The sequence below is a fragment of the Lactuca saligna genome, chromosome 9 (genome assembly GCF_052625555.1).
Source record: "Lactuca saligna cultivar CGN05327 chromosome 9, ASM5262555v1, whole genome shotgun sequence".
Taxonomy (NCBI): domain Eukaryota; kingdom Viridiplantae; phylum Streptophyta; class Magnoliopsida; order Asterales; family Asteraceae; genus Lactuca; species Lactuca saligna.
This window is the reverse complement of record NC_136425.1, coordinates 39,930,836-40,002,924: the sequence shown is the minus strand read 5'-3', so window position 1 is coordinate 40,002,924 and position 72,089 is coordinate 39,930,836. Positions and strand designations below refer to the sequence as shown.

Here is a 72,089-nt window from a genome sequence, read left to right as displayed (position 1 = left end):
TCAAGAGGCTAAAATCACAGATCCAATTCCTCTTCAACGTGTTACTCCATAAAGTCACTGACTTGGTGACTTTACATGACCCAAATGAACCCAAACTCAAAGATAGTAATCTACTTCCATGAAAATGGCCATAAATATTGCATGAACCCATTAAGACCTTCAAGATGGCAACTTTTTGTCTTAGGGACTCAAATAGCACAAAGGGTGGCAATCCTAAGCCTAAAAACGGATTTGGAAATATAAGCTCCATTCTTGGGACCAAAAAGGTCTAAAAACTAAACATACGATATTTAAGCACTCAAGGATCAAGTTCAAGACTTTATACCTTGAAAAAGTTCGAAATGAAGCAACAATCCCAGATCTAAAACTTCTCATTTGCACCACCACCTTGACATTGTTGGATAAGGTGTCTAAGTCCATAACTATTTTTGGTATGTACTTGACCCGACCCGGCATGGTCCATTTGGGTTGCATGGCACCATCCGACTGGATAGACTAAATGATAAAAATAACACTTGTGGATTATTAATATATTATAAGTTCTAATATATTAATAATATTTAATTAGTTTGATCAAGAATAAATTTAGAATTAATTAAGTGATAAAAAGATAACTAATTAAATATATGGGTTGATTATGTAAATCATCCATACTTGTATAGTGGGCTAAGAGGCTCCATGGATTATCAAGTTGGGTTTCACCCATAGGATGCTCCATGGGAGTTACAAACCCATGGGTCATGGAAATGAAGAGTCATGACACATTAAGGTTTACATGGTGTAACCCTAGATGTGTCAACACTATATAAGGAACCCATTCTACACCAAAATCGGCTACACATGAACAAGTGAGGGCTAGGCCGATTTTTGCAAGTGTAAGATTCTCTCAAAGTTTACTCCTTTGAATTTGGTGTTGTGTGAAGCATTTGAGGCATCACACTTGGGGTGCTAGGCTCACAAGGTTTCAAGGATCATAAGCAACAACAAGGTATGTTATTCTATCTTTCATTCAAGTTAAAAAATTGTTCCCCATGTATGCTAGATAGGAATATAATCTTGGAATTCAACTTTGCATGATAATTAGACAAACATAGATCCAAGGTTATTAGGGTTGCATGTACACTTAGGAAGTGTTAGAATGCTCAAAACCCATCAGTGGTATCAGAGTCTAGGCTTATTTGTTGATTGTTTGTGCAAACAGTTAAAAAAATCATTTTTCTGTTTTCTGCTCATATGAACTCGCCGAGTCCATGGGGGGACTCGACGAGTCCATGAACAATTGCAAGCTACTCGTCCAGTTTGTTCTTGCACTCGACGAGTAGAGGCTGCAGTTTTCAGAAATTCAACTTTGTTGCTGGAAATGGACTATAAACATTAACCTAAATTGTTTTGGTACTTGAAAACTTGTTTTAGATGGTGTAATGTTTATGCTAATCCATTTGCAATGGCAATTATCAAAATTACAATTTTTTAAGTGTAATTTTTGATTCTTGAGATGTTCATATTCATGTTCTTGAACTTATGAAGATTAGATGATCATAGGAATTGCTAGTGACCTTCATGGTAGTTTAATTCATGATCATAAAGTGTTTTAATGGAGTCCATAACTTGTACTCAAGTTATGGAAAACCAAAAGTCACACTTTTATTAAAGCCATTAAAAGAACACTAGAGTTATAAAAATGAAGTCTTTATTTTTATTACTATATTAAATTCATAAGTTATAAGAAATGAAAAGTTTTGAAAGTTTACAAAACTTGCCCTCAAGTTTTGGAACAAGTAAAGTCTTGATTAAAACTTTAGTTCCAACCCTTAGAATTTTAAAAGTTAAAATTCAACCCTTATACTTTATAATATTATAAGTTAATAATATATATATATATATATATATATATATATATATATGTGTGTGTGTGTGTGTGTGTATGTATGTATGTATGTATGTATGTATAAGATCAAGTCGTCTTACCGCTAGTACGCCTCATTCACGAAGTCGGTCTATAAGGGGGGTATAAGGTTGTTGCCTATAAAATAGCAACTTAATGGGTGTCCACTCTCACCCACCGCTTCCTTGATCGGTGGAGGGTCGTTAGCCGAATGGGTAGGACAAGAACTTATAAATTCTCATTAAAAATATGATGAATATTATAAAGTAACTAAATGTTTTATTAAATTCCCAATCTTAGTTACTTTAGGAAAGATGTGAATAAGGTGTTAATCCATGAAATTACACTTTACACTTTGTTTAAGTCGTTGGTGGAGCGTGTGTGGTTAACCGGCACACTAACTTGGACTTAACAAGGTAGGTAAATGGTGACTTAAGGTTTATCATAGTATCGGTGGAGCGTGTGTGGTTTACCAGCACATCTATTGAGTGATAAACTTTAAGGGTACCAAGTGATTTGCATGGTTACTTCACACCTCATTTTGTGATCCTTAGTATCCCAGTCACAAAACTTGGAGGGCACACTCAAGATTGAAACATGTCATTGAAAAGTTCAATGAATCTCAAAGAATCTAGGAATTTCTAATAACCAATTAAAAGCCTAATAATTATATTTCGTTTTTCATGGTGGAAATTGGTGAATCGTCATTCACCTACCTTTCAAATATGTTATAGCTTGGATTACGACATACCTCTTCTAAGTTATAATATATTGTGATTTGATCCTAGCCTTAATATTACATTTGGGTGTTTTATTAAGGACTCTCTTAATATCTAAACTAATCTTGTTCTCTTCATTCAGATGTCTTCAAACAATGCTGATTTTGGCTCTAATCCTAATAGCTCCTTTACCTTTATGAAATTGTGTGGGAAAGTCACTTTTGATGGATCCAACTTCAATGAATGGATCAGAAACATCAAGATGATTACGCGCTACGAGGACAAAGAATATGTCCTTGATAAGGAGCTTAAGGATATTGATAAGACCACTGCAACTCCTCAGGAGATCACTGACTTTCAGGCACATGAAAGGGATGCTACCAAAGTAGCATGCATCATGATGGCCACCATGACAGCGGAACTCTAAAATTCCTATGAGGACTTCTACCCTTTTGAAATGCACTAAGATCTGTTGGAAAGATACCATCAAAGTGCACAACATGAGAGGTATGAAATCATCTACTTCATGATAACAACCTTGATGAAGGACGGAGAGTCCATCACGAACCACATGCAGAAAATGCAAAGATATATGGATCGGTTGTTGAAGCTTAATGTGAACTTCCTTGAGGAGCTTGCAATAGATATCATTTTGCACTCCTTACCATTGTGGTATGATCAATTCCGCATGACATATCACATGAATAAGGAAGAGGTCACACTCAGCAAACTTCAGGGACTTCTCAAGACCGCAGAAACAGGTCTTAAGAGGAAGTTGGTTGTTAACACTCCTACTCCAAATTCCACCCCAGTTTTGGCAATCAGGAAAAGTCGAGGGAAGAAGAGAAAGAACTCTTCAAAGGGTACCAAGGCTAGGACCCTTGATGGCTCTTCTTCAAGTGGAACCAAGAAAGGTTTCATCATTCCTTCTTTTGACCCAAAAGAGGTTGAATGTTTCTATTGCCATGAAAAGTCACATTGAAAGCGGAACTTCCCAAAGTACCAGCAAGATGTGAAGGATGGGAAAGTTAAACCCAATCATGCTGGTATTTACACTATCTTATCTAATAACTCACCCCATTCTAACTCTTGGGTCCTTGATACCGGTTGTGGTATTCATATCTGTTATGATTTGCATGGACTAAGAAGAAGTGAGAATGTGGAGCAAGGAAGAATAAACTTAATCATGGGGAATAGGAAAGCTCTACTTGTCACCAAGATTGGAGTTTATACTTTATCGCTAAGTAGTGGGTTTAGAGATTTGAATAAATGTTGTTATTCGCCAAAAATGGCAAGAAACATTATTTCCTTTCATGCATTGTATAAACAAGGTTTTACATTTTCATTTGATAATGAAGTTGGTTCGATTAATGCTTTCTTTAATAATGTTCTTTATTTTAAAGCATTACCTTGTGATGGTGTGTATGAAACTGTATCTGTGGTTGATAACTTAGGAAATAATATATTGTGTATTGATTCTATTAATGATAATAACTTGGATAAAGCGTCATTATGGCATTGTCGTCTTTGACATATAAGAAAGAAACGCATAGGCTAACTCCAAAAAGGATGGAGTCTTGGAGTCATTTGACCTAAGGTCTGATGATAGTTGTGAATCATGCTTACTTGGAAAAATGACAAAGTCACCCTTCATAGGTTCTTGTGAGAGGGGTGAAGGTTTGTTGGATCTTGTACACACAGATGTGTGTGGGCCCTTCAAACATGCCACAAGGGATGCTAATCGTTATTATTTGACTTTTACTGATGATATAAGTCAGAGACATTCGAAAGGTTTAAAGAGTTTAAACAGGAAGTCGAGAATCAATTGGGCAGGAACATTAAGATGCTTTGATCCGATCGAGGTGGTGAGTATCTTATTTCAGAGTTCCTCGACTATCTTAGGGAATGTGGGATTGTCTCACAATTGACACCTCCCAAGACACCGCAGTTGAATGGTGTGGCTGAGAGGCATAATCGAACCTTGTTGGACATGGTTCGTTCCATGATGAGTCGAGATTCGCTACCAATCTCATTTTGGGGGTATGCCTTAGAGACTACCGCCCATATTCTTAATCTGGTCCCTACAAAGAAAGTTGCCAAAACTCCTCATGAGATGTGGACTGGTAAAGTACCCAAACTAGACAACATCAAGATTTGGGTTTGCGAGGCTTTCGTGAGACGCGAGACTCATGATAAGCTCGAACCTCAAAGCGAGAGGTGTATTTTCATCGGCTACCCACAACAATCCTTTGGTTACCTCTTCTACAGACCTAGTGAAAATGTGGTCTTTGTAGCTAGGAGGGCATTCTTGAGAGAGAGAGAGAGAGAGAGAGAGAGAGAGAGAGAGAGAGTTCATAAGCCAAGGAAACAGTGGGAGGCAAGCTGACCTTGAAGAAATTCAAGAATCAAGCGGTGAAGGAACTTCAAACCCTAGCAATCAACTTGAGGAGGAAACTCATGTTGAGCCAATTGACAAGTTTATACCTCTGAGGCAATCCACAAGGGTTAGGAATGCACCTGAGCATTACTATGGATTCCATATTACTGCGGAAGGTGATACACTTATCAGTGATGAGACACTGATAGGTCTGGATGAACCTAACAGTTACGCGGAAGCCATGACAAGCCCTGAGTCAGCCAAGTAGAAAGAGGCAATGGACAGCGAGATACAGTCCATGTATGACAATCAAGTTTGGAACTTGGTTGAGAATGTACCAGGTTGTAAGACTGTAGGGTGCAAATGGATCTTCAAGAAGAAGACCGACATGGATGGTAATGTGCACACTTATAAGGCACGACTGGTTGCAAAGGGTTTCTCACAAACTCCGGGAGTTGATTATGATGAGACCTTTTCTCCAGTGGCCAAGATTAAGTCTATTAGGGTTCTGTTAGCCATAGCTCCATTTCATGACTATGAAATATGGCAAATGGATGTCAAAACTGTTTTCCTTAATGGAAAGTTGGCTGAGGATGTTTACATGAGTCAGCCAGAGGGTTTTGTTAATACAAAGTACCCTAATAGAGTGTGTAAGCTTGAGAAATCCATTTATGGGTTAAAGCAAGCACCTCGCAGATGGAATCTTTGCTTTGATGAGAAAGTCAAGGAATTTGGCTTTTCTAGGAGTGAAGATGAATCTTGTATATATGTCAAGGCTAGTGGGAGTATATTTAGCTTTTTGGTATTGTATGTGGATGGCATACTACTCATAGGAAATGACATCCCAACTCTGCAGGAAGTTAAGTCCTGGCTTGGGAAGTGTTTCTCTATGAAGGACCTAGGAGAAGCTGCCTATATTCTAGGAATAAGGATCTTGAGAGACCAGAGTAAAAGACTAATTGGACTTAGTCAGAGTACCTACTTGGATAAGGTGCTTAAGAGATTCAACATGCAGGACTCCAAGAAAGGAGAGTTACCCATCCAGAGTAACGCCAGATTGAGTAAGACACAAAGCCCTAGTACTGAGGCTGAAATAGCATAAATGAGTCAAATACCTTATGCTTCGGCTGTAGGATCGATCATGTATGCTATGACGTGTACTCGACCTGATGTAGCCTTTTCCTTGAGCATGGTTAGCAGGTATCAGGGGAACCCTGGCAAGGCACACTGGACTGCGGTAAAGAATATCCTCAAGTACCTACGGAGGACTAAGGACTGGGTCCTTACCCTCGGTGGGAGTGAAGACTTGAGAGTTGTAGGGTATAGTGATGCTAGCTTTCAGACTAATAAGGATAATTTCCGCTCTCAGTCAGGCTGGGTCTTTACCCTAAACAGAGGAGCAATTTCTTGGAAGAGTTCCAAGCAAGAGACAGTGGCTGATTCAACTTGCGAATCAGAGTATATAGCAGCTAGCGAGGCAACAAAGGAGGCGATATGGCTGAAGAACTTCATTGGTGACCTTGGAGTTGTACCAGCTATTAAAGAGCCAATGGAAATTTTATGTGATAGTGAAAGTGATGTTGCCTTAGCCAAGGAACCAAGGGATCACGGGAGATCCAGACACATCGACAGAAAATACCATTTTATCAGACATCAAATAGAAGAAGGACTCCTCATGGCAAATAGGGTATCATCGGATGAGAATCCAGCAGATCCCCTCACGAAGGGACTGACTCGGGTTAAGCATCTCCAGCATGCTCGGAGCATAGTGCTGAAGGATGATATTATATTTAGTATTTAGATTACCTTGAAATTTGTAAAGTGTAATTGACATTAGATGATGAATAAAAGGTACTTTATTTATGAGTAAAGTGTTGCTATCTCTTGTCGATCGTTTACTATATTTCTTTTGCATGTTTTGACTTCCAAAATAATTATGTTTCGTATATCATATTATTCAAACCTCCACAATCAGACATATATCGGAATTAGGTATGAATCAAGACTGTCATGATTGGTTGCAGAGGTCTAAGGTGTTGGACATGGCTACAACAATCATGAGTGCCCATAATTTCTGAGCATTAGACACAACCCACGCTCACTAGAATCACTTCATGGAATTTATCTCGAGTGATCATGAGACTATAATATCATATAAGTCTTCAAACCTTGAGATATGATTTGTTACTTACGAGTTAGTTATGCATTGATTATACGAAAACGCATTGGTAACTCGATGTTATAAAACGTGATTTTGTGTGTAACTCAATGAGTGGTAGAACAAACATATGAGTCGAAGTTTATCTGTTCCTTCTTGGATTAGAAGTTGATATCTGGGCCCCTAGATGATTTTGGTTTGACCTACATACCGGGCCCGGTCAGAACTAAGTTGATGTGTTCAATTAAGTTCTTTGTCAAACAAATCGGAAATCGGGAAACGAACTGCTGGACAATAAGTAAGACATTGTTCCATGTATTTGTCCAGCTGATATCTCGAACAGAGGATTATATGATCACTTATCTTAAATGGCGTATCATCATCTTCTCAATTCCGAAAAACCTTGAAAGAGCTACGATTGCTGATCGGTTCCTGAAGTCATACTTGTAGTTATAGTTATTAGACTTATCCAAGTGGGAGACTGTTGGATAAGGTGTCTAAGTCCATAACTATTTCTGTTATGTACTTGACCCGACCCGGCATGGTCCATTTTGGTTGCATGGCACCATGCAATTGGATAGACTAAATGAGATAAATAACACTTGTGGATTATTAATATATTATAAGTTCTAATATATTAATAATATTTAATTAGTTTGATCAAGAATAAATTTAGAATTAATTAAGTGATCAAAAGATAACTAATTAAATATATAGGTTGATTATGTAAATCATCCATACTTGTATAGTGGGCTAAGAGGCTCCATGGATTATCAAGTTGGGTTTCACCCATAGGATGCTACATGGGAGTTACAAACCCATGGGTCATGGAAATGAAGAGTCATGACACATTAGGGTTTACATGGTGTAACCCTAGATTTGTCAACACTATATAAGGAATCCATTCTCCACTAAAATCGGCTACACATGAACAAGTGAGTGCTAGGCCGATTTTTGCAAGTGTAAGATTCTCTCAAAGTTTACTCCTTTGCATTTGGTGTTGTGTGAAGCATTTGAGGCATCACACCTGGGGTGCTAGGCTCACAAGGTTTCAAGGATCATAAGAAACAACAAGGTATGTTATTCTATCTTTCATTCAAGTTAAAAATTGTTCCCCATGTATGCTAGATAGGAATAAAACATTGGAATTCAACTTTGCATGACAAACATAGATCCAAGGTTATTAGGGTTGCATGTACAATTAGGAAGTGTTATAATGCTCAAAACCCATCAGCCTTGACCTTTACTTCCTTGGAGAATGGATCCAAAACACCAAAATCCTCCCAAAAGGCCTTCTAAGCTCCAAGATCACTCAAGTGTTGACTAGGGTTTTGTAGTTGTTATTTTAGGGTGAGAGGGAGGTTGGTCTTTGATGCATAATGTTCCTTATATAGTGTCATACCCTAAAATTTAGGGTTTTAGTCTGAATGGAGTACACCCCGCGTACCTCTTAGTACGTCTGGCGTACTCACAAACCACTCGCGACCATACAGCTTTTATGCCCCGCGTTCTTAATGAGTACTCCCCTCGTACTCATGGAACCCCTAAAACCCTAAACTTAGTCTGGTTATAACTTCTTCATTTTAAGTCCGTTTTTGAAGAACTTTATATATATGGAAAGGTGACGAGAATCCCTAAGCTTCTAACTACTCATCATTACCTAAAGAACTTTCCGAACAAGAACTCAAAATCCTAATAAGGTTGATATGTCAAATTACGATTATACCATGGGCCTCTGAAGATATAATCAAACATTTGGATCACGTATACCCTAACACCCACATCCGAAATGGGCCAAATCCTTCGTTTCCCAAGGCCCTAACCCTTATGACAACTGATAATTAGGTCGCAGCCCCAAACAACAAAGCTAATCTGAAACCGAGTGTTACATATATTGCGGTAGCTGTTGGGTTTCTGTTGAGTGGTTTAGGTGAATTTTCTTCACTGTACTTGTGGGTCGAAGGCATCAATGTTGTCCGACTATGTTATGTATCTTGGTATATAGGATGATGTTATGCTAGTTATATGATAGATTAGTAGATCTATATGATTACATGTATTTTTTTGGATATGTGTTTATCTTTCTCTGTTATATATGTCGACATATTGTGGAGGGCTTGAGGTGGTTCTGCTTTATGCTGAAGGCCAAGATACCCAGGATGGTCCCGAGAGGTTATAGGCCCTGCGATGCGGTCCAGTCAGGCCGAAGGCCTAGAGAGCAGTCCGAATAAGCCGTAGGCCATACGAGGCGGCCCAATCATGTTGAAGGCTTGTAAAGCGGTCCAGATAGGATGTAGGCCCTGCGAGATGGTCCAGTTAGGCTAAATGCTCATTTTCGCATGCTATTTTTTGTTATGTTTTGTAATTGAACTTTGGGGGAACCCACTAAGCTTTGGCTTACGACTTCAATTTATTATTTCAGGTACCTCATAGGATTGTGGAAAAGCGAAGGCATGATCGTGCATATCTTCCTGTTTTTATGAACATTGGATCTTGGGAAATATTTGTATTCTGATACTTGATTTTCAGATGGGTTTCCTTGAAAACAATGATTTCCTTTAAATTAAAAATAAATAAAAAAAAATATCGTGTTTTTAGGATGTGACAACGATACTTGGTTTCATGGTATGCTAGACTAGTAGGGTCTTGCATGTTGATTGTATAATATTGTTAGGTATCATTATTGGTTCGGGTAATGATAGTATTGGTTGGTATTTGAGTGGATACCTTAGGGTTTGTATGTATATTAAGTTATATAGTTTGAGAACTCTTAGTCTAAAGCCTTATTGCATGGTTCTTGTTTTATTTATTGCTTCCAGGTATGATCAACTATTTGATTGTCCATATGACTCTCAACTACTTATGACAACTTATTCATGAGGGGGTTTTCAGTATTAGCATTGGCCCGGTATAGATGTGGTTCCGATAAGAGACCGATGATTGTAGGGCAACTAAGAGTTGGTAGTAGTTGAGGGCTGAGAGCCGATAGCAGTGGTGACTGAGAGCTAGTGGCAGAATGCCAATAGATATTATTCATGATTGTTATATATGTAACACCCGTAGATTCTGGCTAGTCAATTGAGGTATATTAAGCGTTAAAAATAACTTTTCTATAGAACACTATTTAGGGTAAATAATCTTAACCAAAATTCTACTATATCTGAAAGGGATTCTGTACATATAGAGAACATCCAAATCTGACTTCGTGAGAGGAAGTTATGATTTTTCTAATATTTCAGTGTAGTAGTATACGACTCAGAAATCGAAATCAAGATCGGTCGATTGTTAGGAAAAACAATGTAAAAAAGAGTTGAAAATCTCGTCTTTACCTATCTGTCGATATAAAGACAACCGAAAACGGATATCACATGAGAGAATTATGAAATTTTAACGAACTTTAATAGTCTAAGCCTATTAAAAGTATAACATTAAAAATAAAATCAAATTAGCCGGCAGAGTCTAAATGAAACTTGTAGTTCTCGTTGATGGCTACGTGTGGATATAAAACCCGTCGAAAACGAAGCTCGTATAAAGAAGATATGAATTTATGAAGAAACAGAAATTCTTCATGCACAACCGCACGCAATGACAGCTTACGCGACGCGCACTGACACTCCAACAGATGCTCGACATGTGTCAAGCCAAAAATTAGCCACATCACCATTGTCTGAACAAATACACGATGCGCACCTAAAAGCAATAAATATTAGACTAAATCTAGTAATAATGATATTGAGTTTCGTTGAAGGAAAAGAAATTTGTTGAAAGCAAAGCGCTGTCCGAATTTTGAGTCATCATTTTAACAAGTGAGTGCATAGTTACTTTCATCTTACACGTAGATATGAAATATTAATAAATTACCTGCTATATGTGCCTATTATCTGTGTTCCTGATATATGTGCTACATGAACAATTTATACATGTTTTACTTGATGTAAACTGTATATGTATTTTATAGTTATAATTATGTTAGGTAAAGATAGATGGATGATGTAGGTGATGAAAGATGAAATAAATGATGAGAGGCCTTGATGTTTAAGCTGATCCAATCATCTAGCGGAGTATAGATGATGATCACAGACTATTCTAGACAGTCTAGTGGAACACTGGCAGGCTCGCAACCTGTAGGTGTTTTTGAACTACGTGTTAACCAGGTTTACTTCATCCCCCTCATGGCTGCCTTACTGACATTTATTGCTGATGAATCCTCTAAGTAGTATTGTCTTCCTGATGATAATCCTTAGGCTAGGTCCATTGAATTAGATGCTTTAGGGACAGAAAGTGAGGATAACCGGAACGGGTAGTCGGATTGAATGATTTGATGAAATTGAAAAACTTAATTATTATGGGTTGAAAAACCTATGTGCTCACCAGGCTCCCACGCCTAACCCACTCAATTTCTTGTATTACAGATAGTAGCAAAAGAGCATACATGTGATGATCAGATGAAAGATCTATGTATTACAGGTCATTAGAATAATAGATATTTGTAAGACATGTATTATTTATGTTTATGCTTATGCACTATATTGACGATGACATCATAATGTTTTTAATATAATGAAAATACATTTCTTCGGAAATGTTTTGATAATATACTTATCATATTTTCGAGAACAAATTCCGCAATATTATTCTTAAAAAATATACTCAGATTTTAAATAAAGCATAAAAAAATTGGTATACTCTGATTTTAAATAAGGTATAAACAAATCAGTCTTTTCTGACCGTGAAATTTAGGATGTCATAATTACATTAATCAGGTGTTTAATATCACTATCATCAACTATAATACAATAATACTATAAGTCATGTTGTAAAGCAATACTAATATTTGATTTATCTACCAAACTTTTCACAAAATATAAAGAATTCACTAAAATTAATATTTTCCAAAAATATCACACCGAAATTGAACATTCTACAAATCGGTATACTCTGATTTTAAATAAGGTATAAACAAATCGGTTTTTTCTGACCGTAAAATTGGAGAAGTTACAATTACATTAATGACGTGTTTAATATCACTATCATCAACTATAGTACAACAATACTACAAGTCATGTTGTAAAGTAAGACTAATATTTGATTTATCTACCAAACCAGTCTTACTTTTCACAAAATATAAAGAATTCACTAAAATTAATATTTTCCAAAGAGGTCGCACCAAAATTGAACATTCTATAAATTTCTCCACGTGACCCAACATACGATAGTTGAGTATCAACTAACTCTCACATCCCATCAGTTACAATTAAAAGAAAATATTCACCATGGCTTATATTATGATAGTTCAGAGAACAAATAACACTAAAACTATACTAAAAATGTTATATTCTTTTTTATACATGTACTAGAGAATAATATAAGAAATCGTAGTCAAAGTTACCATAATATCATAGTCAAAATGTACAATAGTGTAGTTAAACTAACATTGAATAAAAAAATATGATCAAGTCGTAGACAGGATGAGAGGTAACTACAGATTGCATATGTTCATATGTGGGTTCGTTATTAAAATAAAAAAAAAAGCGAGAGAAACCGTAGCCGAGGTGAAAGGAAACCACAGATTGCCAAATGTCATCTACGATTTCGTCATCTCATAAATGAACAAAAAAATTATTAGACTTGGCCGAAATCACAGACGAAATCTAAAATCGTAGGCGAGTTAGCCTTATATATGGCTATTTTATAAAAATTATAATTTTGGTTATTTTGTGAAAAATCATTAAAAATTAGGTTATTTTTATAAGTTTCTCAAAAATAATATGCTAACTAATGTACACAATCAATGAATCTAAAACATTAGACGCCCCCTCTTTATATACACAGTAAATTACACGAATGGTCCCTATGGTTTGGGGTAATTTAAACGTTTGGTCCCTAACTTGTTTTTCTAACTCGGAAAGTCCCTATTGTTTGCTTGTGTTACGTGCATGGTCCCTGTCTTACCTAAAAAGACTATTATTTAATTAGGGAAAAAAAAAAAGTGAGTTATGTAAGGTAATGTGAGGGGATGAGTTGGAGGTGTGTTTATTTAAATAAATTAAAAAATCAATGGTAAAAATAATCTTTTTAGGTAAAACATGGACCATGCACGTAACAAAAGCAAACAGTAGGGATCTTCCGAGTTAAAAAAATAAGTTAGGGACTAAACATACAGATTACCCAAACCATAGGGACCATTCGTGTAATTTACTCTTATATATATTTACTTTTCGTTCAAAATGCATAACATGAATAGTTGAGTGTACGTTTTGAATAATCTGAAGATATAATTCGAACTGAAACTGTCGTATTTCAAAACACAACCGACTTTATTGTTACAATATTATGGAACAAATGCAGATGTCATGAATGATACCGACTTAATATTACACTCGTTAAACAATAACGAAAATATCTAAATTTATGCATTATTTATATAAAAACAAAAAGAAACGTTCTTTGTGAAACTTTGTAAATTACGGGGCCAAATTAAAAGTTACTTGTCTTTATTATAAAAACATAAACGTGCATCATTTAGTAAAATTTGTCTAACATTGTAGATATGAATCATATGATAATATTCTCCTAGATATACTCATTCGTGTCACTTTATGTAAATTGTCCTCATCAAGTGTGGACTTTTATCTTTATACTTACAAGTATGGTATCTAATTTTTTTATTTATAAAGCAATCAACGTTAATATTGTATATTTAACACAGAACGACTTTTTTTGTAAAGATATTAATGCCTTATATATACAATCAACTTATATGTTTTTCTAATTGTGTAAATTGTAATGAATTAAATTTCTTAAAATTTATGTATTCGGTTAGTTTGTTCCGAACATACATAAGTTGCTAGCTAATAAATCAATGTTATTGTATAATTTAAGGATAAATTAATCACAAGTCAAAGTTTAAACACAAATTTGGTAGCAAAATCATCTTTCGCAAAAACTGGTAAAAATTTGACATGACCAATAGTAAATGTCTTATTATAATACTTTTTCAATATCTTTTGTTATTATTTTTACAAAAATACTGACATGGCCTATGTTTAAAATCAAAAACTAATATTTATTGCAATTCTACGATTCTAGTTTGTGTCGCTTTGCCTTTGAAAAGTTAGTTCCCATTTCACCATTTGTTTGTGTTTTTCGGATTGGTTAGGGATGTCAAAAAATCACGTGGACTCCGAACCCGTAGGGCTCCGATCCCTAATGGAGAATATTTGTTTAAAAAATTGGGGACAGGGGCGGGGGCGTGGGCAATGTTAACCCCCATTTTAGTTTCGGGGCGGGGGCGGGGGTGGGGGCGGCAGACCTACACAGAAGCCATATTAGATTTTTTCGAAACTTCGTTAATATTCTAACAAGGAAGAAGACTAACAAAAGTTATATAACAATTAAAGCTAAAAAAAAGGTATATAATCACCTAAATCAATGTATTTTGTAATTTTTTTTCATTTTATTATTGTTCCAAAAGAAAGACATAAACGGTCAGTTAGTTATTATAAAAAAAAATGTTTGAAAAATAACTTAACATGGCAATCAAACTATTTTGTAATTTTTTTTATCACTTAGGTACACTTATATTATGTATTGTAACGTTTGTAATAATGACATAATAGGTCCCTAGATTTAACATAATAGGTCCCTAGATTTAATTATATGTAGTATGATGGATATGACGTTGTCTATAACTTAAAGGACTAAATCTATGTAGTTTTATAACTTACTCATAAGGTGTAATTGATAATTAAACACATAATTATGAGAGAAACTTATGAGGGGAATATTTATGAAGGGAATATGAATTGATTCATCTCCTCCTAACATAAATTCATTCTCACTATATAAACATCATAATCACATGTGTTATCCATCCACTAGATTGATCATGAAATCATCTTCAATATGAAGGGGATATCATCTTCTCCAATAAGTGTTCTTCGTTATGTTTGAGTTTTATTAAGTTTAGGTTGAATTGATAGTGTGATTATGCCTATAAATTCAACATATGCAGAGCATGGTTTGATTTAAATTTTATGCTTTAATCTCTACTTTGGTGTTTGATTCCTTATAATCCACACTTCACCATACAAACCCTTAGTTTATCTTGTGATTTTTATATCTGAAATATCAAATGATAATGATTAGGGGTTTGTTTCTTAAAACAAATGGGGTTAAAATAGAAATTAAGTAAACGAATAACTAGTGACCACATGTTTGAAATTTGCAATTTGTCTTCTTGAAGCTAAAACTCTTTCATTGCCGCTATTTAAATATTTGCAACTTGATTTTTTTTTTAAGATCACGACGACTGCTTTAGAATCCAAAGTTTTATCATTAATCAATTCGTAATAAATTCTGTAATTTTCCACTCATATTATTCGATCAAGCTACAAGAAAAAAAGCCCATTGTTTATAACGGATGGCTTTTCTTAAACCTTTTCTTTTGTGTATTTTTTCTTGTTATTTAATATAAATATATTCGGTGGAATTATTATATTATTATATAGAAGAATAAAACCATAAAGATCCACCGGTCAATACTTAAAGTTCTGGTTTTAATAAAACTAGATTATGACCTGCTTAAAACGCGGAGAACATATAAAAAGTACAAATAAAGTTATAAAAAGCTGATACAATAAATAAATAAATAAAGATAATATAACATCCGGATTCTTGGAGGTACTTTAATTTATTATATTTTGGGTTTTGGACAATACCACGTCGTGGAGAAGGCATCCCACGACGTGGCGATGGTCATTGTACTGTGGGTTTTTAAATGGCTGCCACAGTGTTGCAGCTTATGACCACGACGTGGCCAATGCTTAATGAAAAACCATAATATCCAGGATTGCTCCGTATTTAAGGGAATGTGATGGCTAGGGTTGCTCACCCTCAGCCTCCATCACACCCTCTCAGCCTTCAAGCAAACCCTAGCCTCCATTTTTTCTCTCTAAGCTTTTTGTGTTGATTTTTAGTGATTGAAGAAGGAGGTGACTTTTAGGCTTGGATTCAGCAAGCAACTATTCTCACAATCTTACTGTGCATCTTCTGGACTCTTGTAAGTCCCTAAGTTCCAAGCTTTTTGGTTTATTATACATAGATCTAGGTTTCTATACCTTAATCTTCATGTTCTTGATTATTGGGTGGTGTACGTCACACCCCCAAAACGCAATGGCGGAAACGTTCGGGGGTAGAGGAGGTTATGTACAGTATCACAGCAATTGTATCATAGTAATCAAAGTAAACACAATCATTACTGTAACAAACTGTTTATTTATTAAATAAATAAACAAATTAATGAATGAATAATAGCCCTAAAATGAATAATTATATATAAAATGATGGTCTCGAAGAGCTAATTGTCATAATTAAAGAAGTTGGGGGTTAAAATGTGAGTTTCGGATTAGTTTTGTAATATTTATGAAGGCAGGGGCTATATGGTAACTTCTAGGACTTCATTTGAAGAGATTTTGGAGGCTAAGGGACTGTTTGGTAATTATTGTACCTAAATTGCAATGGATTTTAATATTGAGGGATGTTTAGTAATTTGTGGGCTGAACTTGAAAAGGATTTAAGGAATCAGGGTATATTTAGTAAATTATGGATTTAAGTTGAAGGGAATTTAGATGGAAGGGGTTAAAAAGGTAAATTTCGAACTCCATTTGAAATGATTTTAGAAGGGAGGGACCGTAGTTGTTGTTACAGGAATATGTTTTGAAGGAACCGGGTATATAGCCTTAACTTCACCAATTATTAACCCTAAACCTAACTATTATGTCTCAGGCACCACCACCTATTTTCTTTCATTCCTCGATCATCAATGGCTGCCAACGACTACCACTCAGTCGCTGCCGTTCGAGACCGTTGCCTTGCCGCTGAGTCGAGTTCTTATCGCTGTCAGGGAACCACCGAAATGAGTTTGCCATCATTGTTCTGCCATGGCCAAGGACGAGGGCCAACCTCGTGCTGTTGTTCGGTCGGACCACTGTCGCTGGTACCGACGTGAGCTGAAGTCGAAGAGTCGATGTTGTGACAGTAAGAAGCTAGTCGAGCAGTGTTCGTAGCCGTCATTTTCGTGTTCCGGTGGAGATGCAACCTCCGTTTCCCCACTGTAGCCGCTCCTTCTTCCTCTTCTTTCCCATCGTTGACCGCTACTACGACCTTCTTGTGTCTATGTCGTTCGTTGAATGCCACCAGGTGGGTGGCTGTAACGCCCGTAGATCAGGGCTAGTCAATTTAGAGACGATAGACGTTGAAAATAAATTTTTGATGAAAGATTATTTATAATGAATAATCTTAACTAAGTTTTAGTATATGTTACGAGGATTTCGTACATATAAAGAACGCCGAAATCTGAGTTATCACGAAGAAGTTATGACCTGTCGAAGTTTCGCGACAGAACCGGCACGACACAGCGCGACGTAAAAAGTGAATTTACGTTAGAGTGATATTTAGCCTTAGCAATATAAATGAAAGGCGTAGAATACGTTAAACCATGAGCGTGCATAAAAAGAACGCCCAATTCTGACTTCGTATGAGGAAGTTATGATTTTTCGAAGTTTCGACTTAGCAGTACGCAGCCCGAATGCTCGATTTGAGACCGAGCGGTTTTTAGCCGAAACAATCTAAATTAGAATTGAAGATCTCATTAATTGTAGTAAAACGATAAAAAGATAGGCGAAAACGGACGTCGGATGAAGAAGTTATGATTTTATAACGGAGTTTTCCTGTCCCGGCCTACTAAAAATAAATAATAAAAATAAATTCAAAATTAGCCGACGAAGTCTAAACAAAAGTTGTAGATCGTAGTCTTACCTACGCGTGGATATAAAGAATGTCGAAAACGGAGTTTGTATGAGGAAGATATGAATTTTTGAAGTTTATTTAATAATTTCGATATTTAATTTAAATAAAAATTGGCTGATATTATCCATGGGGGGAGTCAGCGACCTGATCGTCGTTACGCCCTGCGTAATGAAATTTACGCCCCGCGTAAATCGGGCTTCATCCCCTATAAAAGGAAGTCGAGTGCAGCCGATTCAGTTGCTCATTTCTTCCCGTTTTCTCGCATTTTTGCATCGTTTTTCGTGCAAGAAATATCCCGAAGCCCCGGTATCATTCCCAAGCTCCGAAGCAAGTCCCGAGGCCCCGAAGATCCCGAGAAGTGCAATTCCCGAGCCGAAGCTCTGCCCACGAGGAGTCCGGTTTTTGTGAAGATCTTCCAGATCTACCAAAGAATACTACTTCTACAAGCCGTAGTGCTGTCCGATCATCTTCTGATCAAGTGAGTGTGTAGTTACTTTCTTCTAACGCATAATTATGAAGTATTTTATACGAAATACGTGTTATGTGTATATATGTTGTTGTTTATATGTATGAGTGTGTGGCTACTCTCTTCTAAACACATAAATATAAAGTATTGGCTATGAAATACGTGCTATGCGTTATATATTAATTGTCTATATGAGATGGGCTTGAAATTGATGTTTTTATATGGGTGTTAAATAATTTAAACTATATATGTAATTTATCTACAAATATGTTGGGTAGAACATGGGTAGATGAAATAGTTGATGTGTGTTGAAAGAATGTGATAAGAGAAACTTGAGGATATAATGGTGATGATAATTAGGTGATGATAGATAAGTGATGAATTACGAGTCTAGGCGATGTTGTGGCTACGTATTCATGCGATGATAGTCTATCTCTTATTATGAATTACGAGTCCAGGCGATGTTGTGGCTACATATTCATGGGATGATAGTCTAACCCTTATTATGATTTACGAGTCCAGGCGATGTTGTGGCTGTGTAATCATGCGATGATACCCTAACCCTTACTAGACATATATTGAGGGAGTGATCCCCGAATTAGTATTGTCTATATGATACAGGCGATGATCCTTAGGAAAAAGTTCTTAGGAACAAGCATATAAGGATATAAGATGTAAGGAGATGAGCGGTAAATATGATATAGGAGATGACCCTTAGGATAATATCTTTAGGGGAGATTAAAAGAAGATAATGGGGATGGGTAATTGGGTTGATTGTTTGATGATTGAATATAATAATTATATTATTGTGGGCTGAAAACCCTATATGCTCACCAGGATCCCAAGCCTGACCCACTCAGTTTAATTGTATCACAGGTATCGATACGAAGCTGCTTTGCACTAAGAGATTAAAGGAGATGTAAATGATTAGTGTAATTAAATGTAAGTTCTGTTTATGCTTATATGTCTGTATCGGAACATGACATCCTGAGGTTTTATTATTAAATAAAAATACAATCTCTTTGAGAAATGTTTTGATAAGTTATTATCATATCTTGTTTTGGGAACAAATTCCACAACCGTTTTCTTTAAAAGATTACTCTGATTTTATAAAACAAAGCATAAACAAATCGGTCTTTTCTGGCCGTGAAAATGGGGATGTCACAGTGGCTGCTTCGGATTCCGAGCAAAGCGCATAGGGGTCGTTACCCTAACCTGCCGCCACTAGCTACCATGGAAGGTGGTTGTGCGTGCTTTGGTGTGTGCTGTTTATTGTTATAATGGAGTGGGTGTCGTGTGGGGTTTGTTTGATGGTCGGAAAATGGAAAATATACCCACCATGGCCGCCAGCCATGGTGGCTGCCGCCATGCGCCACTGTCGGCCACCATTAGGTGGTTGTGTGTGTTTATCTTTTAGTGTATGGTGGACAAAAAATGCTCTAAAAACTTTCCAAAGCAATTCTGTAACCATACGTTTCTTGATCAGAATGGTTTTCCCTTATATAGGAGAAGAAACAATGGTCATTTTGTTGAAAAATCGGGTGTGCATTTGGATAATAGAAATGTTGTTCCGTACAAAAAATATCTATTGAGAAGATATCAAGCACGTATTAATGTTGAATGGTGCAATCAGGGCTCTTCTATAAAATATTTATTTAAATGCATAAACAAGGGACCTGATAGAGCTACAGTTGTCGTTGAACAAAGCAATAATGACTATGATAATAATAATACGGTTGATGAAATCAATGAGTATTACGACTGTAGATATCTATCTGCATGTGAAGCATCATGGTGAATTTTTAAATATGATGTTCATTACAGGTATCCTTCTGTGGTTAGACTGCCTTTTCATCTGCCTGGTCAACAACAAATTGTATATGGGGAAGACGATGATATTGACGATGTTCTCGACGAACCTTTTGTTTCTTCTTCAATGTTCACAGCTTGGATGGAGTGTAATGCAGTTAATGGTGATGCACGTAAACTTACGTATGTTGAATTCCTTACAAAGTTTCTTTGGCAACGTGGTGATAAGATTTGGAAGCCACGGGAAGTAGGAAAGTGCATTGGTAGAATTCATTCGGCTTCACCTAATCTAGTGGAAGCTTATTTCTTAAGAATTTTGTTAAATAAGATCAAAGGTCCGAAATCATTTGAAGAAATTCACACGGTAAATGGTGAAGAATATTCTTCTTTTAGAGATGCTTGTTATGCTCTTGGGCTCTTGGATGATGACAAGGAATACATCGATGCAATCAAAGAAGCAATTCATATGGATCTGGTTTTTACCTACGATTTTTATTTGCTACATTATTGATGTGTAACAGTATGTCTGAACCAGAGGTTGTTTGGGAAAACACATGGGAATATTTGGCAGATGGAATTCTTTATAACAAACAATAGATATTCGAGCCTCCAGGTATTAAAGTTTTATTATTATTATTTATTTAAAAAGACAATTATTTATTTTTAAACGTACGTTAACTAATATTTTAATTATAAATAAATATTGTTAATAATATTTCTAATTAATTTGCTCTTTATCCTCCAGACTTATCACTTAATGAAGATCAACTTAAGAACTTAACTTTCTTCGAGATTGAACAAGTTTTACTAAGGAACAACTCCACTTTAAAAAAATTATAAAAACATGCCTATCCCAGATGTGGATTCTGTTTCTTCAAACAATCGACTTGTCACCAAGGAGCTAGATTATGACATTCCTATTATGAAGACTGAGTTTGATCATATGTTTCTTGCATTGACAAATGAGCAGCATCACATTTTCCTTGATATCATGGGTGCAGTTAAAAAATAAAGGAGATGTCTTCTTTGTTTATGGTTATGGTGGGACTGGTAAAACTTTTTTATGGAATACAATATCTGCAGCTATTAGATGTGATGGTCATATTGTTTTAAATGTTGTTTCAAGTGGGATTACTTCATTATTATTGCCTGGAGGTAGACCATCAGACTCTCGATTTATAATTCCATTTGAACTAACAGAGGATTATGTTTGTAAAATAAGTCGAGATGGTGACCTCGCTAGGTTATTGAGAAAAACCTCATTGATAATTTGGGATGAAGCTCCTGTGGTCCATAAGCATGCATTTGAAGCTTTAGATCGAAGTTTGAAAGATGTGTTCAGGTCTGAAAATTCTAGCAACTCATATATTCCTTTTGGAGGGAAAGTTATTGTTTTTGGAAAAATTTCAGACAGATTAAACCTGTTATTCCTAGTGGAAGTAGACAAAACATTGTTAATTCTTCTTTAAGTTCTTTATATTTATGGCAACATTGCAAGATCCATAAATTAACAAAAAAACATGAGGCTAACTGTTGGAAGGGATCAATCTAATATAGAAAAAATCAAAGATTTTACAGAATGGTTGTTGGATATAGGAGAAGGCAAACTTGGTGGTATCAACGATGGAGAAACGATTATTGATATTCCAGATTATATTCTCATTAATGATCCACATGATCCTACAGGTTCATTAATCGACTTTGTATATCCTTCAATTTTGGAAAAGTACAACAATACAAGATATTTTCAAGAAAGAGCAATACTTGCTCCAAAGAATGAAGTGGTTCGGGAAATAAATGACCGTTTGCTATTGAAGTTTCCAGGAGATGAGGTTGAATACTTAAGTTCGGATAGTATATGCCAATCTGAATTTGTCCATGATCAGTTTGATGCAAATTTATATTCACATGATGTTTTAAATGGTCTGAAGGTATCAGATTTACCAAACCATAAGTTAGTTTTAAAAATCGGTGTTCCAGTTATGTTGTTGAGAAATATTGATCAGAAAAATGGCTTATGTAGTGGGACAAGACTTCAGGTGATATCATTGGGCAAACGTGTTATTGAGGCACGCATCATATCTGGAACTAATATTGGAAACCGTATTTTTATTCCAAGAATGTCTTCAACTCCATCAGAAAAGAAGATTCTCTTCAAATTTCAAAGAAGACAGTTTCCATTGGCTGTATGTTTTGCAATGATCATTAATAAGATTCAGGAACAATCATTATCCAAGGTTGGTTTGTTTCTCAAACATCCCGTATTTTCATATGGCCAATTGTATGTTGCATTATCTAGAGTTCAAAGCAGAGGGAGATTAAAATTATTAATTTTAGATAAGGACGGTACCCTCACAAATCAAACTTCCAATGTTGTTTATAAAGAAGTTTTCTAGAATTTATAAACAGTGTTTTTGTACCATCTTTTATTTACTTTTAAAAAATAATATTTCATCCATCATATTAATTAAATAATTTATAATACTTTATTGCATTTCATTTATTCATGTTAATTACAATATCACTATTCTTCATTTTTTGTAAACTTTGATATGTTTTTTTATTACACAACCAAAGTGAAAATTATAATTCTATTTCAAATTATCAACCGTGGATTTCCACGGGTTTTAACCTAGTCTGATTATAAATTAGTTGGAAGTCCAATCCATATCCGACCAGATAGCATAAATCCGATTACATTTTATAGAAGTATAAAACCGTATATTTAAAATTCCTAATCGGATAGTTGTTTAGAAAAATTATAAATTTGATCCAATTTGTGTGCTTCCGCTTTACAGAGAAGAGAAGGAATAGAAATGCACACAACATATGTATTCAACAAATGATTAGTGGATGTCTGTTGTTAAGAAAAAAAATCAAATAAAATTATGGGCTAAATGGATTTGTTAAGATGAATCCACATTATATTTTTATTCATTATAGTTGTATAAAATTAATGTTTTTATTATGACCGTGGAAAAGACATCAAATTATAAATTGTAGAATTGATTATTTGATAAAAGTTTATATTATATTTGTCATTACCCAATTTACAATAAGAATGTGTATTCCGTTATATAACACAAAGTGGAACAACTAACAAAATATCAATGTTTGGGCTTAAAGACGTCAAATCTGACCCGGAATATGCTTTCGTTATTCCAACTTATCCTATTGGATATCCCTAGATATAATTGATAAATTAGAGTCAATTACAGTTTGATCCCTAGGGTTTCCCTAATCTGCATTTTCAATTTATTTTTTTGATATGACAAGTCCTTGTGGTTTTCAAGACTTTCATTAGTGTCCTTGAGGTAGTTACCATCTATAATGTTCCGTTAAGTGCTTCTTAAATGACGTACATTGGTTTTTTTCATGAATATATTTTGATATATGCATGCAGATATTATAAAATGAACAATACAAATAAGAAATAGACATATGAAAGACCACAATCATATATCTTATATTTTCATATATGGTGTGAAAATATTCACTGAGCTTGCTTCTAATAAACAAAGTTACATGTGGAATTGATTGACAACTGTTGGTTTAGATGTATGACATAGCGGAGGGGAAATAAAGATCTTGATCGGTGTAAATTTTCAACACATAGAGGTTCAAAAACTCAAAGTTTGTCCACACATTCGCATATAAATTTCACTAGAATACATTATTTTTCATTGACCCCAAGGTTAAAAAGGTTGTATGCTTCACAAGAAACATCCGCTTCCATGTGATGACACACTGAGAATCATGATCATGATGTTGGGTAATGTGTCATCCATCCAATTTTGGAGCTTATAATCTCTTTGATATTAGTCATCATTCATTTCAACTGAAAGGCATAATGTTAGGTTAGGCCTATGTATATGTGGGTTTCAACCCGATGGAGCCCAATAATAACGAAATTCATCTTGGCATATTATTATAACATCTTATAATTTGCCACCATATATGTGTATAAAAGATTCTTGCATGTTTTTTAATGTAATTGTGTTCGGACCTACTAACCCTAAGAGAAGCTAGATGTTTTCCTTCAATCGGTTGTTGTAGAACCGAAACAATTATGGGAAGAAGGTGACTTAACTTATGATGTTTCTTTGAGACAAACTTTTCAATTAAGAGTTGCTTTGATGTGGACAATTATCAGTTTTCCGGCATATGGAATGTTATCGGGTTGGGAAACCATAGGGAAGTTAGCATGTCCATGTTGTGGGAAACTTTTACAAGCTTAGCTGGCTCAATCAATTTGGGGCTCTAAAGCAAACAAAAAAATTGAGGCTCTTCATGCAAGCAAATAGTTTCAAACTTAAGACCTTTAATTTTACTAACCAATGCTTTTACCATCAGGCTAAGCTTCAACTTGTCTTTCTAACCAAAAAAATTCATATATATGCATATATAACAGAATAAGCTTTAAAATTGGAGACCCTTTAGAATTGGGGATCCTAAACTCTTACTTAGTTTTCCAAAAGGTAGAGTCGGCCTGTGATCACCCATATATAAAGGATAATAATAAGTTCACCAAGAACCATATAGAGACATAAGGCCACCTCCAAGTATGAATGGTGAAGAAACCGTAAGAAAAATTGAGGAATTTGGTCTCTTAAAAGTGGTTGAACTTAATTCAGACATAGTCATCATCAAATCCCATTGTCTCGTAATCTATTTTCCTCAACGTATAGCTCCACATTTTCATCATATGGTACATAATCTTCCCCACCATTTGTTTCACGTGTTGGTAGAATAGGTGTTTAATTACTATGTCACTAATCATATGGTATAAAATCTTCCCCATTATTTATGTATTCGAGTTTAGGAATATGAGTAAGTTAAATTTTTTTCATTTTTATCTATATTGAACTTAATCATATAACTATGTCACCAAACTTTTTGTTTTGTAAGTTATTTCCATAAGACCATTGCTCTACAATTATTCATTCAATCATTTGATGAAAGAGTATATCCAAATACATATAATAGATAGATATAATTGAAATTACCACTAAATAACATTTAACCAATGCAATTTGGCATAAAAGTTCAATACATATCGATTGAAGGCAAACGGGCAACAAGCTGCGCCGCTAGTCCTTTCTGGATGGCAAAACCAATTCTTTTGAAAACAACATTTGTGGATCTAGGAGATATGACATTAGAATGCATGACCCGTTGGACTCTATTAAGGAGCTCCACCGCATCTGGTGCGAAAAAACCAAATGTATCGAATACAAAAGGAACAAACACATGTTGATTTTCTCTATGATGAGTTTTAGGTAACTATGTATTTTATGTAATTATTAGGAAAACATTAACTGATTAACATTTAAACCCATGTATATATTTTGTAATGTAGAAAAAATGTCATTGGGATTTATAAGTTTGAGCACGACTTGCAATATTTTGAGCTCATCTTTATATCGAACAAGCTCTAATAGCTTGATATATAAAAGTTGAACTTGTTTGCAACTCTAGGATTCAATTTGTGAAATTAAAGTGGGATCGATGTACTATATCTTATAAATATTTAGAAATTAAAGTGGGATTGATGTACTATATCTTATAAATATGTAATAGGGGTAAAACAAATATATTAGAGGTGACAAATATATCGCTTAAAGATATTCAAGAAATACTATCAAAGTGATCTATTATTTAATGACTAGGGATTAAACACTTCAAAATATAATCATGACAAATTCACAAAACTATAAAAAAAAATGGTCCTGTTGTTTGCATATTTTATTTGGCTAAGATCCAAAATAGTTTCAACTTGAAAAAATATGCCTTATGGATTTTATTGTCACCTTAAAGTTAACATTATTAACTATAATTTATCAAGTCAATGGCAAATTACAGTTTTACCCTTATTATTATTATTATTATTATTATTATTATTATTATTATTATTTGTCTCTTATTAATATTTTATACACATTAAAAGAAAACATTTTACCCTAAACCCCATCTCACCCCCACCTCTTAGATTAAAACCATATTATTTCTCCTTCAGGTTATTTGTCAGTGTCTCTACCAGCACCACACTCATCCATCTCCACCACCCTCATATTCTTCTCCTCTGGCGACCCACCCATCATCCATGTCTACCTTCTCTGACGGTGTAGCCTTATTCACCACTGTTCTCCATGTCAACCATCATGCAAACCCACTAGAAAACACACCACTCATACAACCCCAAGAGGAATACCACATCCTTGTACTCTCTCTCTCTCTCTCTCTCTCTCTCTCATATCCCAATGCCCTTGGATGTGTTTCAAAATATACAAATCTCCCACCAAACTACCTTCACCACCATCATATCCCAAGACTGAAGTCACCATCGATCCTGAAAGAAGGCAAAATATCTCTCACTCCACCTTCATCGTAAACATTAAACGGGAGGAAGGAAAAAACCCAACGCTAGAGACTGTCGGTCTCCACTTCTCTGCAACCAATTCTCTTTCCCTCTGTGGTCATTAGTTCTCAACTGATGTAGGCCATTTTCATAATGTATAACTCACACACAACACTGTCTCTCCCTAATCTATTTACATATTTACGTTTTTCCTTCCTTCTCTTTCAATTTATATGGTTAATATTAGAGTGTTCCCCTAATTCATGTTTTTCCTTGATGTCGATGATCAAAGCATTGTCTCCACAGGTATCGTTCGATCTAATCCTTAATTTCGTATCAATATTTTTGACTTTATAGAGTTAGTGTTTCATTGATCGTTCGCTTATCATGAAACTAAGTGTAGTGGTGGATTAATTCCAGTGATGGTTGAATCGAATTCATTGTCAATTGTTGAAATTCTATAGTTTTTGCTTGGTTTTGTGAAATTAAAATGTATATGAGGTGGTTCAATTATATTGCTTATGTTGTAGCAAAATTCGACACTTATTTGAATCAGGTTCTAAGGAAAAGTTTGATCTTCTAGAAGGAAAACACAAAGATGGTTAAAATGGTGGTGGTGGTGATTTTGGTGGCGGGGATTGTATTGATGGTGTGTTTTGCTTGTTCGAAATATGGATGCACGTAAATTGGTTGGAATCTTAGTATCTGACCGGAGAGATGAATGTCGTTGGAGGGAAGAAGGGTCGGAAGAAATGCGATCTAGCGTCAAGTGGGTGAGGTGGTAGGTTAACGAACGGGAGAGTAAGATACACATATAAGTTTAATAATAGTTATAAATAAATAAAAATCAAAAAAAAAATCTAATATAAGGTTAAGATGGCAATTTAATAGGCTTAACGTCTTACTCTAATAAATAAAAATTATTTGTCACATGTCATTTTTCTATTCATTTTTTCCAATTTATTTTGCTACATGTCATTTTATGATCATTTAAATTAAATTATATCCACACTTCATTTTATGGTTTTTTCCAATTTTATTTCCAATGTAATAATTATAAAATATACTTCATTAATACACTTTCCTTTTAATTTTAAATTTTCTAAAATGAAATCCAATTATTTACTTTGTTTATTTATCAAAACTATTTGTTTAAATTTAAAAGAGAACAAACATTTCAATTTCAATAATCAATACTTTTTTTTTCTTATAAATTCAAAATTCTGAAATGTTTAGACTTTCATATTTAACTTTTTTTTTTTTTTTTTTTTTTTATAAATTCAAAATTCTGAAATGTTTAGACTTTCATATTTATCAGTATACTTAGTGGTCAAATCTACAAAGAAACCTTTAAATAACAATCATTTTTGAAAGTTGAAACTATTACAAACTTAGCTAAAGAAGTTTGCATATCATAAGGAGCGTCATGGATTTAAATATTATTGGTTTCAAGTTTGGATTAGCTTTGTTTTTATCTAAAAATAAAGATATTCAAGAAATCACATCTTGAAATTAATTGATTCAGATTTAAACTTGTTTTATTGTCCAGGTGCGAGTTTAAATCTCAAGAAGATATATATGCCTCAATGGCTGTGGCTGTATGTATGTTTTTTTAGAGATACAAATAAAGCAGAGCTCCATTTTAAAGTGTTAAGTTGAGCCTTCTCAAACAACTCTTTCTACCACAAACTTTTGATCTTAATCAAGAAAAATTCTAAAACTCGAGTAATTGAAAAATAATCAAAACATACATTAAACTTTAAAACTATCTTCAGCTTGTCTCATAAGATCTAAAATACCTATAAGAGTTAATCAAGCGAGTTTAAATCATATTTGCCAAAAAATAATTAAATGACTATAGATCTTCGTAACAAGTCATGTGAAGGGTTATTCATTTTTTTTATTCTTTTAGCTTATTGCAATTTAATGTTTGATGAGACCACAAAAATAAGTTATAGTAACTAATAAGGCAGCTCTTCAATAAGCTGTTTGAGATAGTTGATTAATAAATTAGTTTTTCAGCTAGCATGCCAAACACAGTCAGTCTTAGTGGAGTTAAAGTCTTTTGTTGTTCTTGGTGGCAATAAGAGCGATATTTCTAGGGGAGAGTGTAGGATCAAAAATAGGTAGCATGAATGCTTCCACACCTTGCTCCTGGAGGAACAAGAGTCTATCAAGAAGGATGAGTGTTTCCAATACGGGTCCAAGAGCCGCTCGAAGTGACCAATATGCCCCTATCACCTCCTGCCACATCAACACATACATCATCAGATAGATAGACAGATAGATACAATAAATAAAAAATTAAGAAAGAAAGAAAACCCCTACATAAAACGGTTCGGCTTCCTTCCAAATCCCAGCAAAATCGATACTCTTGTTGTTGTTTAGATTGAGACGATGCATTGCAGACTCGCTAAATTTTTCAAAAAGTGAACATCTGTCTTCAACATTGTTGGTAATGATTCGGCGAAAAGCCTTTCCTTGTCGCCCTATTGTAGGACTTTTTGTCAAAGTCTCTGGAAAATATTTACAAAGCACCTGTAATTACACACACACACACACACATCACTATGTATATATAGATACAACTGATGTGTATATATATAAAAGTAAGTTTATAGTGTATACCATCTGGAAGGCAGCACGAAAAGCATGCATCTCAAAATTATGGAGACTCTCATCTTTCCCTAAACCTCTCCATCTATCCGCACTCTACGTTAGTAGTATCAAACAATTCCATAAATCCAAAACAATATTTTTTTTTTGTTTTTTTATAAAATGGGATAAAGTTCATTTTTAGATATATACCTGACAAGCAAGATCACGTGCATTTCTCCTGAGATGTACGCCACTTGATTTAACACCTCTACTAAGAGGAAAACCAAAACCAGAACCACACAGATCATCATCATCAACAGTTTCTTCCTCTTCCTCTGATAGCAAGTTATAGCAGCACCCAATGCTAACTACTGCTTTCACTTGTTCGCTCTCCAAAAATGTCCTTTAAAATAAATAAATAAATAAATAGAAACTCAAAAGTGACATGTGGAAAACGTGTGCTTACCTCAGCATTGTTACAGAGAGGTCCCCACAAGCGTGAAGACCGGTGAGAAGCACTGAAGAACGACACATGTCAACGTGTGTATCTTGTTCAGCAAGCAAACCTTTCAGCATGTCTGAAGAGAGGACACAACATGTCACTGTCTTGGGCATTTTCCTACTAAACTTACACAAGTTGTAATACAACCATGTTTCACATCAACTACATTTACACCAACTAAATATATATTGTTAAAATTAAATACCTAGATTTGTGCTTTCTGGCATCATAATGTTTCTTAATGCGTTGTGCGCGTGTATCAGTGATTGTTCCATGATGAGAAGAGGAATCGACTGCAATTACAGACAGCTGGTACTCAAACGAGAGTACTTGTGCAAGATAACCCTTAAAAAGTCAAAGTCAAAGTCAAAGTCAGACAAACATCGGATATCTACATGATACTTTTTAGAGAGCAAATAATATGTTTGTTTCGGTTCCAAGATGAAAAAATGGGATTCATATTCACCTGGCCTGCACCTACATCGATTACTGTATTAGTTTCAACATCTCGTGCCACTGAATTAACAACACCCGCAAGAGCCTCTATCTGTGTTTATATATACACAGAAAGAATATTAATCCTCCATAACACTAAAATATATATTAAAAAAAGGATATGTATTTAGTACTATTTATTACTTACTTCATGTTTTTTCTTCGGATTCATGCCTTGGGTTATAACAGCATTTAGCAAAGCCACCTGCATATTTGGTAATACCTGCCAGAAAAATATTACTTCCTCATATTCCCACTTTTCAACAGTATCATTAGAAAAAAAGGAATTATAATACTAAAATAAAATACCTTTTCCAAATCTGCCTGTTCACGAGGAAATGCAAGAGAGCTTGAGGTAGTGATGAACTTTTTTAATGATGAAGGCCAGTGATCCTGGTATCATATATCGAAAAGGAGCACATAAGTGCCAATACTGGAGCTACACTTTTGAAATCTTAATTCAAGCTTAAATAAAACATAATTAGTTAGTGCTTTTGTTCTAAGGTGAGGGTTGTTTGATATGCCTTTTACTAGGTCACTCGGTCAGATTTAGACTATATGATACCATGATTAGAAGCTTGTGATTCAGTCCTATAGCCTCTGATATGCCTCTGAATGGCTCAGGCTGGGTCTGATTCAATCGGTCTTTACACAATCAAATCTGACTCAGAGGCAAGCCTCAGACCCAACCTCTTGTCTAACCTATTAAGAGGTATGTCAATAAGAGTTTGGTATCAAACAGTCTGAATCTAACAGAGCCTCTTACCACTTCCTCCAGCATATCAAAGGCTATATAAATCCTTCTAGTAACACATAACTATGTACCTGCACAAAGCCAGAAGGAATTTGAACAAGATACTCGACGGGTTCATTCTTCAAGCAATCAATCCATTCTTTATCAACAGCTTTCCACAGTTCATGCTGTTATTCAGTAATAAGATGATTATTCAAGGTGAAGGGGAATGAGGTTTAGAAATTGGAACATCAAATATTATATGACTCGAGCAACATGTTATAAAGTTCCATAGGATTTGTTATTTGATTGCAGTTATTACCGTGAGGAAATTGACGACATGAGATTCCCAGAAAAAGCTATACGGGTTTATAAAATCAATAATGGCGCCAATCCATTCTAGGGTTTCAGTAGCAGTAGCGCATGAGTACTTGCAATTTCCATTGGATGTCATCGTCAAATGTCCAAGGTAGACCAGCTTGCAGGGACGACCGACGTCTGTAATACTACGGTAGTTAGTGGAATAGTAAACTTGAAAATCGACATTAAAGATGCGGATTGAACAACTTACCTATATTTCCTGCTATAAATTTATAATCGTTTGGAACTTGGACAGTGGGAGTCTTGGAAGAGGGATAAACGGTGGCAGAACACCGGCGAATCGATTGAACTGTGGGTGCCTGAGGGACTGAGGTTAGAATGTCGGCGTAATTTTAAGACTACTGTAGTACTGTTACACCAAATTTTAAATTATTAAAAATATATTCAGACAAATATATAAATAAAAATCAGTTGTTATATGATTATAAGGTTAATTTTTTAAAATTAAATATAAAATATCAAAATATTGAAGAATTTTAAATTTATAAAAAAATAAGAAAAATAATGAATTATTATAATATAAATGTTTTTTATCTTTTAAATTAAAAAAAATAATTTAAATAAATAAAAATAATTAATGACCTTTAATTTTGAAAATTTTAAAATTAAAATGTAAGTTCACTAATGAAATTGATATCTATTTATTATTACATTTATTACAATTATTATATGTATAATTTAATAAAATAGAAAATGAACATAGACTAATTCGTAGATCTATGTGTCACCGCATAACAAATGAATATAAACTAATTTTAAAAGAAAGTATGAACTTAAAGTCATGTGCGTTGAGTTTAATAGAAGTGAAAAAAAAACGGATAAACAAAGTCAATAGAATCATTTAAATTAAATATAATATTAAATATTTATCAAAACTAAATAATAACATAAACACATGTCATCATTTAATTGGATATGAAGATTTGAAACTGTAAAATTTAATTTTGCAAAATTATATCGCATGTTGTTCATAATAAATATCTTTGACTAAGGTATTGTTTGTTTTTTCCGAAAGGAAAATTTCAGAAGTCTGCGGACAATATCTGCAACAGAATAGGTAGACCAAACAGTTGTAATCTGTAATAAGAAGCTTGTTTGTTTTTTTAATGTATGCAGACTGCGTAAAAAACTTAAATTTAAATAAAACATTTTTACAAAATTAAAATAGTTTTTCAACATCAAAATTATAATAATTCTAGTCTTACAATATTAAAATAAAATTCATTACATTTTTGTTAAACCATTCAATATTGTTATATATCATTTACAAATTAAATGGATTAACATTAAAATAACATTGTTTTATCTAGATAACATCCTTAAAAGTTACTTCATATTTCTTTTGATTTGGAATTCCTTAGCAAAAGCTTAATTCTATTGGCTCCTGTTTGCTTTTGTTTTCCTACTCCACAAATACACATGTGATTTCAAAAAGCACAAATACATCACATTTTAATAACATCATATTTTTACACTTTTATAAAGAAATTATAGATGTGTCAATAGTTGCGTAGCAACGAAAAGCAAAGATCATTTGGCCATTTGCATTTAGAGCACAAGCAAAGACCATTTGACCATTTGCATTTGTTACTAGAGATGTGTCCGATAATACCAAATGAAATGTAATTAAATTAAACTTCAATATTCTCTCAAGCATTTCATCGGACACATGCAATGCATAACTCGTTTCTTTCTTAAATTACTACCACTAGATGTATACTATACATCCCACTCTTTAGACATCAAATTCAGTAAATAAAGGAAACATATACATGGTTGGAAGCAAATCAGAATAACAAAAATATACTTTCATTGACATGCATCAAATCAGCTTATACTTGCAAGAAAATCAGAAAAACATCATAAACCTTGATAGCATAAACATATAAATATTGTTATTTTAAGTAAGAAAATCAAAAGAACAATTGATTTCAAGAACATATAACAACAATGAATTTCATAAACATATAAATGTTGCTGAAAGAGCAATTGATTTCAACAATAGTTGTCAGTTTCAAGAATTAGAAGAAGAAACATACCTGTTGGTCAATTTCATGCCGCCTAAGGAAGGCTAAGCAGCAACGACGAACAAGGAGCTGAGTAGCGACCATCAAGGCTGCGACTGTAAAGACTACGACAATAAGGGAAGGAGGTCGATTCTCTTGGGGAAGGAAGAAAGAGTAGTGACGTTTTGAGCAAACATAAATAACAACTTAGGAGCATAGCAGCGATGACGAGGACGGACGTACGAGCTGCGAGCGACGACTCGATGGGAAAGGAAGAACGATGAGAGATAAGAGCTGTTTGAATGAACGACGTTTTTTTTTCAATGTTATGTTGGGTTTTATTTTTTTTCTTTTAGGCTTAGTTAGGAAGAGGTAAGAAGAGACAAGATCAATGTTGTATGAGGCACAAAACCATTTAAAAAACAATGTATGGGACACAAGAGCCTGAAGCTATTTAGAAAACAAACTGCTCCAAAATAAAAAATACCGCAACGGACAACAATAAATAATGAGAAGAAGTTCAAAAAAAAAATCATGTTATGAAATATTAGTTTGTGAATGACCATTGGATTCTCTCATTTCTCTCATAAATCTCCATCATTATTTAGCATTAGTAACAACCATTTCAATGTGTTTTATGAATGTAATAATACACCATCATAATGTGCATTCATATTGTAGCTCATCTTTCATCTTATTTGGATAGTATAAATAGTGAGCCATATGTATTAGACACTTGAGGATTTCATCACAAGTATTGGAATAAAAGTTCTCTCTACTCTCTTGTCTTTATTTACATTATAATTTATCTTGTTATTTGATCATATTTTATAACACGTTATCAGCACGAGGCTCTACCAAAGAATTCCAACTTCTTGCCGTTCTTGTCGTTGTCAGGTATATATATATATATATATATATATATATATATATATATATATATATATATATATAATTTTTTTTTTCAAAGTTCATATGTATAATGCTCACAAGTTATATAATGCTCACAAGTAATTTATGATACTTCTTAACTAACAATCCTCTAATATACAACTCTTTATTTTGATTAGTACTTTCACTATGGCAAACATTAGCAAACTTGAGTTTATGGCTCTTGACATTAGTGGAAAAAATTATTTATCATGGATCCTTGATGCTGAAATCCACCTTGATGCTATGGGTCTTGGAAACACCATAAAGGATGTAAATCCTTTAAATGAAGCATCAAGCCAAGAAAAGGCTAAGGCGATGATTTTCCTTCGCCACCATCTCGATGAAGGATTAAAAGCTGAATACCTCACTGTCAAAGATCCAGCTAATCTTTGGAATAATCTGAAAGAGAGGTATGATCATCAAAAAACGGTGATACTTCCTAGAGCTCGTTTTGATTGGTTACACCTTCGGCTACAAGATTTTAAATCTGGGAGTGAGTATAATTCGGCCATGTTCAAAATTACTTCCCAACTAAAACTATGTGGTGAGACTATAACTGATGAAGACATGCTAGAGAAAACCTTCTCTACTTTTCATACCACTAACATGCTCCTACAGCAGCAATATCGTGAGAAAGGTTTTAAAAAAATATTGTGAATTAATCTCATGTCTTCTTGTGGCTGAACAAAATAATGAGCTCTTAATGAAAAATCACCAATCACATCCGACCGGTTCTAGTCCATTCCCTGAAGTGAATGCGACATCATCTAATTATAACGGTCGTGGGTCTAACCGTGGCTGTGGCCGTGGTCGTGGTCGAGGTCGTGGACGTGGTGGAGGCCGTCATAATAATCGTCCCAACAATAATAATAATATAAGTAACCACCAGAAGTGGGAAAATAACAAAAACCCACATCCTAATGATAAAAGTGGTCAAGGCAAGAAGAAAGTTGAAAATGTTTGTCACCGATGTGGAATGACCGGTCATTGGTCACGTACATGTCGCACTCCAAAGCATTTTGTTGATCTTTATCAAGCTTCTCTAAAATATAAAGAAGGAAAAAATACAGAAACAAATTTTGTTCAAAATTATTTTTCCGAAGATCAACTAGAAATGAGACATTTGGATGTCGCCGATTATCTTGCCAACACGGAAGGGACAAACGGTGTTATGAATGGTGATGGAAGTACCCATTTTTTCCCATAAAATGAGATGGATATGGCATATCATGAAATTGTTGGTTTTCTAGTATCATTTTATTTTTGCATTATGTTTGTTTAAAGTCATTATCATGGTCAAGAATAATATGTAGTTTTGTTTAATGTCGTTTATGATTTTTATGTTATAGTCATTTCATCAAAAGAGATCTCGATGATTCTTCTCAAAATAATAATATATGACTTTATTTATCTAAGTTGAATATTTCTTATTTCTTATTATTTTATTATATATTTTTATTTTGAAGAGAAATATGGATATTCGCAAAAGAAATGAGGAAGATATATGTCTTGCAGATAGTGCAACACATAGCATTTTTAATAATAAAAAATATTTTGCTTACTTATCAATTGGAGAAGCAAATGTTAATACAATAACGGGTAGTGCAAAAATGATTGAAGGCTCCGGAAGAGCGAATATCATATTACCACAATGGACAATAATTATAATTGGAGATGCATTATTTTCATCAAAATCACCAAGAAATTTATTAAGTTTTAAGGATATTCGGTCCAACGGATATCATGTTGAAACAACCAATGATGGTGATGAAGAGTATCTCAATATTACGAAAATGATATCGGGTAAGAAAAGTCTTTTGGAAAAATTACCCGTATTGTCATCCGGATTGTATTATACAAATATTAGAATGATTGAATCTCATGCTATTGAAAATAAAAGGTATGATAACATCTACAAAGTTTGGCATGACCGGTTGGGCCATCCCGGATCAGTTATGATGCGCAAAATAATTGAAAGTTCAAGTGGACATTCCTTGAAAAACCAGAAGATTTTTCAAGCTAATGAATTGTCTTGTGTTGCATGTTCTCAAGGAAAATTAATTTCCCGTCCATCATTGAATAAAGTTCGGTATGAAAGTCCTAGTTTTTTAGAAAGAATTCAAGGGGATATATGTGGACCAATTCATCCACCATGTGGACCATTTAGATATTTTGTGGTCTTAATTGACGCGTCAACTAGATGGTCACATGTGTGCTTATTATCTAGCCGTAATCTCGCTTTCGCAAGATTACTAGCACAAATAATCCGCCTAAGGGCAAATTTTTCCCGATTACCCAATTAAGAAAATTCGACTTGACAATGCTGGAGAATTTACATCACAAGCTTTTAATGACTATTGCATGTCGATTGAGATAACTATTGAACATCCTGTTGCATATGTTCATACACAAAATGGTTTAGCTGAGTCGTTAATCAAACGCCTTCAATTAATTGCAAGACCATTACTAATGCATTCTAAACTTCCTACATCGACATGGGGACATGCAATTTTACATGCGACATCACTTATACGCATCAGGCCAACTAGTTATCATAAATTCTCCCCTATTCAACTGGTTTGCGGCCATGTACCAAATATTTCCCATCTAAGGACGTTCGAATGTGCAATTTATGTACCCATTTCTCCACCTCACCGCACAAAAATGGGTCCTCAAAGAAGAATGGGAATTTATGTTGGATACGAATCTCCATCTATAGTAAAATATTTAGAACCATCAACTGGAGATTTATTTACAGCTAGATTTGACTATTGTCATTTTGATGAATCAGTTTTTCCAACATTAGGGGGAGAAATAAAGAAGCTGGAGAATAAAATCTCTTGGAATGAATTATCATTTTCAGTGTTAGATCATCGTTCAAGTCAATGTGAACTTGAAGTGAAAAAGATAATTCATTTACAAAATATAGCAAATCAATTGTCAGATGCATTTACTGACCCTAAGAGAGTAACAAAGTCTCATTTACCAACTGTAAATGCTCCAGTTAGAATTGATATCCCAGAAGGAAAAAATACAACTACAAATGAATCAAAGGCACGCCTGAAGCGTGGAAGACCAACCGGTTCCAAAGATAAAAATCCTCGAAAACGAAAGGGAGCAAATATAATTGATGGTCCAAAAGAAAAAACAGAATCTTTTGAAAAGATTAATGAAGCTCCAGAAGAGCCCAATGACATAACAAAAGAAATTGAGGTACCTGAAAATTATGAAAATGAAGAGATCTCAATAAATTATGTCATGACAGGAATAAGATGGAACCGAAATAAGATAGACGTCGACGATAATTTTTCATATCATGTTGTGTGCGAGATTATGGAAGAAAATGAGGATGTTGAACCTAAATCTATAGATGAATGTAGAAATAGAAAAGATTTGCCAAAATGAAAAGATGCAATAAACAAAGAGCTTAATTCTCTTACTCAACGAAAAGTTTTTGGACCTGTAGTCCGTACACCAAACGGAGTAAGACCAGTGGGATACAAATGGGTATTTGTGCGCAAAAGAAATGAGAAGAATGAAGTTGTGAGATATAAAGCAAGACTTGTTGCACAAGGTTTTACCCAAAGGCCCGGAATTGATTATGAAGAAACATACTCTCCTGTGGTTGATGCGATTACATTCCGTTATCTAATAAGTCTGGCAACACATGAAAAATTGGAGATGCGTCTGATGGATGTAGTTACCGCCTATTTATATGGTTCACTTGAGAATGATATTTATATGAAAATCCCAGAAGGGTTTAAGGTGCCAGAAGCACAAACTCCTAATTCTCGTGACGTATATTCGGTAAAATTAAATAAATCTTTGTATGGATTGAAACAATCTGGCTGGATGTGGTTCAATTGTTTAAGTACATTTCTTTTAAAAGAGGGCTATAAAAATGATCCATTAAGCCCATGTGTATTCATAAAAAGATCCGGATCAGAATTTGTGATAATTGCTGTTTACGTAGATGATTTGAACATAATTGGAACTTCTGGAGAATTGGAAAATGCCACTTCTTGTTTGAAAGAAAATTTTGAAATGAAAGATCTTGGTAAAACGAAATTTTGTTTGGGTCTTCAAATTGAGCACACCAAAAATGGAGTTTTTGTACATCAATCTAGTTATCTAGAAAAGGTGCTTAAAATGTTTTATATGGATAACTCACATCCATTGAGTACCCCGATGGTAGTAAGGCATTTAGATGCCAAAAAGGACCAGTTTCGGCCTTGTGAAAAACATGAAAAACTTCTTGGTCCCGAAGTACCATATCTTAGTGCTATTGGTGCACTGATGTATCTTGCTAATAATACGAGACCTGATATATCTTTTGCTGTAAATTTATTAGCAAGATATAGTTCTTGCCCAACAAGAAGACATTGGAATGGAGTCAAACATATTCTTCGATATCTTCGAGGTACAATGGATATGGGCTTATATTATTCAAATTCATCAAATGCGGAGTTAATTGGTTATGCAGATGCTGGATATTTGTCTGATCCACACAAAGCTCGATCCCAAACAGGTTATTTATTCACTTGTGGAGGTACCGCAATCTCTTGGCGTTCTGTTAAACAAACTTTAGTTGCTTCTTCTTCTAACCATGCAGAGATTATAACAATTCATGAGGCAAGCCGTGAATGTATTTGGTTAAGAAATTTAACTCATCACATTCGTGAGAGTTGTGGTCTAACTTCTAACAGGGAAGCTCCAACCATACTATATGAAGATAATGCGGCTTGTATAGCCCAATTCAAGGAAGGTTTTATCAAAGGAGACAGAACCAAACATATATCACCAAAGTTTTTTTTTTACTCATGATCTTCAAAAAGAGCGTGGCATCAACATCCAGAAAATTCAATCAAGTAACAACTTAGCAGATTTGTTCACTAAAGCGCTCCCTACATCCAAATTTGAAAACATGGTGCGAAATATTGGAATGCGACGCTTTAAGGAATTCAAGTGATGTGATGATTAGGGGGAGTTGGAAACATATTGTACTCTTTTCCTTAGCTATGTTTTTCCCACTGGGTTTTCTTAGCAAGGTTTTTAACGATACAATTGTTCCAAATATCTATTATTAATCATGTACTCTTTTTCCTTAATAAATGGTTTTTCCCATGAGGTTTTACCTATTAAGGTTTTAACGAGGCATGATACAATCGTCATTCAAGGGGGAGTGTTATGAAATATTAGTTTGTGAATGACCATTGGATTCTCCATTTCTCCCATAACTCTCCATCATTATTTAGCATTAGTAACAACCATTTCAATGTGTTTTATGAATGTAATAATACACCATCGTGCATTCATATTGTAGCTCATCTTTCATCTTATTTGGATAGTATAAATAGTGAGTCATATGTATTAGACACTTGAGGATTTCATCACAAGTATTGGAATAAAAGTTCTCTCTACTCTCTTATCTTTATTTACTTTATAATTTATCTTGTTATTTGATCATATTTTATAACACATCACCCTAAATGTTATAATTTACAATAATTAATTTGATATCACAAGTGAGTAGAGAAGGTGACGTATTCATAAAAATAAAAGCGAACGGTCAAATTTTCAGTGGCCAAGAAACACTACATCCCCAAAATGGCTTCTTCTCTGCTTCTTCTCCGACCACCTCTTCCACTACCACGTTCTTCCCCTTTCATTATTCGAAATCCTCATCAAATTCCATCTAATTTCAATCCCAGAAAGCACTTTCTCACTTTCAAACCCTTCTTATCAGTTGCATCAAACGCCCTGACAGAATCATCCGACTCTCCCAAATCCCTCGACCCACCTGACCCACAATCCCTCCTTCAAGAACTCGCTGTAATCTTCAAACACTCATATATCCTTTTCATACAATAACATTGATCGAAACCCTAATTTCTATGTGGGTTTTGTTGATCGGTTTCGAATTACGTGTTTCTGACGAGCATTACGTTGGATTTTGCAGGATAGTTTCAATCTTCCGCCTGATTACTTATCGCAGCTCCCTCGCGATCTTCGTCTAGACGTTAGTCAGATTCTCGATTGCTATTTCATGATTCTGGGAAGTTTTTACAGTTTAATGATTGTTCTTACGAATTTGAGTGGAAATTGTGTAGCTCAATGATGCTGCTTTCGATCTCTCCAATGGACCGGTGATTGAGCAGGTTAGGAGCTTCTTGCCTTTCATTTCGTCCAAGAATTATGCTATATTTGCTTGGGATTTGCCATTGTTACAAACTCATTAACAATGGTGGATCAGTAATGCAATGTTTGTGAATCGGTTGTCGATAGAAAAGTATCACAAATTTCAAATTTGCATACTCTGAGATAAAAGATTTGACCTTCAAAGTCAAAAATTGCTCCAAGATTTTGTGGTGAAAGTGAAACGAGCTGATATGATACTGATTTATTTCATCAGTGTGGACAAGAACTGGGAATGACATTGTTAAACATATCTCGAGCCTGGGAATCAGCCGATTTGTCGACTTCATCATCTTTGGTCAACAATCTCCCTCTTTTGGTCAACTCTCTAACCAGCAACAACAAATCAGGTAAGAATAAAGCCAAAAACTTTGCATATAATTACTCCATTAGCCCAATGGCTTCCCTCTAATCCATTTTTATATCTTATTGCTTTTAGCATTAGGCAAACGATTGGTTTCAGCTGGAAGAAGGTTTCAATCGATGGGGCAATATGGTCAAGGTGAACTACAAAGGGTAACATCCATCAATCTTACATGAGCTTTCTGACAATTGGGATTCGGATATCAAGATTCTACTTCTTTTATGATTGTGTAGATTTCTAAAGCTATGATTTCAGCTGGGAATCTTCTTTCTTTAACCCCTGTATTTGAATCAACCGAAGAGTCAAAAGAGGAGACTCGGATGTTCAAGGTAATGTATCATATAACAAAACTAACAAAAAAAAAAAAGTAACGTAATGAAGTCTTGTGCTTATAAAATTGAGGATTTGATTTGAATTCATTGCATTATGTTTTGCAGTTTGGAGAGCTTCAAGTTGAATTAACACGAGAGAAAGCTTACATCGGGGCAGCTATTGGCTTTGTTTATGGGTAATCAATTTTCAACCATTTAATCGGTATTTAGCTTTCTTTCAAGAAGTCATTTAACATGAAAAATGTAGGATTATTTCATGGGAATTGAGTCAAGGCATTCAGAGTATTCCAGAGAGCTCATTCCAGTATGCAAATGAAAATGCTTTGTTGATCGCTAAGGTACTTGGATTTTTTCTTTTCCAACCCATAATTTATTACTTTTAAAATTTATAAAATAACGTATTAGTTGAAATTTTATTAAAAAATAAATAATGGATTTAGATGGAAGAAGTACTAAAAATGAAATTACAATATTTACAAAAAAGATATTATTTGATAAATGTTTTGTGGTATGCGTTAATGCAGTCATTACGTGGAGCTTTACTTGTTATTTTTTATGGATCAACGGTTTTGTCGGGGTTTGCTACCTTTGGGTTGGTCTTACTTGCACGAGAACTTAAATCTGGAAATAAGTGAGTGAGAGCTCATACATGATACATGATACATGATACATGAACACGACATTCTTGCCTAACATGAAAATTGTTATTTCAACAATTTTATTGTGAATACTACTACATTTTAGGATATGGTGGGAATGTGATGTTTGAGCATTGTGTATATATTGTAGTAATGTTTTCACTTTCGGCTTTTCGCCTTATATGGATTTATGGCACCATCTCCTAATCCCTCCTCCATCCATAACCCAGACATATTGTAGTAATTCTTTACTTTTAGAACTATTCGTTCATCACGTAATTTTCATAAATAATAAGGTGAGATTTTTTTCTTCAAATAAATCTTCTTTATAATATATTCATTTAATTTTACTTTTTTGAAAGAAGAAAGGAGTTTCATAAGATATTAGAATCTTGAATCAACTTTCAAATTCGAATTTCAACTTTAATTTAAGATAACATGCTATTGGATAAATAAATAAAATATAATTTTTTTTTTTAGGTAATTGAAAAACATGATAAACAATAACAAAATTTAAGAGTTTTGACAAATTTACTCATTTATTTCATTCCAAAAAAAAAGAAGAAAAGAAAATTTCGGATTTAAGGAGTCCAACAACAACAGTTACCAGTATCGCCCGTTAGACCAGGAAGATGATCGCATTGACCATTGGTCCAACCACGAGGGATGCAATCCTCAGTGCAGAATGCATCCCCAATTCCCATTTTGCAAACCATAGTCGAACAAAACTTTCTCCCATCCCAATTTGGCACCAAACCTGTCACACACAAAAAAAAGTTGTAGTCGTTTTGCTAAAAGATTTAACAAAATAACATATAAGCTAGTCAAATATTTAATTTAATCATCAATGATTCAAAACAAAAATCGTTTGCATTTTGGGTTTGTGACAACAATCGAAGTAAATTATTGATGACAAAACATGATTAACAAGTTAAAATTAGTGCTCTTTCAAGGATAAGCCTAATCGGGTCATATTGATTAACCAAAAACTATTATATAATAATAAATACAATTACTTACCGTTAGTTGCGGATGCAAGTGTAACTGCAACTGCAAGGACGAGAAGAAGAATGAAGAATTTCATTTCAATTGTTTTTTTCTCCATTTTTGTGTAGATATCAAAACTAGTTTGTGAGGCTATATATAGATTAAAGAAAAGAATGAATGCAGTTAATGGTTGTGTTATATTTGTAAATAAAATATTTTTAAAAAATTCAATTTATTTTTGTTTAATGAAGATCTTGATAATATATGATTTGTTGATTTTGGATTGCGATCTTGATATACAATTTCCTAAAAATATTGATAAAATGTTTAAGAATGTTTCAAGTATAAATAAAAAAAAGATTAGAAAATGTTTAAGAATGTGTTAACTATCAAAATCCAAATTTATTAATTTTAACTAACTTATAACATTCAATAAAAAAAATCTATGAATTTTATAAAAAAAAAAAGGTTATTAATGAGTACCTCAATTCTTAGAACAATCTCTGATTACATGGATTACATTGATTTTATTTGAAACAATCGATTAGTCATATCTTGGGTCGGAATCCAAGTATATACTCCAATCGTAAAGTTGGTAATTCGTGAAAGAGAATGGCTAGGAATAAAAGCAGATAGTATTAGGGTTTGTATATCCTGATGTGTGCAACGTAGCCCTATGTTATTTATAAGGTGAGACTTACATTGTATCGAGACTCCTTGAAAGGTTTATTTTATACGTAAATAAGGATAGTTGATAAATTATTAACGACAACACAAGTATAGTGAGAAAAAAAAACTAGACACATATGAGATCAACCGTTGATTGTCTGCTTTGTTAATATCCATTGTTAACGATTCATTCATGTCATATTATTGCCTTAAAATACTATTTTCCATATTTATCTATTTTGTATGATTTTGTTAGTGTTTATATATATAATTCAAATGTTAATATCTATTAAAATTTTAAAAAGTGAGACACACAATTTTCTAGGTGAAATGAGATTCTTGTAACAATGAAGAAGAGGGACACCAGAATAAGTTGACAAAGAAAAAGAAAATAACAAAACCACAACTTCAGTCTAACAAAGATTATTTAGTTGCATTGCATCATAAACATTTACGAATCAAAATGGTAATATGAAGGTAACATAGATTGATGTGACACAGTCTTGTAAGTAGCTATATATGTTGGAGTCTCATTTCTCCCCAATGACTCTTTTGGAGATACAATCATAGGTTCCACACATATTTACATAGTATCAGAGTCGGCATCATGCACCCCCGGTGGTTCAGCACATCCCTATTTATCATCATCGAACCTTCGACTCTGAATGAGACACTGAATGAGAGTGTCAGTGCATGATACAGTCTTATAAGTGGTTACATATACCGATTTTGATAGTGTTTAATGTTTTAAGAATGATGGAGAGTATGCTGGTCTCTCAAATATTGGTGTGTTAAGAATAATTGGAATAAAATATAAAAACTAAATTTTAAGTTTAAAATTTTGAAAAATAACAATAATGTTCATATGTAGTTCACCTCAGCACAACTTAAATTGAGTACACACTTGTCTGATGCCAATTTGGTAACCCACAAAACCGGGTAAAATTGTATAAGTAATAAGATACCACTAAGTTTAGGGAATTAGAATGCCCAAAAATTTAGTTAGTTACCAAGATCGAAACCTAAAGTTCATTGAGATACAATAACATTAACAATATTTTTTTAAATAATAAGTTGACATTTATACATCCCATTTGACGGAAAAAAAATCTTCAACAGTATTTATTTTGTAAAATAGTATATTATTTTAATTGTATTTCATTTTCTAGAAAAAGATCATAAATCATTTCATGTCAAAATTAACAACTTTAATACTAAAATTGTTTTCAAGTCCATTATTATATTAAATATTTCAAATCGATACTCTTGAATTCCAACTGTAACATTTTATTCATTCACTATTACAAAAAGAGGAAATCAACATGGAATAAAAAAACATAATTCGATTGCCTTGGGATTTCAATTTAAGAGGTCCAACAACAACAATAACCAGTAATACCGGTTTGACCATTTTGATGTACGCATTGACCATCGGTCCAGCCACGAAGTTTGCAAACATATGTGCAAAACCCATCGGCCATTCCTATTCTACAAATACTAGACGAAAATGGATTAATACAATGTTTTCTATCATTCCAAATCTTCTCCGGACCTGCCATGAAAACTTTGTAAAAATTAAAACTTTATTTTAAACATGTTAAGTTTATACGTTGATATATAATTCAATCAAATATCTAATATAATCATTAATGATGAAAATAGAACCAATAACCTCTATTAATATGATTTAAAACTAACGAGGATAACCAAATCAAACTATTTGAACTTTTAGTTGATGGCAATAGTTATATATAGTAATTTTAAATTTTAATATAAAAACTACTATTTACTAGTATATTTGGTTACATTTAGTTGCCTCTTTAGTTGCATATGCTCATGTGATTGTAAGAATAAAAAGAAGAATCAAGAATTTCATTTGATTCATTTTTTCTGCTGTCTTGTAAAAGATGAATGGAAATAGTGTATATATAGATTACAAAAGAGAATAAATGCAATTAATGATTAAATCAAATCTGGCAATCGTACATATATTTTTAGAACTCAAATAATTTTCTATCTTTGATAATATATGAAACGACCAAAAATACGACCCAAAAATTTTTGTTTTTAATATAATCAAAACTATAATCAGAGGATCATATGAATAAACCATGCGTGATATGTCCCAAAATATAATAAAGTACTGTGCGGAAACTGTATCATACTACATCGAATCAACAACTAAATCAAATCCAGACTAAAGCTGAGGTGGTGGTGTGTGCGATGCCGTCACCCCGAGCTCTTCCCTTTGCTTGCGGAAGTACCTGAAACCAAAACTGAAACTGTAAGCACGAAGCTTAGTGAGCTCCCCCAAATTACCACATACCATACAAAAACATATAAACACATATTGGGCCTTGCCCACTGCATCGGGCCGGGGCCCGGAAACTGCATCGGACCGAAGTCCGGAACTAACTGCATCGGACCGGAGTCCAGAACTGACTGCATCGGACCGAAGTCCGGAACTAACTGCATCGGACCAGAGTCCGGAACTGACTGCATCGGACCGAAGTCCGGAACTGACTGCATCGGACCGGAGTCCGGAACTGACTGCATCGGACCGAAGTCCGGAACTGACTGGGACCGTGTCCCCTGCATCGGACCGAGGTCCGGAACTGACTGAGCATAGCATAGCATATCATAACAATTATACTGCATACTGCATCGGGCCGTAGCCCGGAACATAAACACATACACATAGCGCATAAATCATGTCTGAACCACGAAGGCATCAAACATACTAACTACTACATCGGACCGAAGTCCGGAACTACTACTAACTGAACGGGCCGACATTGTGGCCTTAGACCCGTCCCTACTGGAAGGAAACTCACCTCGTAAGCTAGCGGATGAGTGTGTGGCTCGGAAAGCTAACGGCTGCTGCTCCTGAATCTCCTCGGCTACAAATCCATAAACACACTCGATCAATCACTAACACTACACTCAGGGTAAAATGACTCTTTTTACCCTTGGTCAAAGTCAACTTACTCAGGGCTGACTCGCCGAGTCGGGATACCCAACTCGTCGAGTCCTAGACTCTCCTCTCAACTCTTACACGCTGATACTCGTCGAGTGTGGCATCGACTCAACGAGTACCCTCTGGATCCAAGAACTCAGATGATCTTCATCCGACTCGCCGAGTCGGATGAACAGACTCGACGAGTTGTTCTTGATCCCCAAGAAGATTGCCTTGGACTCGCCGAGTTGTATGAACAAACTCGCCGAGTCCCTCCATCACTGAGTCTACTCTCAACTCGCTGAGTCCACTCCCTAACACACTTCGTCCACTCGACACTGAAGAAACTGAAGAACTCGGGACTCGCGACCTGACTCGTCGAGTCGTTCTTCCGACTCGCCGAGTCGCCGCCATGCAACAGATTTTTACTCGATTTCTCTTGAATCCAACACATGCAAATGATAGATCTAGGTCCAATAAGCTGTATTATCACGTAAAGTTTCCAACTTTACGTGCACAACCACATGAATAAGGGAATTAAGACTAAAAGATGCACAACAAGAGTAGATCCATGGCTAATATGCAATGTAACTCCAAAAAGACAGTAGATCTGGGCTCTACAACACCCCAACACTCAGATCCAAAGGTATTTCGACTTATTAACACATTCATGCAAACATAAAGCTTGGAACAAACATCAAATAGCCCATAAAAGAGCTCTAATGGAAGTTTAAGCATATAACCAGAAGGGGAACTCCGAAAATACCTCAATAAGCTCAGATTTGACCTTGGATCTTTGCACTACAACTTGTTTCCTTGCTTCCTTCTTCTTCTCCTTCTTCACACCTTCACAAAATGGAACTAAATCACTTCTAAGCTCACAAATGGAAGGATTAGGGTTTCTCACAGAGCTCTCAGGGTGATAGTGGCGAGAATGAGGCTATAATGGGGTTTAAATAGTGGGCAAACTCGGGGATTTAGGGTTTCATCCAGACGGACGGACTCGCCGAGTCCAGGATATGGACTCGCCGAGTCGCCGGCTCCCGCGTGCACAAAATGCGCGACCCAACTCGGCGAGTCAGGCTAGAACTCGCCGAGTCCCTCTTGAAAACTTAGACAATTGACAATTTATTAACATACCGAGAACGGGTCGTTACAAGTCTCCCCCACTTGATTCAGACTTCGTCCTCGAAGTCTGCAACGACTGGATCTGCGAATAACTCCGGGTAGTGCGTTCTCATTTCTTCTTCAGTTTCTCATGTCCATTCAGACCCCTTCCGGTGCTGCCACTGCACCTTTACCAGCTGAATTACCTTGTTCCTCAAGGTCTTGGTCTTCCGTTCCAGAATTGCGATCGGCTTCTCGATATAATTCAGGCTGCTATTAACCTGGATGTCCTCTAAGGGAACGACTGCTGTCTCGTCCACTAAACACTTCCTCAACTGCGATACGTGGAAGGTGTTGTGTATCAAACTGAGCTCCTCAGGAAGATCTAACCGGTAAGCAACCCGACCCACTCGGGCCAAAACCCTGAAAGGACCAATAAATCTGGGGCCCAATTTGCCCCTCTTCCGGAACCTGATGACACCTTTCCAAGGTGAGACTTTCAGAAGAGCCATGTCTCCCACCTGGAACTCCAAGTCTGAACGCCTCCTGTCGGCGTAGCTCTTCTGCCGACTCTGCGCAGTCTGCAGTCTACTACGGACCTGCTGGATCAATTCCGTCGTCTTGAGCACCACTTCGGTGCTCCCCATGACCCGCTGACCGACCTCGCCCCAACAAATCGGGGTCCTGCACTTCCTGCCATATAACATCTCAAAAGGAGGTCGATTAATGCTCGCATGATAGCTGTTGTTATACGAGAATTCCGCTAAGGGAAGATACGTATCCCAACTGCCCCCAAAATCTAAAACACATGCCCTAAGCATGTCCTCGAGAGTCTGAATCGTCCTCTCGCTCTGCCCGTCAGTCTGAGGATGAAAAGCGGTGCTGAAATGGAGACGAGTACCCATCTCGTCGTGGAATCGCTTCCAGAATCTGGACGTGAAGCGAACATCCCGGTCCGACACCACCGATACCGGCACTCCATGACGTGCCACAATCTCTCGCACATAGATATCGGCTAACTTTTCCGCCGATATACTCTCCTGGATCGGAATAAAATGGGCACTCTTCGTCAACCGATCCACCACTACCCATATCGAATCCACTCCACGTGCGGTCCTGGGAAGTTTGGTGATAAAATCCATGGTGATATCCTCCCATTTCCACACGGGAATATCCAACGGCTGCATCTTGCCGTGAGGTCTCTGGTGCTCCGCCTTGACCTTCCGGCAGGTCAAGCATCTCTCAACGTACCAAGCGACGTCCCGCTTCATGCAGGGCCACCAATAATCAGGTCGAAGATCTCGATACATCTTCGTCGCCCCTGGATGGATAGAAAATCGAGACTTATGAGCCTCGTCCATCAATACCTGCCGTACCCCACCCCAGTACGGTACCCACACCCTACCATGAAGCGTCATCAAACCCCGACTGTCGTACTCAAACGAAGCTACTCGGCCCACTATCCTCTCGCACTTCTGCCTCTCCTCCTTGAGACCCTCCATCTGAGCCTCCTTGATCCGCTCCAACAAAGGAGTGATCACCGTCATCCTCATACACAAATCCCTGATAGGGGCCGCCGAAACCTTACGGCTCAGGGCATCGGCCACCACGTTGGCCTTCCCGGGATGATACAGGATCTCACAGTCATAGTCCTTCAGCACGTCTAACCATCTCCTCTGTCTCATGTTCAAACTCGGCTGATCCATAAGGTATCGTAAGCTCTTGTGGTCCGTGTAGATAGTACAGCGGACCCCATAAAGGTAATGTCTCCAAATCTTGAGGGCAAATACAACTGCCCCCAGCTCCAAGTCGTGGGTAGGATAATTAGCCTCGTGAGGCTTCAACTGTCTCGAGGCATAAGCCACCACATGGCCTCGCTGCATCAACAGTGCTCCCATACCCGTGATCGAAGCATCACAATAGACCACGAAATCCTCAACACCCTCTGGCAAGGTAAGAATCGGAGCCTCGCACAATCTCTGTCTGAGAGTCTCGAACGCCGCCTGCTGCTCAGGCCCCCAACGAAAAACCACCGACTTCTTGGTTAGTCGGGTGAGCGGTACTGCTATCTTGGAGAAGTCCTGAATAAATCTCCGATAATACCATGCCAATCCTAGGAAGCTCCGAATCTCAGATGGAGACCTCGGGACCTCCCACTGCATCACGACCTCAATCTTGGCCGGGTCAACCAAAATACCCTTCTGGTTAACGAGATGCCCAAGAAACTGCACCTCGCGCAACCAGAACTCACACTTTGAGAACTTAGCGAAAAGTCTCTCCCTCCTCAAAGTCTCCAACACCTCCCGCAGGTGCTCCTCGTGTTGCCCCTGTGTCTTGGAATATACCAAGATGTCATCTATGAACATGATCACTGACCGATCCAGCATCGGTCTGCACACGCGGTTCATGAGATCCATGAACGCGGCTGGGGCATTGGTGAGACCAAATGGCATCACCACAAACTCATAATGACCATACCGGGTCCTGAAAGCAGTCTTCTGTACATCCTCATCCCTGACCCTCATCTGGTGGTAACCGGAGCGTAGGTCGATCTTGGAGAACCAAGACGCTCCCTGGAGCTGATCAAACAAGTCGTCTATCCTCGGAAGTGGGTAACGGTTCTTCACCATTACCTTGTTCAGCTCCCGGTAATCAATACACATCCGATGCGACCCGTCTTTCTTCCTCACAAATAAGATCGGCGCTCCCCAAGGCGAACTGCTCGGCCGAATGAAACCCTTGTCTAACAGCTCCTGAAGCTGTGTAGACAACTCCTGCATCTCAGGGGGAGCAAGTCGATATGGTGCTTTGGCTATCGGAGCCGCACCAGGAACCAGGTCGATCCTGAACTCAACCTGCCTCTCAGGAGGTATCCCCGGCAAATCCTCGGGAAACACGTCCGGGTAATCTCGAACAATGGGAACATCATCGATCGTCGTCTTGCCCTTATCCCGGGCATCCAAGATGTAGGCTACATAACCGGCGCAGCCCTGCTGAACGTAGCGCCTCGCCCTAGCGGCAGAGCAGAAGGTCAATCCTTGCTGGGGCCTCTCGCCCTGAATCACTACCTCTCCCCCACTGGGAGTGCGAACCCTTACTAGCTGAAGCTCACAATCGATCACCGCCCCATTGGGGCTTAGCCAATCCATGCCCACAATAACTTTATTCCTGCGCAGGGGAATCGGGACCAAATCCACTGAAAACTGCTCCTCAAATATCCGAAGGGAACACCCTCTATATACTCTGTCGACCCTCACGGTCCTATCATTTGCTATCTCAACCTCTAATGGACCATCCAGCTCCCCCGGAGCTCTGCTAAATCTCTTGCTAAGTGCAAGCGATACAAATGATCGGGTGGCCCCCGAATCGAACAGTACCAAAGCAGGGATGCCGTTCACCGAGAACGACCCTAAATAAAACGTACCATCAAATAATATCCAAACGATATATTAATAATTAAAAGATGAAAGAATTATACATACCCGTCACCACATCAGGAGTCGCTCGCGCCTCCTCTGCCGTCATCTGAAATGCCCTGCTCTTCGCCACCGGCGCATCAGCTCGGCCCTGCCGGCCATCCGTGATCCTCAAGGTGGCAGGGGCAGGTGCAAGCACCTTCCCTGCTGCAGCTAAACTGGGACACTGGGACCTTTTGTGTCCCCTCTGATTGCACTGAAAGCAAATCAGATCCGATGCTGTAACCGTAGTGGCAGGGGCCGTACAATCCCTACTCATATGCCCGGTCCGACCGCACTTGTAGCAGCCGGAACTCCCTGCCTTGCACGCCCCCTCGTGCAACCTCCCACACTTGCCACACCGACCGTGGCTTTGCTGACCCCTAGACCTGTGATCTGAAACCTTGGGCTTTTTGCCTACGCTGCCTGTACCCGAAACCGCCTCCGGTTTCCTCTTCCTCTCCATCTCGAGATCAATCTCCCTCTCTCTGGCTCTAGCAATCATGTCGTCCAGTGTTTTGCAACTGGACCGGCTCACAAACATACGAATGTCACTCCGCAACATCTCGTGATAACGGGCCTTCTTCATCTCCTCATCGGCTGCATACTGTGGAACAAGAAGGGCCCTCTCCCTGAACTTGGCAGTGATCTCCGCCACTGTCTCGGTAGTCTGGGTAAGATCCTGGAACTCCCTGGCTAACTGTTGCACCTCAATGACCGGTGCAAACTCCGCTCTGAACCTGGTAGAGAAATCAGCCCAGGTCATGGCATCCAATGCCGCATCATCCCCGATGGCATGTCCTACCTCCTCCCACCAGTCACGTGCCCTGTCCTTCAGGAGACAGGACGCCAATCTGACTTTGTCCCCCTCGGGACATCTGCTAGTGCGGAATGCGTTGGCCACATCCGCCAACCACCTGGTACTCGCTATGGGGTCCCGTGCCCCGTGATAGTCAGGAGCCCCGCATGCCCTGAACTCCCTGAAAGTGAGTGTGCGCGACCCCATCACGGCCGCCATCTTAGTACGGAAAGTACTCAGTCTCTCATCCATCATCTCCAAAATGCCCTCCTTGATCGAACCGAAGATCACAGGAGTCTGCTCAAGTATGATGCGAGTAACCCCAGAAGAAAGGAACTCTCTAGTCTGCTCATCCATCTGTCCGACCTCCGGGTCTGACCCCGATCCTGATCCCCCTCCGGCATCTGAACTGCCGGCTGCTGGCCTCAGACGCAAAACTACCATTCTGAAACATATCACAACAACATCAGAACACTGAAATATTTCAAGGGATCATGATACGACTACTAGCTTCCTGGTCTTATCTTGGCCTTCCTTGATTCGAGTACGGATCCTCTGCTTCCAGTAGTATGGGCCCCTACTACCTTCCACATCTATCCGTACTTTCCTCAAGAACTGCCTCGATTTCCCCAAGTTACTTCTACCGCTGCTATTCTCTGCTACTCTCATCCTAGGCCTGCCCTAGAGAAAACTCGAACTCAATACGACTGGTCCTCAGCTGCTGTAGGTCCCCTCGCACTGCCAGTTAGCCATCACCTGAACACCATCACATGTGATAAGGTTTGGATAATCCTTTAAGTAAAAGATCCGTCCCTACAACGGTTGGACTCAAACAAGAGCTGCGCAGTAGGGCCAGTTCCAGCACTCTGGGATTATTCAAACCTGATTACATGTAGTGTAACGTGTCCACCTAATGGCTAACTCCCATTACTCGGAACCCCACCACGCACAAAGCAAGCAGCATTCGGATAAGGGAAACAGACTCAAGCAAACTATTCTTATAACAAGAAACTGTACTAGCATAGAATGCTAAGCTCATACTATCAGGCATAACCTAAACAGGCTATCCTACTGCTGTCTACTCAATTCTAGCATGCAATATTCATAAAGCTGTAGCACACAAGCAGGCACATAAGGCATTCTACTAAATCCTTAGTCCTATACTAGCATGCTGTTCTACTAAAACTGAATTTGAACAAACAACTTGTATGAGTAATTTGGGAGTACTTACTTGAGCTCGGTTGACCGCATGCACACACCTTTATCTTGTAAAAAAAATCTTTCTTTCTAAGTACTTTCAAAACTCTTTTATAAACCGTTTTTATTTTATTAAAATCCTTTATTTCCCCTTAGTTTGAGTTCAGATACACCCGAAAGTGTATCCGAATCCCTCAAACCAGGGCTCTGATACCAACTTGAAACGACCAAAAATACGACCCAAAAATTTTTGTTTTTAATATAATCAAAACTATAATCAGAGGATCATATGAATAAACCATACGTGATATGTCCCAAAATATAATAAAGTACTGTGCGGAAACTGTATCATACTACATCGAATCAACAACTAAATCAAATCCAGACTAAAGCTGAGGTGGTGGTGTGTGCGATGCCGTCACCCCGAGCTCTTCCCTTTGCTTGCGGAAGTACCTGAAACCAAAACTGAAACTGTAAGCACGAAGCTTAGTGAGCTCCCCCAAATTACCACATACCATACAAAAACATATAAACACATATTGGGCCTTGCCCACTGCATCGGGCCGGGGCCCGGAAACTGCATCGGACCGAAGTTCGGAACTAACTGCATCGGACCGAAGTCCAGAACTGACTGCATCGGACCGAAGTCCGGAACTAACTGCATCGGACCAGAGTCCGGAACTGACTGCATCGGACCGAAGTCCGGAACTGACTGCATCGGACCGGAGTCCGGAACTGACTGCATCGGACCGAAGTCCGGAACTGACTGGGACCGTGTCCCCTGCATCGGACCGAGGTCCGGAACTGACTGAGCATAGCATAGCATATCATAACAATTATACTGCATACTGCATCGGGCCGTAGCCCGGAACATAAACACATACACATAGCGCATAAATCATGTCTGAACCACGAAGGCATCAAACATACTAACTACTACATCGGACCGAAGTCCGGAACTACTACTAACTGAACGGGCCGACATTGTGGCCTTAGACCCGTCCCTACTGGAAGGAAACTCACCTCGTAAGCTAGCGGATGAGTGTGTGGCTCGGAAAGCTAACGGCTGCTGCTCCTGAATCTCCTCGGCTACAAATCCATAAACACACTCGATCAATCACTAACACTACACTCAGGGTAAAATGACTCTTTTTACCCTTGGTCAAAGTCAACTTACTCAGGGCTGACTCGCCGAGTCGGGATACCCAACTCGTCGAGTCCTAGACTCTCCTCTCAACTCTTACACGCTGATACTCGTCGAGTGTGGCATCGACTCAACGAGTACCCTCTGGATCCAAGAACTCAGATGATCTTCATCCGACTCGCCGAGTCGGATGAACAGACTCGACGAGTTGTTCTTGATCCCCAAGAAGATTGCCTTGGACTCGCCGAGTTGTATGAACAAACTCGCCGAGTCCCTCCATCACTGAGTCTACTCTCAACTCGCTGAGTCCACTCCCTAACACACTTCGTCCACTCGACACTGAAGAAACTGAAGAACTCGGGACTCGCGACCTGACTCGTCGAGTCGTTCTTCCGACTCGCCGAGTCGCCGCCATGCAACAGATTTTTACTCGATTTCTCTTGAATCCAACACATGCAAATGATAGATCTAGGTCCAATAAGCTGTATTATCACGTAAAGTTTCCAACTTTACGTGCACAACCACATGAATAAGGGAATTAAGACTAAAAGATGCACAACAAGAGTAGATCCATGGCTAATATGCAATGTAACTCCAAAAAGACAGTAGATCTGGGCTCTACAACACCCCAACACTCAGATCCAAAGGTATTTCGACTTATTAACACATTCATGCAAACATAAAGCTTGGAACAAACATCAAATAGCCCATAAAAGAGCTCTAATGGAAGTTTAAGCATATAACCAGAAGGGGAACTCCGAAAATACCTCAATAAGCTCAGATTTGACCTTGGATCTTTGCACTACAACTTGTTTCCTTGCTTCCTTCTTCTTCTCCTTCTTCACACCTTCACAAAGTGGAACTAAATCACTTCTAAGCTCACAAATGGAAGGATTAGGGTTTCTCACAGAGCTCTCAGGGTGATAGTGGCGAGAATGAGGCTATAATGGGGTTTAAATAGTGGGCAAACTCGGGGATTTAGGGTTTCATCCAGACGGACGGACTCGCCGAGTCCAGGATATGGACTCGCCGAGTCGCCGGCTCCCGCGTGCACAAAATGCGCGACCCAACTCGGCGAGTCAGGCTAGAACTCGCCGAGTCCCTCTTGAAAACTTAGACAATTGACAATTTATTAACATACCGAGAACGGGTCGTTACAAGTTATGATATGTTAATTTTGTTTAGAGTAAGCTACAAAAATCATCTCTTTCAAAAAAAAAGTTACAAAAATCACCCCATGTTTTTAATTAAGAAATTAAATATTTTCTTACTTTTTATTCCTACAAATCTTTTTTACTTACTACATTAAGATAAGTGTCAAAATCAAAAAAAGAAAGATTAAAAAAAAATAAAAGGTGTCTACATGTAATTATTTTATATTAGTAGAAAAGAGGTAGAAAAAAATAAATGAAAAAATTTATTTATTATTTTTTAATTTATTAAGGTTATTCGGAGTATCCATCACTAACCACTAATATGGTATGTGTCACCACATCACCTCACAACCACTAAAATGTTCATATACCTACCACTATATCCCTCTTATTTTTTTATTATTTAAATAATATATATATATATATATATATATATATATATATATATATTACTTAAAATGCAGAAAGAGATAGAGAGATAAAATAAAATGTTCATATACCTACCACTATATCCCTCGTACTTTATGCTTTTCAAAATTTTATATAATAAACTTGAATACTTCAGCTAGCTTTCTTGGTTATTTTATTTTATTTTTTCTTATAAATGATTTTCGAAAGTTCAATACCATAATTGGTTTGTACTGTATGTTGTTGTTTGTTTATATGCATGTATACCTAGCTGTGTATGGTTGTATGTCTATGTGTTTATGGATGTGTGTGTGGGGGGGGGGGGGAAGTACATTGTTATTTCATGTATTCAACCCAACCAATGGGTAAATACAAAAAATAACAATGTATTTTCTGTTTTTTTTTGTCACACACAAATATTCAAAAGGTTGTAAATTAGACACTGTATCTGTAACATCCCGAAATTTAAGGCCAAAAATTCCATTTTAATTAAGTTATTACATAACCAACAGTATAAGAAAACATTCATAATATAATGTCATGTCAAAACTAAAGTAGAAATAATCAAACATGTTATCATAAAACAATATCAGAGTGTAATCCCAAAGATCTCATGTGCGGAAAACCATAGTGATGCGTTGTAATCGAGTCGTCTCCTTTCCTTTGAAAACGAGTACCTGAAACCAAAATTGTAAACCGCAAGCACGAAGCTTAGTGAGTTCCCCCATCATATCACACACCATACAATAACATATTGTTAGGAAATTTTGGGGTGCCTGACTTACCCATATCAAGCCATTCTGGGGTGCTTGACTTACCCTGGTCAAACCATTCTAGGGTGCTTGACTTACCCATCGGTCTATTTCACCCGACTACCGAGGACTATTTCACCCCCTACCACTACCATGTAATAATATAACACACATATATTGCCAGGCAATTCAGGGGTGATTGACCTACCCAGGTCAAGCCGTTCTGGGGTGCTTGACTTACCCGTCGGTACTTACGTCTGACATACGAGGACTATTTCAACTCCTACTACTACCACATAATATCATAGCATAAATATACTCTCAGGCAATTCTGGGGTGCCCGACCTACCCTTCATTCCTAACAACCGAGCTTGGGGACTATTCCCCTCCTACTACCACTATCACATATAACATATCATGCTATCACATAAACATATAAGGTAGTAGCAAACCTAGATGAATATCAAAAAGACAATCATCTAACATACAACTCCTACTAGTGGACCGGCATTGTGGGTGTAGACCCACTGCTACTGGAAGGTAACTCACCTCACACTGCTGAAGTCCCATAGATATAACCCCACATTGTTGAAGTCCTACAGAATCAAGCCCAACTGCTGGATGATAGATTCCCGAACTGTCAACACCAAAATAACACCCAATTAATAATTGGGTCCCAACACATAACCACAAATACATACTTGGATAATTACTACATTACCCCAAAGTTGGCTTTATTCAAGCCTAATGCCCAATCCATAGGCCCAAAGTCAACTATGAATCAATGCCTAACATATGGCACAATTTTCCAAATTGGACACAAACCTTTACATGGTCTTACCATCAGGCCCAACCATTTAGTCTAGTCCACTATTTGACATTCTAATGGCCCAATATCTCATAATCACGAAGGCCTAATTATGGCCCATCTATGGCCTGATTTTCTAAATTGGGACCAAACCTTCACATGAGCCTTACCCTAAAGCCCATTAAATTATTATAACCCATATGATCGTTCTTGGATGGCCTATTAATAACCCAATTACAAAAGCCCAATAGAAAGGCCCAGCTCAAGGCCCAACTAAAACTTAGGGTTTCTTACATGAAATGATGATTAGGATTAAGTGTTCCTACTTAATCCATTGAGGACTTAATCCATCAAGTCCAATATTACTTTAGGTTGATTGAAACTGATTATTAATTAATATATTAATGTATTAAATAATTCTCGTGTGTCCCGGTTAATTCCCCAAATTAGGTTTTTCCAAACCCTAATTAAGGTTTTCAATCCAATTATTAGCTCATTTATCAATTTGTTGGGCTTTTAGGTCAATTAGGACTTTATTGGGCCTATTAGGCCCACTAGAATATCATTAAGCCCATTAGGGTTTTATTTGGATCAATTAGGGTCATTAGAGCTTACAAGGCCCATTAGGGTTTCAAGCACCCTAAACAAATGGAACTCAACGAGGCAAGCACACCGCCACCTGACACGGCAGCCGGTACCGGTAGCCACCACCCTAAGGTGGTGGTTTTTAATTTCTTTTCATTATACTTTTTGCTAATTACACCTTACAATGTATTAACCCAAAAATAAACACACACTAACTAACATACACACACACCCAAGATGGCATATGGTGGCCGCCACCACCTCACAGTGGTGGTAGTGGCTTTCTAGGTTTTCCCAGCCGCACAAAATACACACACGCACTCCAAAATACATACTACACTTTAGCCACCCACCTGGTGGCTCTTGGCAGCGGTGAGAGCTATTTCAAGATGGCAGCGACACCGAAAAGTGGAAGGAATGGCTGCTGGTGACAAGATTAGCGATGACAGCCACATGGCGGCGACGGGTGGAGCTCGAAGGCATCACAGAAGCGGCTAACGGCGACAGTGGACCCGAGATGACATAACAGTAACTGGCGGTGGCATCTTCACGATTTGGTTACGAATCCAGCAACCACGCCACGAAGGAACTCATCTTCGTCCGTCGTCGTCGAAGGACGGCAGCAGCAGTGCACACGATGGTGGTGGTTATGGCTTCCATTCGCGGTTAGGAAATCTCGACCACAATGATGGCTCGAAATCTCGCCTCCACCAGACATGAAGGCAGCGACATGAGGATAGAGGATAGCATCCTTCGTCTTCGTTGGGAACTGGATGACAAGGGAGGCTGCCCGGTGTTCGCTTGGCGGCCTCAAGCTGGTCAGAAACACGAACTAGATGACTGGTGATAACGGCCGACGACTAGGAGGTATAAGGTGGAGGCTGATGATTATGATTAGGGTTAGGGTTTGGGGAGTTGCTACCTTAAAATGGGAGGGAGGATTGTCGGGTTCAAGTCCCGTGCTCAATATCAAACTTTCATTCTTTTTAACAAGTTTAGTCCCTCCCCTACAAAGCCTTTCCAACTTGAATCCAATATTTACCCTTTCTATTCTAGCTTAGGAAATCTTCTTCAAATTAAATCTGATAATTACCATGGATCCCCTGACTTTAAAAATTCTTTATAACTAATTCAGAAATTATATTTTTAATCCCCTAAACTTTCAATTATTTATTTTAGGGCTACTATTCATTCATTAATTTATTTATTTATCTAATAATTAAACGGGTGTTACAACTCTCCCCCACTTAAATTAGATTTCGTCCTCGAAATCATTTCTTACCATCCCTTACACGCCAACCACTCAAGTATCATGGCCATAATCCTGGGCACACCCTGGCCTTCCCAAGGTAACCGTGACCAATCTACGCAAGACCTAAAATTCTCATATGAAAGAATTTCTCGCAATAAGATCACATCTACTCTGTCTAAAATCCGCTGTCTTGAGACGGTCTGAATCCCTGACAGACCACTCATAATGGATCATTTTGTTGAATCTAGTCCATTTATCCCTCAACTAACTAGTCAACTTCTAATAACTGGTGGTTCCCACTAGAAAACTAAAATCGCAGACCCAATTATCCTTGTAGGTCATTTAGTATAACCCAAGCAATCTGGTATTCCGTCTGAACTTGCAACCTAGAACACAAATTCTAATGCTTCCCAAATGCTGAAACTGCCCGAACACTAAACTTCATGAAGCAGTATGTTGCCACATGGCTGCTTTCCACAATCTAACGAGATCTGCCTGGTCTTAATTCGTTCGCCAACCATCTGAAATATCGGGTTCCGGCCCGGCTGCGGAGCCAAGGGACTCCCACGTAGTTGCCTCACACGACTTCCAACTGAGATCCTTCTTTGGAACTAGTTTCCACTAGTTATTATGCCATTGAGGCTCTAATAAACTTTTGATCTAACTGATCGGGTCCATACGTCAAATCTTGTCATCATCAAATCCAAGGCTGAAAGTGATTGCTACCTGACCAATGGTAGCCTTATCTCACACATCCTTAAACATTCTGTTGCTTCCCTGATCTCATAACTGTAGTGACGTTCCTAACGTCTTATCACTGGATCAACCAGATCTAACCCCTCTGGGGAAATCCATAATCCAATCCGTGAATTTCCATATCCTCATTGTTGCACCCGAATTGGTGGGTACTCCTGTTCTTTCCGTGTCCTAACAACGCGCTCATGCTATCTACCAACCTAGTGAATGTTGCGGCTACACCCACAGTCTTACATCGCTCTATGCTACTAACTGCTAGTGAATGCTACGAGTACCCACATAGGCTTACACCACTTTCCATACTACCTAATCGCTAGTGAATGCTACGGCTACCCTGGTAGTCTTACAACACTTTCCATACCGGTCGAACACGCACTCAAACTAACACACAACTGAACTCGAGTCCTAACTGGAGCTCTAACTTGGTTCTCGAAACCTGTTGTCTGAGAGTCTCGAAGGTTGCCTGCTGCTCAGGCTCCCAGCAAAAGGCCACCGACTTGGTTAGTGGGGTCAAAGGAACTGTAATCTCGGAGAAGTCCCGCATAAATCTCTAGTAATAACCCACTAGACCCAGGAAACTCCAAATCTCGGTTGGAGACCTTGGAAGCTCCCACTGCATCACGACCTCTATCTTGGTCGGATCGACCAGAGTACCCTTCTGGTTAACAAGGTGCCCAAGAGATTGCACCTCGTGCAACCAGAACTCGCATTTAGAGAAATCTACAAAAGTCTCTCCCCCACTTAGATTAGACTAAGTCTTCACGGTACGTGAGAATTGAAGGATTCCCAATCCTTCTCTCTTTCTAATATCCCATCGATGACAACTTGTGCTTACCAATGCTAACGATCAATTACTAGTCAAACTTTAAGATCATTCATCCTCTGAAATCGTGAAGAGTACTTTGGAAATCTGGTCCAGTCTGACACCTCAATCCATCTCATATGCTGTCAATTGAAGGCCTTAATCTTCACTCTGGCAGACGAATCCTCGTTCCCACTCCCAATCTTGCAGTACCACTGAACTCTAACCGAACACAACCCATGCGGAAATACAATTCTCTTGAACATTCAATGACCAACCACTTATGCATCTAACACTCGCGATTGACACTACCCTCTTCATGTCACGAACTCTGTCCTAGCAACAATAGTGCATTGAACTAAAAAGCTCTTCCATAGACAACTGTCGAAAAATACTTGAACCAGGATAGAACCACTGAATGCTAACTTCACTGGAGAACCATCATTCTAACCCTGACCGAATATCCTTTATATAATACTCCTGCACAGATCCTGACAAAGATCCGGAATGATAACGGTACACGCGGGACACACTCTGCAAGGTGCATCCCTCTGTGGGTTCATCAAGGACTTTTCGACATGCAGGATGACATATATGATCCTTGATAACCCAGACACTAGTAGAAAACCGCCCTGAGATCTGACTTATCCAAACTCACTCACAATCCTTTTCTACCCCTGTTTGTAGTTTTTTTTTTAGGTTGAAATTTTGTTTTCATTTTTCATTGGTCTGATCTCAATCATCGAAAACCTGGATATATGGTTTATTTTTCTACCCCTCTCTGTATATATCACATGCATTTTGACTTTGTATATGTTGTTCCCAAATTACCCCTGGATGGATAAGTTGTTGCTGTTATCCCTGTATGCATATCTTTCTTATTGGTCGTGTTTTATCATTTCCTACATATTCAATCCATATGTCATATAAAGTACGTAAAATTCTTAATTTCCTACGTTTTCTGTTTGTGTTTCGATTTGAACAGATCGACACGTTTGTTATCCTTATTTTCTTATAATTTCGTATAATTTCCATCTATCTGTAATTTCCTTTACCTGTCCCACTAAAAAGGATAAATTATATTTTTTTTTCAGCTAAAGATTAATAAAATAAAATAGTACTTAAAATCCATACCTATATGAACTTTGGAAGTGGAATGCCATGTCGAGAAAAATGAACTTTTTGAAGAAATTTATCATGTGACAAACAACTTTCACTATGATCATTGTGTTACCATAATCCAACATTAAACATTATTTAAAGGGGCGGTATTGGAAATATTTAACAAAACAAATTACAATGCCTTATTGGTAAAACAAACGTACCTGGATAATGCGAATGGTAGAAGCTTTAGGCTGGCAATCAACACCTTTTTTTTCAAGCTTCTCCAAAGTATCAACATCAACATGCTCAATTTCATCTGTTAGTATTCCACACCTATGTAGAAATGTTGATTTAAATTGAGACACGTTGACCACAATAGGATCACTAATTTTGACTTTAACCTCTTAGCAAATTCTTCAACTGTGGTGCTATTGTCATAGCTTCCCATTATATGATGGTGGCATATGGAACTTGTAGGGCAGTTGACCATAGGATCCAAAATGTTGACTTTTATTGACATTTGGGAAGCTGCTTAACAAAGCATGCGTCCTAATTGTCCTCCACCTAAAACACCTACAACTGTTTCAGAAACTCCATGAGCTGGTGCATTCTCCTTCCTACATTTTTGAAACTTAAACAGAGATTAGAAAATAGAAATCCTACATTCATTAAAGTATATATATAAAGTGTTGTATAAGTTATAATATGAGTCATGTTTATTTATCACAATGAGATTTAGAATCAGTAATATTCTTTGTGCCATGGTAAATCTGGCACAAAGCTCATAATCACAAAAATAAATTATTGAATAATCATGCAATTCTCAGTGTAGTTAAAGAGTAATAACCTAGAGTGTAATAGTTTGGAGTGGATCAGAGAAGCATCTGAACAAAAATATTCAACAATTTCAACATGTAGCAATTAAGAAATATAAAATGATGGACAATTGTAGTTCTAAGGTTTGCGATACCTTTGCTTCATTTGCATCTCAATCTACTCATCAATCAATGTTGGAACATGTTTACTGATAGTGAGAGTTTGAGATACACCTTCTAGGGTTTTGAAGCTTACATAAGCTTCCATATTCTTTATGATTTCGTTGTTTGTTACTGCAACAGGGGTAGAGGTAATGGGTTCGACGTGTACGACTCTGGCATGTAGAATCCGCATCTTCGATTTTGCCATGATGAATCTGTTTTTTTGTTGAAATTTGAACGTGGGATTTATTTGATCAATCATTGGAGTATGAATGCAGGTTCCCTAATTTAAAAAAAAAAAAAAAAACAAAGCCGATTAGTTTGAAGGATGACAAAAAGAAGGAAACAGTGAGATGAACCATAGACAACAGTACCTATAAACAGGAAACTCTAATTGAATTGAAAAAGGATAGAGCTGAACTGAGTAACCGTTTTGATGTTGCCGGAGGTTAGGAGAAAATTAGGAACCGTGAATATTTGAATGTTAGGAGTGAATATCAGAATCTTTTGCTGGTCAAGTCAACTAAATTGGATTTTAGTATCATAGACCACAAAAGAAAAGACAAAAGAAGAGAAGAGAAAAGAAAGTAAGGAGAGAAAAGAAGAGAAGAGAAAAGAAATTTGTCTTTTGTGTTTCCGAGTTGGAGAGAAATGGAAGGAAAGTTAAACATTTTGTTCTTTCTCTTCAAATCCTTCCAAATCGGAAAGAAAGTGATCCCTTCATTTTCTTCCACTTCGCTCCTTTAATGAAACTCGGGAACATCAATTTTTCTTACTTTCGTCTCACTTCCACCAATTTCCTTTCTTTTCTCTCCTTAAATTGAACTCGGGAACGGGGTGTAAATGAATAACTGCGGACTCAAATCGATTTATGGTAATAAAAATATTGAATCAATCGAGATGATACGAGGGATATAGTTGTTGTTCATGAAACAGATGTAAAGAAGACGAAGAAAGAAACTAATGGAAAAGTTATATGAAATCTTCCCAACCAGGCGGCAGATATGGTGAGTACGACTTTAACGAAGTCTTCAAATCACAACCTTATGATTAAAAGACCCAAAAAGACATTTGTGGAAGCTAATGAGAAATTTTGCATCAAAAGACCAGGGGAATAAACGAAACAGCAATCCGAAATTGAAAACCTAAATGAATAGTTGGGAACTGAAATCGATTTGTGGTGATAAAAATATTGAATCAATCGACGTTTCAGCAGAGATACGCTTGTTGTTCATGAAACAGATTAAGAGAATAGAGAGAACGAAACTGATCAAAAGGTTATATGAAATGTTAACGAGTTTAGTGAAATCTTCAGATTTCATTTTTGTGGTCATCCCGACACCGTTTGGGCGGAACCGCCATTACATAGATAGACGACCACAGAAGCAAAATAAATTAGTGAAAAAGACGACAATAGAAGAAACTAAAGAAAAAGAAAACACAATTTTTAGGTTTGAGGGAGTGGTGCGGTAGAGGGAGTGCTCCCTTGCCACCTACGCAGCGAACACCGCCCCCTCACGACGATTTGGATGCAGTTTAGACTGCACTATGACACTAATTGGCCACACTTTTTTTCTCTCTCTTGTCTCTTAACCTTCTCTCTCTCTTTCTTTTTCTGCATTAAAATTTCCATATGCAAAGTGCAAACCATCATATAGGCCCAAATATATAGTTAAGAGGTGGTTGGTTTGACCTGAAATTCAAACAGTGATACCCAATATAAAGCCTACAACTTATTTTAGTTTTGTTCAAGAAGGTGTAATCTGATCTTTCAAACAATCTAATTTTTTTTAATGTCATTTGTGTTATTTTACTTTTAGTAATGCAATACAATGCTTTTTTTTTTTTTTTTTTTTTTTTTTTTTTTTAAATTTATTTATTTTTATTTTTATTTTCATGTAATGAAAAATTATGTTTTTCTTTTTATTAAAAAAGAAGTTTTATTAAACTAAATTATTTAAAAAAAAAGTGTGGCACCACTCCCTGGGTGTGACAAGAAACCACACATGTATGGTAAAAAGTGACGTAGCGCATATGTGGCAGTGAAGGGAGTGCGGTTTCAGTGACACCACTCCCTCCAGCCTTACCTTAGAGAAATGAAGAGCAACGCGGAGAAACGAAAGCGGATGCCGACGAAGAAACACAAACAGATGGAAAAAAAAGGAAATGAGAGATTGAGAAGGAAAGTAAGAAGAATAGCACACGTGGAACCCAATGCATATCAACACGAAGACGGGAACAAATACAATAAATATACCAGCGTTGACCACCTACCACCAACATAAATACTTATGACTCACTGATAAAAGTTGAAAAGAAAGGAAAATATAAGAAGATAAAATGAAAATAAGTTGAAGAACCAAATCCGACAAACAAAGGGAACGTTTACTATTTCTTTCTTCACAATCTTAATATATATATAATAATGACATTATTAAACTTTTATAATACCCTTTCAAAAAAAAAAACTCTTATAATAATATTAAAATATTAAAGCAAGTTGAAAGCGTTAATGTCATGCAAGGAAAAACAAATTTATTGGGTTATTAAACTTTATTTCAAGTTGCACAACCGTATACACAAATTCATGCATTCTAAATTTAGTTATGCATCCAGCACACATTAGTATTCAGTCCAAAATATGTACGTGGCCCAAGTTGTCGTCGTCCAAATTGTGTATGTGGCCCAAGTTGGAGGTGCGCAAACTCTCAACCAATTTTTGTTAATCAGGCGATGGTTGACGTATTAGTTGAAAAATTGGTTATTAGTTGAAAAGCTAGTTGATAACAAAAAAGCTAACTGTTAAATGAAAAAATAGTTGATAGCTGAAAAGGTAGTTAATAAAAAATAACGTTTGGTAAACTAGTTGAAATATATAAAATTACATAAAAACGCATTTAAGAATATGTATGTGTTTCTATAATTAAGTAAGGGGTGTATTTGAAAAATTTTAAAAAACTCATATAAAGCTAATCTAAATAGTTTTTCAAAAAGCTAGCTTATACTTTTTGACTTACTCAACACGACAACATAAAAAAACTCAAAAAATAAACTAGTTTATTAGCTAGCTGTGCCGCTGTGGCACGTCAAATATAGCCTTAGTATGACAAATTTAATTATTAACATAACGATATGTTAAAAATTGTCCTCACCGAAATTGGAGTATTCAATGGATTCAGACCCTATATTTATATAAAACTTTGTTATCTATAATATAAATAAGTTTTAGAGAAATATAAATGAAATCAACATCTAGCTCAACGGCTAAAGCCATCATCAGTGGGTATCTAACTCAGCAGTTAAAGATCTCATCGGGAGGTTCCCATTTTGATCCCTACTTACACCTTCTCCATTTTATTTGATGATGCCAGTGAGCAGAACAAATATATCAAAATGTCATGTATGATGACTGGTCGTTAACCGGATAATAGATAAAAAATTGAATGTTTTCTAAAATTTTATAGTCTTTTACATAACAAAAAAAAAAGTTATGATAAATTAAAAATCCGACCTAAAGTTTGAGATTTTTTATTGCGCATTATCCCTTTAATCAAAATCAACATCGAGCGTAGGGTTTAATAAAACAGCAAACAATTTGAAGAATGTAAGTTCCCGCTTGGTACTCTTTAACAATTCCGAATCCTCTGTCTAGGGCTTAATTTATTCACGGAAAATGCAACGATGACTCAAACGCCGAGCTTCACTCTTGTCGATCCATTTGAAGAACATTCTATTCTCTCTTTAAACCCTCGAACACTTCGACTTTCCAAAGATGCGTTGAAATCCAAAGACCTCGAAGCTGTACACCAGTATATGATATCAATGGTACTTTTCGATTATCTGCAACTTTTTCCTGTACAGTTTAGTCATTCACCACTTATAATTTGTGCTAATTGCTGTGTGGGAGCACGGTGCTTCTGCTTAGAGTGTTTTGTTTCGATTTTTTTATTTTTTTGAGTTACTAGATTATGATTGAGTTACTTTTACAATGGACTTCACACAACGGAGGTAATCGATTGCTGATACTGACCGAGGACAGTCTGCCGCTAAAAAGTAGACTACACTCAAGCCTCTTCATTAAAATCTATTACCCTTTCCATTCTGTTCTTACTATGTCATGGGCTGTTGGGTTGGACCCGTGTGATGGTTTAAAAGTGCTTTCATATTCTTACATTCAAAATGTGCATGCCAAACATGTAATAGATTTTGGTTGTCTGCAGCTGTAGATCACCATAAGACATTAGATACAGATTATGTGTGTAAATATCTATTTATTTCTGGTTCGACATTCTCAGAAGCAACAATCACCACATCGTTGGAAGCATTTTAACTAAGTTATCCTCATAGCCTTTGCAGAAAGTCTTTAAACTGACATTTTCATGTCAAATGAATACCTTTTAACCTCCCACTGACAAAAATATTCTACTTGTGGGGAAATTTAACAATACACACCTTACTTTAACTTTTTGAGAATTTATGAAGTGGAAATTTAGAGGAAGAGGGGTCTTAAAAAAGCAAAAATCAGAATGTTATTGTGTATGTTGATAGATAATCAGTTAATAGAAGAAGATTGAAGCACTTGTTGTGTCACTTGAGTTATCATGCACATTACCATTTGATCTAAACTTGTTATTGTCTCTTCATTGTTTAAGGCATTACAAAGCCCTGATAAGTATTTTGAGAAAGCAAAGTCAGTTGTAGATGGAGGTTTAGAATTCCTCAATACCAAGAAAACGGAAGCTGATATAAAAGAGAAGGAAAACCCTCAAAAGCACAGACCAGGTTTGGTCCGGAAGCGTGCTAAGTTCTCTTTGAAGCCTGATACAAGGTAAAGGTTATGCATATTACATACTACTTTCTTGTGTTTCACTTTCCACATAAACACTTAGTCTAGAAACCTGAAGAAGTTAACTTAATGCACATCACTGTTGAGTGTTGACAGCCAGTCTTCTACACTCGTGGAACCAAGTCTTGAAATTGATCATTTGCAGGATCCAGAAGAATTTTTTGCAGCCTTTGAAAAGTTTGAAAGTACATCATCCTTCTCTAATCTTTCTGTGTCTCTATTCATGATGTATGTTGATAACTTGATATCATGTCACACAAGTGACTTATACCATATTACCATGTTAAAATTGTTTTCTAGACACCCAAAAAGAGCTCAGGAAACAGAGAGGTGGTGGAGATGTGGATGAGGTTAAAACATCCACTACTGTTAGACATCGTCGTCCAGAAATACCAAGGTATTATTGATATCTTCAGTTTAGCTTTTTCTACTGTTTTTCTTTTTTTACCTGGTAATTTCTCATGGAGTAATCTTGAACTCATATTTCAGGAGAAAAGTTAGTTATAAGCATTATGAATACTCCAGTCAGTCTCAGGATGATACATCAGTTGCTCAAGAGACATTGCAAGATAAGATTGTAAGTCCAATTCCACCCACTCAATGTTTACAACAAGAATCTTTCACACCCAATCAGCAATGTGAGGAAGAGGAAGTAACTGGTAAGTTAGTTGATGCTTTTAAGTTTAATAATTATACAATATGTAACGTATCTTTGCTTGGATATTGTTGTTGTTGTTGATAAAGAATGTTTAGGATGAAATGATCAATAATCACTCTTCTTCTTCTGTTTGTTTGATATGCTATGTAACTTACTCGGTTTTTTTGTGTCTTTTGTGTGAACAGAATCAATAAGTAAGAGTGAGAAGAGGGTCCACAAGATGTTTGATGAATTAATGGCTAGTAATATTGAGAATTTAGATGGAAATGAGGCGTTATCCTTTTTAAAAGAGCGTATGAACATCAAAGCTGTTGATATAGAGGATTTACAACTTCCAGAGTTCCATGAAATTCCTAGAGTTGACTTTATTTCTCCATTCAAGAATTTACTACAAGAGTCTCACAACAAGAGCATATTGACTACTGATACAATAGAAAAAGTATTATCACCCAACAAGTACAACCCCCCATTCCAATCTGTAGTTGGGTCCCCCACGCCACCTAGGAGGCCATTTTTGGCAATTTCAACATATGGAAAACAAATGTTGGAATCAAAGGATCCATTCTCCTCTACCCATGGGCATGATGTTGATTCACCTCCCACAACTTGTACTAAAATCATTAGTGCCAGCAAGGACATGGTTTCTGCCACATCAGCAAAAAAGAATATTACAGAAACTGCCACTGGTGATATGGAAGACAGGGAGCATAATGTGGAAGAAAGGGATGCAGATGAAAATGTAACTGATATTCGAACAAAGAAAGATATAAATGGAAATGTAAGGTTTTATTATATCATATATATTTGTTATATATAGTTTAGAAGTAAGTCTGAAATAATGCAATTGATTATGATGTTATGCAGAGTGAAGATACGGTGGCAAAAGCAGCATCTGTTGTTACAGAATTTAGTTTGGATGTTGAGGAGATTATTATTGAGGAGAATAATAAAAATGTAAGTTGTGTTTAAAAAACTGGTTTATAAATTACATACAATATAAGTTAAGTTTGTGAAGAGTGAGAGAAGAATGTTTTAAGAAACAAATGTCACATCCATTGGCATTGACATTTTGACATAACAACAGGTTGAAGATGTGACAGAGAAGGCAGGAGAAGCAGAAGTAAATGTTGTGGAGGATTTGGATTTGAGGCAACAAGGTTTGACCCTTGTCTTGTTAATCTAATCGTATGCTTTCTATAATTAATGCTGAATTTATCATATATAGTATTTATTATATGAAGTTACTTTATCATCTGCATATGAAACTGAAACAGCTCAGAGATGATTATCTGTTGGCATAGGAAGATGAAAATGTTAAATAGAATAGTCAATAGTGTTTTTTTAATCATTTGTTAATTTGCTGTAAGGTAAGGTAGCATTGAGCACGTACATATTAGATTTAAAATCTATACAAATTTTTTGTTTGGTAACACTAAAAGAAAAAAAAAAAAGAGTAGGATTTATTTGAGATTACAACAATTAATGCCTAGAGTACAACATATGTTCCATCCAAGTTAAGTTATTTTTTATTTTTTTATTTAGAAAAATTAGGTGAAACAGATGCTGCTGATGTGGACATGGACATGGACATGGATACTAGTGGTCAAAGTCTTGATATTGTTCCTGTCCCTGAACAACAAAATGAGGTGAGGTTAAGTTAAGGTTACTTTATTTATTTCTTAAATAAATAAATATTTGTAAAAAATCAGATTATTCCCAACAGACAGATACTGAGTTTTAACTTTTAATAATAAATAGGAGGAGGAGCATCGGAGGAGGATAAATAAAAAAACGAATAAGAGAAAGAAGGATAAGATTGATCCAAAAAAGCGTCGCCAGAGCCTTGCAGGTAGGTTAGGTCATAACTGATAGGTGGTGTTTATGTTAAAAATTTATGAAACAAACACATATTTTTATTTATTTATTTATGATTTATGATATAAATATTAAATAATGGGAATGGCAGGGGCTGGGTCTAGTTGGACGTCATCTGGAGTAAGACGAAGCAGCAGAATTAAAAGGAGACCCTTGGAATACTGGAAGGGAGAAAGACTCTTATACGCTCGAGTCCATAACAGTATGATACACTTCATTTTTTTAAATTAATTTCCCTAAGAATGCATTTAATAAAAAGAAAATAGTGTAAACTTTGATTGTGGTGTTTGTGTTGGTGCAGGCCTGCCGACAGTTATCGGTGTGAAATATATATCTCCAAGTAAGGGGGATGGATTCAAGGTGGAATCTTTTGTCTCTCACAAGTACAAACACCTTGTTGAGTTGACCGCTCTCCATTGACTTTGACTCACTCACTTTTTCCCATGCATGCATGTAACTTACTTACTTGTTGTGTTTGTGTGCAACAAAAGAAACGGTATGTCATCAGTTTCTTCCATGATATATATGTGGTTTTGAAAGACAAGACAGCTATGAGCTATCCTTGTATATATGTCCAAGTACAACTTTACTTTCGACTCATTTAACTTTTTCTACATTAAATAATTGAAACAAGTTATAAAAAATATAAACTATGTCATCAGTTTTAAAATTTATATTTGTTAATGTTGGTTGGGCTGTTGTATATATTCAAATAATGTCATGTATGAGTATGAAACAAATCAAAATAATTATATTTGATCAAGTTAAGTTAAAGCTGTGTTGATTTGATAACCAACCCCGGCATGAATTGCTAAGGATTCAGTAAGCCTAATATTTATTCCTTTAGATATGTCAATTGGGTAAATATGTTTATAGTGACTATGATGAATATCTTGTATTGGAAAAGTAGCAGTTCGTGCCGTCAATCCCCACGTCTAAATAACTTAGATTTCTCCCCATGAACTATTTGTGTCAATGGATCCAAAACTTGAGATAACGGGTGTAAACAGAATATTTTTGAGTAAATTACGCGAATGGTCCCTATGGTTTAGGGTAATTTGTGTGTTTGGTTCCTAACTTATTTTTTTAACTCGGACGGTCCCTATGGTTTGTTTTTGTTACGCATTTGATCCCTATTATTTATTTTTGTTACGCGTTTGGTCCCTATCTTATCTAAAAGACTATTATTTAAAGAAAAAAAAAATGATGGGGTAGGTGAGGTAAGATGAGGGGGTGGGATTAGAAGTGTGTTTATTTAAATAAATTAAAAAAATCAAGGGCATAATAGTCTTTTTAGGTAAGATAGGGACCAAGTGCGTAACAAAAACAAATAGTAAGGACCTTCCAAGTTAAAAAAATAAGTTAGGGACCAAATACGCAAATTACCCTAAACCATAAGGACCGTTTGTGTAAGTTACTCAAATTTTTTTTATAAGTCTCTGTTAATGGGGGTTGAATTTACCAAGTTGTGAGGAGTTAGTGTCCAGTTAAGTGCTGCATATATGTTTCCTCAAGCCATGTTTTCTAAACGAATCAAAGCCAATCCAAATTGCTCTTGTAAACGATCTACTACAGAATGAATATGCTTATTTTTCAAATTTGATTTGAATCAAACAATCTGATTTGAATCAAACGATCTACTACAGTTAAGTGTACCCATCCCAAATTTGATATGAATTAAACAATCTGCAACTGCCAATATATATCACAGTAACAAAAATGTAGTGTTTTGGTGTATATCAAGCATTGAAACTTTAAACTCTACTTTACATGATTTTTTTGTCTCCTTTTTGTGGTGTCAACACCTTGAAACCTAGTTCACATGATGATTTCTGCGGACAAAAAACCCAACCCCAAAGAGAGATGGATATATTATATGATCCACTCTTATTTGTATGGTACCAAAAATCGAATTAATCAATTATTACATGACTTATAATTAAAAAGCAGAATTATGATGATTATCACCCACAATGATGACTTCTTAAAGAAAGGTTAAACTAATGGTCATTTTTTTTTTGAACGGCTGAAATTTATTAG

At 36.6% G+C, this 72,089-nt stretch overlaps 6 protein-coding genes across 7 annotated transcripts; 5 read left to right on the top strand and 1 right to left on the bottom strand.

Moving 5' to 3' along the window:
• The first annotated feature begins 19,694 nt into the window (after positions 1-19,694).
• Positions 19,695-21,692, top strand: LOC145016253 (uncharacterized). The gene is made up of 5 exons (XM_078974633.1): positions 19,695-19,934; positions 20,048-20,166; positions 20,239-20,698; positions 20,759-20,836; positions 21,225-21,692. The coding sequence occupies exons 1-5, from the start codon at positions 19,695-19,697 to the stop codon at positions 21,690-21,692; spliced, it is 1,365 nt and encodes a 454-aa protein (XP_078830759.1).
• A 51-nt stretch (positions 21,693-21,743) lies between these two features.
• On the top strand, positions 21,744-22,619 carry LOC145016252 (uncharacterized). The gene has a single exon (XM_078974632.1). The coding sequence runs from the start codon at positions 21,744-21,746 to the stop codon at positions 22,617-22,619; it is 876 nt and encodes a 291-aa protein (XP_078830758.1).
• A 5,837-nt stretch (positions 22,620-28,456) lies between these two features.
• LOC145014101 (S-adenosyl-L-methionine-dependent methyltransferases superfamily protein) lies at positions 28,457-31,636 on the bottom strand. 2 transcript variants are annotated; one of them, XM_078972472.1, is made up of 12 exons: positions 31,481-31,636; positions 31,232-31,407; positions 31,002-31,097; positions 30,486-30,569; positions 30,325-30,399; positions 30,148-30,228; positions 29,887-30,026; positions 29,646-29,801; positions 29,390-29,582; positions 29,210-29,293; positions 28,910-29,119; positions 28,457-28,825 (listed from the first exon to the last, which is right to left on the bottom strand). In XM_078972472.1, the coding sequence occupies exons 2-12, from the start codon at positions 31,361-31,363 to the stop codon at positions 28,637-28,639; spliced, it is 1,440 nt and encodes a 479-aa protein (XP_078828598.1). In that variant the 5' UTR covers positions 31,364-31,407; positions 31,481-31,636; the 3' UTR covers positions 28,457-28,636. The 2 variants fall into 2 exon arrangements, with proteins under 2 accessions (XP_078828598.1, XP_078828599.1); XM_078972473.1 differs by lacking the exons at positions 31,002-31,097; positions 31,232-31,407; positions 31,481-31,636 and adding an exon at positions 30,742-30,870.
• Positions 31,637-34,376: 2,740 nt separating this feature from the next.
• Positions 34,377-34,886, top strand: LOC145016251 (uncharacterized). The gene has a single exon (XM_078974631.1). The coding sequence runs from the start codon at positions 34,377-34,379 to the stop codon at positions 34,884-34,886; it is 510 nt and encodes a 169-aa protein (XP_078830757.1).
• A 4,901-nt stretch (positions 34,887-39,787) lies between these two features.
• Positions 39,788-41,965, top strand: LOC145018783 (LOW protein: ammonium transporter 1-like protein). The gene is made up of 9 exons (XM_078976629.1): positions 39,788-40,061; positions 40,189-40,248; positions 40,340-40,387; positions 40,642-40,774; positions 40,864-40,940; positions 41,022-41,117; positions 41,226-41,296; positions 41,368-41,458; positions 41,645-41,965. The coding sequence occupies exons 1-9, from the start codon at positions 39,837-39,839 to the stop codon at positions 41,753-41,755; spliced, it is 912 nt and encodes a 303-aa protein (XP_078832755.1). The 5' UTR covers positions 39,788-39,836; the 3' UTR covers positions 41,756-41,965.
• A 24,263-nt stretch (positions 41,966-66,228) lies between these two features.
• LOC145018601 (centromere protein C-like) lies at positions 66,229-70,723 on the top strand. The gene is made up of 12 exons (XM_078976478.1): positions 66,229-66,495; positions 67,323-67,498; positions 67,613-67,701; positions 67,817-67,913; positions 68,006-68,175; positions 68,360-68,952; positions 69,039-69,128; positions 69,259-69,331; positions 69,717-69,820; positions 69,933-70,023; positions 70,141-70,251; positions 70,351-70,723. The coding sequence occupies exons 1-12, from the start codon at positions 66,352-66,354 to the stop codon at positions 70,467-70,469; spliced, it is 1,857 nt and encodes a 618-aa protein (XP_078832604.1). The 5' UTR covers positions 66,229-66,351; the 3' UTR covers positions 70,470-70,723.
• The last annotated feature ends 1,366 nt before the right edge of the window (positions 70,724-72,089 follow it).

Excerpts from the sequence above, each read along its gene's own strand:
- LOC145016251 (XM_078974631.1), top strand. The coding sequence starts at position 34,377 with ATGGCAAACATTAGCAAACTTGAGTTTATGGCTCTTGACATTAGTGGA.
- LOC145018601 (XM_078976478.1), top strand. The coding sequence starts at position 66,352 with ATGACTCAAACGCCGAGCTTCACTCTTGTCGATCCATTTGAAGAACAT. Across the intron at positions 68,953-69,038 it reads AGAAAGATATAAATGGAAAT|AGTGAAGATACGGTGGCAAA; the intron begins GTAAGGTTTTAT and ends GATGTTATGCAG. Across the intron at positions 70,252-70,350 it reads ATACGCTCGAGTCCATAACA|GCCTGCCGACAGTTATCGGT; the intron begins GTATGATACACT and ends GTGTTGGTGCAG.
- LOC145018783 (XM_078976629.1), top strand. The coding sequence starts at position 39,837 with ATGGCTTCTTCTCTGCTTCTTCTCCGACCACCTCTTCCACTACCACGT. Across the intron at positions 41,297-41,367 it reads GCTATTGGCTTTGTTTATGG|GATTATTTCATGGGAATTGA; the intron begins GTAATCAATTTT and ends TGAAAAATGTAG. Across the intron at positions 41,459-41,644 it reads ATGCTTTGTTGATCGCTAAG|TCATTACGTGGAGCTTTACT; the intron begins GTACTTGGATTT and ends GCGTTAATGCAG.
- LOC145016253 (XM_078974633.1), top strand. The coding sequence starts at position 19,695 with ATGGAGTGGGTGTCGTGTGGGGTTTGTTTGATGGTCGGAAAATGGAAA. Across the intron at positions 20,699-20,758 it reads AAGCAATTCATATGGATCTG|AGGTTGTTTGGGAAAACACA; the intron begins GTTTTTACCTAC and ends TGTCTGAACCAG. Across the intron at positions 20,837-21,224 it reads ATAGATATTCGAGCCTCCAG|TTAAAAAATAAAGGAGATGT; the intron begins GTATTAAAGTTT and ends TCATGGGTGCAG.
- LOC145014101 (XM_078972472.1), bottom strand. The coding sequence starts at position 31,363 with ATGACATCCAATGGAAATTGCAAGTACTCATGCGCTACTGCTACTGAA. Across the intron at positions 29,802-29,886 it reads GCCAGAAAGCACAAATCTAG|TAGGAAAATGCCCAAGACAG; the intron begins GTATTTAATTTT and ends GTGTAAGTTTAG. Across the intron at positions 29,294-29,389 it reads CACGTGATCTTGCTTGTCAG|AGTGCGGATAGATGGAGAGG; the intron begins GTATATATCTAA and ends CTACTAACGTAG.
- LOC145016252 (XM_078974632.1), top strand. The coding sequence starts at position 21,744 with ATGAGGCTAACTGTTGGAAGGGATCAATCTAATATAGAAAAAATCAAA.